General features: G+C 44.8%; 1 protein-coding gene across 1 annotated transcript; it reads left to right on the forward strand.

The window, feature by feature from the left end:
• The first annotated feature begins 29010 nt into the window (after positions 1–29010).
• Positions 29011–58617, forward strand: LOC122939654 (protein lifeguard 1-like). The gene is made up of 10 exons (XM_044295788.1): positions 29011–29139; positions 37807–38132; positions 41495–41573; positions 43990–44043; positions 45161–45251; positions 47523–47560; positions 48399–48486; positions 54438–54527; positions 57648–57695; positions 58078–58617. The coding sequence occupies exons 2-10, from the start codon at positions 37820–37822 to the stop codon at positions 58225–58227; spliced, it is 951 nt and encodes a 316-aa protein (XP_044151723.1). The 5' UTR covers positions 29011–29139; positions 37807–37819; the 3' UTR covers positions 58228–58617.
• Positions 58618–59834: the final 1217 nt, after the last annotated feature.

Below are 59834 nucleotides of genomic sequence, written 5' to 3' on the forward strand. Positions count from 1 at the left end.
TTCAGGTCTCTAGGATTGTGGATTCTCGTCTTGTCCGCGGTTCTCTTCAGTACCTTGTTCATTGGGAGGGGTATGGTCCTGAGGAGAGGATGTGGGTCCCAGTGACGGACATTAAGGCCTCTCGTCTCATCAGGGCTTTCCATAGGTCCCATCCTGAGAAGGTAGGTTCTGAGTGTCCGGAGTCCACTCGTAGAGGGAGGGGTACTGTCACAACCAGACAGCTGAGAAGCTCTGACAGAGGCCTTTCAGTACCTCCTCCTTGAGTTTCTGTGTTGTGGTATTCAGTTCCTCCTCTCGTTAGCCTCTCTCAGCTGTCATGTGTTGTACTAATTGCTTCCCTTTAAATTCCTCCCCAAAATGCTTTTCTGGGCGGCTTATACTACTTCCTGGAGTGTGTGTGCATGCTGACTTTGTTCTCCTGTTTGCTACAAAGCTAAGTGTTGTACCTTTATCTGTTATTTTCTGTTTGCTGGATCCCAGGTGACCCTGACTCCCTCCGTATCTTGTGTAGGGAGCCGGTGGTCGTGTCCCCTCACTATTGTAGGGTGCTCAGGGCTTTATAGTCAAGGTTCCTGGATATGCAAACCTCCACCATTAGGATCTTTGCATAGGCTGAGCAGCCAGGGAAAGTGCCAGGTCTTCTGCAGGGGTCTCCCTTGGTTCCTTAGCTTTTGGATCCAGCGAGTCATTTATACATGTTGCTTTGCCTTGTTTCCTGTACACCGTCCGTGACACATGTTCCCTGGGGCTGCGTTTTCGGCGACATTCGCCCTGGAGAGGGCCCACAAAGTCCCGGCAAGACCCCCTCTCCCAGGTGCTTTCTCCAGACCCCTGCTAGCCAGACTCCTGAATTGGAAGGATAGAGATATGCTGCTTAATCTGGCCAGAACCGCGCAGGACATATCTTATAATAACTCCAGGATTTCACTGTTTCCTGATTTTTTGGCGGAGTTACAGAAAAAGAGATCCACCTTTGTGGCGGTCAAGAGGAAGCTTCGGGAACTGAACATTCAGTATTCCATGTCGTATCCTGCCCTGCTCCGGATTGTGGATAGCGGGAAATCCTTATTTTTCAACGACCCGAGAGAAGCTGATGAATGGGTGGCCAGCAGACCGAGACACTGAGCCGAGAAGTCATTTGGTCTAAATTCCATCTACCTGCTTTAAGCCGACTCAGGACGTTTGTCTATTTAAAGCTGGACTCCGCTCACAGAGACAAACCCTGGGTATCGTATAAATACCATGGTTCCCTGTTTAAAAGATATGCAGAGTAATCAGTTACCTATAATGTTTATATGCTGCATTCAGAATAGTTGTTATCTGGCTGTCTGTTAATACATGGCTCAGGGACTCACCCGGCGATTACCTGCACTGGGATAACACCTACATAAACCGTGCAGGTCCCCGAATATATGTGGCCATGAACGAAGCAGGCCCTGAGTCTGCTCAGCATTTTCATGTGATGTTCCTAACGTTAAGTTTTCTTATGTTTATATATCAGTTATGGTGGTACTTCAGCATTTTCTGGCAAGGAAAGACGCAGATATATAGTTTAAGTGGCAGAGATAGGAGATTGGGAATTTTATTCAGAGGTGTAGTACTTATGCAATTCATGGGATTTAAGTTCATATGGCGGGGCTAACGGTCATGTCGTGGAATGTGAGAGGATTGGGAGGCCCTAGAAAAAGAATCGCGGTGTTTTCGCATGTGCGCAGGATTGCTCCACATATCCTTGGTCTGCAAGAGACCCACTTAACGTCGGAGACGGGAAATAGAATTAAGAAACCGTGGGTACAGTGTAGCGCCAATGCATATGGGAACACGTATTCTAGAGGAGTAGCAGTCTTAGTACATAGCTGCCTGAGGTGGGAGGTGCAGAGGCTTGTAGTGGACCCCGATGGACGGTACATATTTGTATTTGCATATGTCAACTGCATTCCATATGTTATTATTAATGTATACAACCCTCCGCCGGCCAGTACATCAGTCTTGCAGGCTGTAGTGGGTTTTATAGCGCAATACCCGAATATCAGATTAATATGTATGGGGGACTTTAATATGTTGATGAACCCGGACTTAGACCGCTTCCGGAGCACGGCCAGGGAGGAAATGGCGGTTACTCCAACTTCGGCGCTCCTAAAGGTGGCCACTGAGATGGGATGGCTTGACTTATGGCGGAAAAAGACATCCCCTAACGGTACAGTACTCTTGCTTCACCCCTTCACGAGGTGCACTGTCCAGGATAGATTACATCATGGGGAACGCACTGACCCTTACTGAGTTAGTGAGTATTGAGTACTATTTAGCAAAATGGAGTGGCTCTACTACTCCGTAGGATAGAGAGGTGCTCAATATCTAGGTGTGAACTCCAAACACCAGAAAGTAAAGAATTTAAAATAATATTGGAGATATGGCACTCAATATCTGGAAATTTGCTCAAACAAGTCACTTTATTGATGCAATAACTTTTTTTTTTAAAAATAATTAAAATGTCATACAAAGTACGTAATTTGTACAGAAATGAAATAACATAATGATAAAACGTCACAATTGACAGTATAAAAAATCACTTATAGTGTATATATATACACACATCAGACAGCGAATGGGTGCTTGTCTGTAATCTGATTGAATGGATCCAGAAAGTTAAATTCCCAACACTAGAGCACTGAATGTGTTATTGCTCAGTAGTTTTCAATTGAGAAATTAATCGAATGTCACCATTAATTCGGTATAAAATAATCGCCGATTATCATTATTGTGGTGCAGTCGCAGGATTTTCGGATTTAATTGTAGAAGTTATTCCGAATATACATATAACACAGTTCATAGAACTTGTCGGATTAAAGTTCAGAAGTTGTTAGCTCTAGGTGGCGTCCCACCTTTTTTCAAGCTATTTAAATCCCTTACCTCCACTTCTCAATACGGTTTATTCAGTCACCGTTTCCTCAACGTCCCAAATATTCAATTTCTCCTTGCTTGTTATTCAGAGTGTATCACTCTGAGGAGTTTTCGAGCTTGATGTAGGACGAGTTGATCACTTAGGAGGTTATTGGTAAGGGAGGTGTAGCTGTAGATCTCCTTGCGTACGCCAAAAATGGTGGTAATGTGGGGTCCAGATTCCTCCCAGACGCGTTTCGAAGTCCCAAGGGGTGCTGACTTCTTCCTCAGTGGTGACCTGGCTCCCCCTAAACCACCTTTTTTATACCATCTTTGTTAATTAGTTCCAGATGTCCCAAAGATCAGTCCTGGATCACAATCCAGGTACCATAGTGACAAAATCTGGTCTGGATTATTACAATATACTATACTCAATGATAAAATTGAATATTTTTAATGATAAAGTAAATTCAATCAGAGATATAGCTCCCACATTTCTTCCATACGTATAATACATCGAAATCTTGCTATTTTTGAAAAAAACGCATATGCGGTAATGATGCGGTTTCCATGCGGTTTTTTTGGGGTCGATGCGTTTTTTTCAGAAAAGCTGCTGAAATTACATCCTTAATCATTTACATAAGGGATTTAATGTTATTTGCTTCCTTACTCTCATTATTCACAATAACATGAATTAAAATGTATAAATGAATATAAAAATATTTAATTAATAAAAAATATAATAAATAAGTGCACCTTCACATATTTTTTACATCTAAAAGTAGATGAATCAAACTGACTCAGTCCAACATGGAGGACTGTTGTCAGATTAGATGAACACGAGATTGTGGCTGAATAGGCGGTGGGTGCCGTCCACCAAGACACGGTCCGATGTACGTAATTATTATACCATCTGACCATGTGTCGGTGGAAGGCAACCACCCCAGGTTTTCATCTGCTACAAGAAGCCAAAGATTTCTAACTCTGCATTTAATCCATGTGGTATAAGGGTGTCCAGTTCAAAAATCCATCTTGATTCTATTCTGGACATTTTCTCCACATGGTTACCTCCTCTCCAATCTACTTCCACTTTCTCTATCGCTGCAAAACATAGATCTGTTTGTTGACCGTGATGTTCTTTGAAATGTTTTGACAGTGGGTGGTCCATGTGGCCTTTCCTGATATTATTGAGATGTTCTGCAATTCTTTTCTTTAATGTTCTTTTTGTCCTTCCCACATAGATTTTATTGCATGGGCAACTTATTATATAAATAACACTAGTAGTATTACAAGTGAGGTATTCTTTTATTTTATGTCTAAGTTGGTTAGTCGGGGATATTATTTCGTGTGTCTTTCGTGGAAACTTAGTCGATCGGCAGTTAATACAAGTGCCGCATCTATAAAAACCTTTGATATCCAACATTGTCTGTATCGTAGGTTTGTTGGTTTTCTTCTTTTTTATTGTAGGAGCTACCTTTAGTCCTAAATTGGGGGCCTTACTATACACAATGTGTGGTGTGATCGGGATCAATGAGCCTATCAATCTATCTTCTTTAAGAAAATGCCAATGTTTTTTAATTATATGTTGTATTTTTCGGTATTGGGCATTAAAGGGTAAGACCATTCTTATAGTCCCCTCATCTTTATTTTTATTTTTCACTTTAGTTGGATTGAAGAAGGATTTTCTGTCTAATTCTCTCACCTTACTTAGAGATGAATCTACTAAAATTTCTGGGTATTCTCTAGTTACAAATTGTTCCTTCATTTTGCATGCTTCCTCTTCAAATTGCTCTTCTTTAGTGCAATTACGTTTTATACGTCGGAACTGTCCATATGGTATATTTAGCAGCCATCTAGGTAGATGTCCGCTGGTATAGGGGATCATACTATTTTTCGCAACCTCCTTCAAAAAGGTATTACAGATTACTTTTTCACCTTCAATTTGAATATTTAAGTCCAAGAATTCGATGTTTCCATCATATATCTTGGATGAAAGGTGTATATTTCTGTCATTCCTGTTTAATCCATCTATGAAGGAGGTTAGCGAACTAGTGTCCCCATTCCATACTAGAATAATGTCGTCAATATACCTATACCATAGCACCAGGTCCGTCCCCAGTCGCGGTAAAACAGACCTCTCCTCCCAATCTGCCATGAAGAGGTTCGCGTAACTGGGGGCGAACCTGGTGCCCATGGCGGTACCGCACTTTTGCACATAAAAATTTGAGCCAAAACAAAAATAATTATGGGACAGAATAAAGTTAACACTTTCTTCTAGGAAGCTTATCTGTTCTTTTTTGAGTCTACCTTCCATTAATAATTGATCCTTCATAGCTATCGCGCCTTGTTGGTGGTCAATAATTGTGTATAATGACCGTACATCTAATGTCCACATTGTCCACTTGGGGTCAAATTTGAACTTTTCTAGAATGTCTATAACTTGTGTCGTATCTCGGATGTAAGTTTTCATATTTTTTACTGTCGGCTGGAGGTGGGTGTCAATATATTTTGACAAATTGCTTGTAATTGAACCAATCCCGGAAATTATGGGTCGGCCGGGTGGTTGTATTGGGTTCTTGTGTAACTTCGGCAGACAGTAAAACATTGGCATTCTTGCCTGTGTATCACATATAAATTCATATTCTTGTCTATTTATTACATTTTGGGAGATTCCTCTTTCACACAGTTGTTTCAACTCCTCTTGATAGACTTTAGTCGGATCGACTTTTACTCTCATATATGTAGTCTCATCCTCCAATTGTTTAAGACATTCCTTATTGTAATCTTCTGAGTATTGAGTACTGTCCGCAGGGGCCCTCTGATCACCAGGGCCGGACTGGGGATAAAAACCAGCCCTTGAAAAAGTTGCATACCAGCCCCACAGCATTGCGTCATTATTTACTTTTATATATAGTTTATAAAAGGCGAAAGCATTCATTTTAAAACACGTGTGTAAACACGAATATTAATTTTGCCCCACGATAGCTCTTTTGTAGAACCCCCATTGTTTATATGATCACAGTAGACCAGCTTTTCCCAAACAGCATGCGATAACGATATGCAATGCAATATTTTAAGGGAATTGTGCTAGAGGTCTATTTGCAGTGTTATGGGGGATCTGTGGATGGCACTGTTATGGGGGATCTGTGGATGACACTGTTATGGAGGGGATCTGTGGATGGCACTGTTATGGGGGATCTGTGGATGGCACTGTTATGGGGGATCTGTGGATGACACTGTTATGGGGGATCTGTGGATGACACTGTTATGGGGATCTGTGGATGACACTGTTATCGAGGGGATCTGTGGATGACACTGTTATGGAGGGTATCTGTGGATGGCACTGTTATGGGGGATCTGTGGATGGCACTGTTATGGGGGATCTGTGGATGGCACTGTTATGGAGGGTATCTGTGGATGGCACTGTTATGGGCGATCTGTGGATGGCACTGTTATGGAGAGGATCTGTGGATGACACTGTTATGGAGGGGATCTGTGGATGGCACTGTTATGGGGGATCTGTGGATGGCACTGTTATAGAGGGGATCTGTGGATGACACTGTTATGGAGAGGATCTGTGGATGACACTGTTATGGAGGATATCTATGGATGACACTGTTATAGAGGGGATCTGTGGATGACACTGTTATAGAGGGGATCTGTGGATGACACTGTTATGGAGAGGATCTGTGGATGACACTGTTATGGAGAGGATCTGTGGATGACACTGTTATGGAGGGGATCTGTGGATGACAATGTTATGGAGGGGATCTGTGGATGGCACTGTTATGGAGGGGATCTGTGGATGGCACTGTTATGAAGGATCTCTGGATGGCACTGTTATTGGGGATCTGTGGATGGCACTGTTATGGGCGATCTGTGGATGGCGCTGTTATGAAGGATCTGTGGATGGCACTGTTATGGGCGATCTGTGGATGGCATTGTTATGAAGGATCTGTGGATGGCATTGTTATGAAGGATCTGTGGTTGGCACTGTTATGGGGATCTGTGGATGGCACTGTTATGGGGGATCTGTGGATGACACTGTTATGGGGGATCTGTGGATGACACTGTTATGGAGGGGATCTGTGGATGACACTGTTATGGAGGGGATCTGTGGATGACACTGTTATGGAGAGGATCTGTGGATGACACTGTTATGGAGGGGATCTGTGGATGGCACTGTTATGGGGGATCTGTGGATGGCACTGTTATAGAGGGGATCTGTGGATGACACTGTTATGGAGAGGATCTGTGGATGACACTGTTATGGAGGGGATCTGTGGATGGCACTGTTATGGGGGATCTGTGGATGGCACTGTTATAGAGGGGATCTGTGGATGACACTGTTATGGAGAGGATCTGTGGATGACACTGTTATGGAGGATATCTATGGATGACACTGTTATAGAGGGGATCTGTGGATGACACTGTTATAGAGGGGATCTGTGGATGACACTGTTATGGAGAGGATCTGTGGATGACACTGTTATGGAGAGGATCTGTGGATGACACTGTTATGGAGGGGATCTGTGGATGACAATGTTATGGAGGGGATCTGTGGATGGCACTGTTATGGAGGGGATCTGTGGATGGCACTGTTATGAAGGATCTCTGGATGGCACTGTTATTGGGGATCTGTGGATGGCACTGTTATGGGCGATCTGTGGATGGCGCTGTTATGAAGGATCTGTGGATGGCACTGTTATGGGCGATCTGTGGATGGCATTGTTATGAAGGATCTGTGGATGGCATTGTTATGAAGGATCTGTGGTTGGCACTGTTATGGGGATCTGTGGATGGCACTGTTATGGGGGATCTGTGGATGACACTGTTATGGGGGATCTGTGGATGACACTGTTATGGAGGGGATCTGTGGATGACACTGTTATGGAGGGGATCTGTGGATGACACTGTTATGGAGGGGATCTGTGGATGACACTGTTATGGAGGGGATCTGTGAATGACACCGTTATGGAGGGGATTTGTGGATGACACTGTTATGGAGGGGGATCTGTGGATAACACTGTTATGGGGGATCTGTGGATGGCACTGTTATAAAGGATCTGTGGATGGCACTGTTATAAAGGATCTGTGGTTGGCACTGTTATGAAGGATCTGTGGTTTGCACTGTTATGAAGGATCTGTGGATAGCACTGTTATGGGGATCTGTGGTTGGCACTGTTATGGGGATCTGTGGTTGGCACTGTTATGAAGGATCTTTGGTTGGCACTGTTATGAAGGATCTGTGGTTGGCACTGTTATGAAGGATCTGTGGTTGGCACTGTTATGAAGGATCTGTGGTTGGCACTGTTATGAAGGATCTGTGGATAGCACTGTTATGGGGATCTGTGGTTGGCACTGTTATGGGGATCTCTGGATGGCACTGTTATGGGGATCTCTGGATGGCACTGTTATGAAGGATCTGTGGTTGGCACTGTTATGAAGGATCTGTGGATAGCACTGTTATAGGGATCTGTGGTTGGCACTGTTATGGGGATCTCTGGATGGCACTGTTATGGGGATCTCTGGATGGCACTGTTATGGGGATCTCTGGATGGCAGAGCCTGGTCTCGGGAGGGGCACTTCCAGATTATTTTCTGTCCGCCGCCACAAAACAATGGTGCTTATTGAACAGACTACACAGTGTAGCGGTATACTGTATATTGTGTGGCACGGTGTAGAGGTATACTGTATATTGTGTGGCACAGTGTAGAGGTATACTGTACATTGTGTGGCACAGTGTAGCGGTATACTGTATATTGTGTGGCACGGTGTAGAGGTATACTGTATATTGTGTGGCACGGTGTAGAGGTATACTGTATATTGTGTGGCACAGTGTAGCGGTATACTGTATATTGTGTGGCACAGTGTAGCGGTATACTGTATATTGTGTGGCACAGTGTAGCAGTATACTGTATATTGTGGGGCACAGTATAGAGGTATACTGGATATTGTGGGGCACAGTGTAGCGGTATACTGTATATTGTGGAGCACAGTGTAGAGGTATACTGTACATTGTGTGGCACAGTGTAGCGGTATACTGTATATTGTGTGGCACAGTGTAGAGGTATACTGTATATTGTGTGGCACAGTGTAGAGGTATACTGTATATTGTGTGGCACAGTGTAGAGGTATACTGTATATTGTGTGGCACAGTGTAGCGGTATACTGTATATTGTGTGGCACAGTGTAGCGGTATACTGTAAATTGTGTGGCACAGTGTAGAGGTATACTGTATATTGTGTGGCACAGTGTAGAGGTATACTGTATATTGTGGGGCACAGTGTAGCGGTATACTGTATATTGTGTGGCACAGTGTAGCGGTATACTGTATATTGTGGGGCACAGTATAGAGGTATACTGTATATTGTGGGGCACAGTGTAGCGGTATACTGTATATTGTGGGGCACAGTGTAGAGGTATATTGTGGGGCACAGTGTAGAGGTATATGTGTATATTGTGTGGCACAGTGTAGCGGTATACTGTATATTGTGGGGCACAGTGTAGGCTATATGTGTATAACAAACATATTTCATAGGAAAACTTACAGTTACTTGACTTGGTCCTTGGGGATCTCGGACGCCACTTCCACACTTTGGCCGGGGGCTCGGCGAAACTGATGTTGTATCCAATGTGTGAGAGAGAATCTAAATCGCACATCCTCATTACTATGCTTTTGATACAACAACTGTTTTAATTTTAAGCAAGATAAACAATTGCTATACAGCACTTCTTATAATGAATTTGCTATGCACTATTAGGAGGCATTAGTATACAGTTTGATCAAAGAGCATAGGCCCACTTACCACGACAAGGTCGCCTCCTTTTAAGTGGGGACCTACTCTAACTATGGCGCGGTGCAGTGCGGCGACCATCGCGCCCCCACACCGCTCCAGCAGGCAATGGGACCCAGTAGCCACACAGCACCCACTGTGCAGAAAAGCCACCAAGGCCCTGGGTCCCACTACTCCACCAGCACGGCACAAAACAGTTGTTGTATCAAAAGCATAGTAATGAGGATGTGCGATTTAGATTCTCTCTCACACATTGGAAACTGATGTTGTGTTTTATCCTAATGAGAAAGCTTTCATAATAAGGATTTGGAGAAGGGGCAGAGGGATAGCAGAGCAGGGAGAGGCTGGTGCTGCTACTAGGCGATCATACTGTGGGGGAGTAATAAAGCCCACCATAATGCCCCCCCCCCCCCAGTAGAAATAATTCTCCTTATAATGTGACAGTTCCAAAAATACCCCCTTGTAATGCCCCCAGTTGAGCTAATGTCCCCATAGTGCCCCCATAATGTCCCAGTATAAAATTCCCCATATATAGTGCCCCCAGTAAATTCCCCCATAGTGCTCCACACCCTCCTTCCTGCTAGTGCCCCCATAATGTACCAGTATAAAATGCCCCATATATAGTGCCCCAGTAGATGCCCTCAGTGTCCATCCTCTGATAGGCTGCCAGCCTAGTGTCCCCCATAATGCCCCCCAATAATGTGCCAGTAAGTGTCCCCATAGATGCACCCCATCATGTGCCAGTATCAAGTGCCTCTCTCCCCCCCCCATGTCCGAGTATCATAGTGCCATCTCCCCCCCAATGTGCCAGTATCAAGTGCCTCTTTCCTTCCCACCCCCCACGTGCCAGTATCATAGTGCCACCCCCCCCCCCATGTGCCAGTATCAAGTGCCTCTTTCCTTCCCACCCCCCATGTGCCAGTATCATAGTGCCACCCCCCCCAATGTGCCAGTATCAAGTGCCTCTCTCCTTCCCACCCCCATATGCCAGTATTAAGTGCCTCTCCCCCCCATGTGCCAGTATCATAGTGCCGTCTCCCCCCCCAATGTGCCAGTATTAAGTGCCTCTCTCCTCCCCCCATGTGCCAGTATCATAGTGCCATCTCCCCCCAAAAAAGTGCCAGTATCAAGTGCCTCTCTCCTTCCCACCCCCATGTGCCAGTATCATAGTGCCAAACCCCCCCGTCCCAGTATCATAGTGCCATCTCCCACCCAAAATAAAGTGCCAGTATCAAGTGCCTCCCCCCCATGTGCCAGTATCATAGTGCCATCTCCCCCCCAAAAGTGCCAGTATCAAGTGCCTCTCTCCTTCCCACCCCCCATGTGCCAGTATCATAGTGCCAAACCCCCCATGTGCCAGTATCAAGTGCCAACCCCCCCATGTGCCAGTATCATAGTGCCATCTCCCCACCCCCCAATAGTGCCAGTATCAAGTGCCTCTCTCTCTCCTTCCCACCCCCATGTGCCAGTATCATAGTGCCATCTCCCCCCCAAAGTGCCAGTATTAAGTGCCTCTCTCCTCCCCCCCATGTGCCAGTATCAAGTGCCTCTCTCCTCCCCCCCATGTGCCAGTATCAAGTGCCTCTCTCCCCCCCCATGTGCCAGTATCATAGTGCAAACCCCCCCCTCCATGTGCCAGTATCAGGTGCCAACCCCCCTCCCCCCCATGTGCCAGTATCAGGTGCCTCTCTTCTTCCCCCCCCATGTGCCAGTATCATAGTGCCAACCCCCCCCCATGGCAGTAACAGTCGGGTATTAAAAAAAAAAATCACTTATACTTACCTCCATGTCAGCCTCTTCCTGTGTCCCACCCTGTATGTCCATATATGGAGTCAGTGCTTGTGTATTTCAGAAAAGTTTCTGCTGGGATTCGAACCCACGACCTTCTGTATCAGAGGCAAAGCTGCAATGCCTCTGACTGAAAAAATATGAGACTTCTACTATTAGGCTATACACATGACAGCTGCTCCAACACACCCAGCACTGCTATATCTCTATATGAGAGCTGTCCCAGCACACTCAGCTCTGCTATATCTCTATATATGATGTACACTTAGCCAGCTATAACAGTAGAAGTCTCATATTTTCAGTCAGAGGCATTGCAGCTCTCATGGCTGTGTGGGTAACTGCTTTGCCTTTGATACAGAAGGTTGTGGATTTGAATCCCAGACACATCCTCTTGTAAAGTGTGCAAGTTGCTGGCCGGCCCTGCTGGCTCCTTTCTCTATCAGTCACTCTGTGTAATATACTGCACCAGCCAAGGAGCCTCTGAGCTGTTGGTGCGGCAGTCAAGGCTACCGGCCTAGCAGGAATTTTCCCGGTATCCCGCTAGGCAGTCCGGCCCTGCTGATCACGCTCCGCTGGTGGCGAGGTTTCTATTGACGAACGGCCTGGCGAGAGGGAACAAGATGCGTATACAACCCTTCTGGCTCACCCTCATGGGATCTAATGACCGAATCCCGGATCAACTCCATGTGTTTTTTGAGGTACAGGGAGATACAACAGATGAGTTACTAATCTGGGAAACGTTAAAAGCTTACTTGAGAGGATGCATTAAATCATCCATAGCGTTTATTAAAAGGGAGACCCACCGGAGGGAGGTTGAGCTTCAGGAATCCTATAGGGGGGCTGAGAATGCTTGGCTGTACATGCAGCACCTGCAGGAGAAAAGTGATCGCAAGCTTTTCTTCCTCAAACAGCAATCCTTTGAACAGGGAGGTCAGGCAGGTAAGCTATTGGCTCACATTGCCCGGAACAACTCCTCAGCCCCTCCAGTTATACGTATTAGAGGACTGGATGGAGGGATAATAGAAACGTCACCGGGGATCCTTGCCAGGTTCCAGGAATTTTATAAGGATTTGTATAGCTCAGTGATACATTATTCTCCCCAAAAGCTTAAAGTATACCTGCAGGAAGTGTCGCATCCCCAACTGTGTGATGAGGATAGGGAAATGCAAGAGGGGGACTTTACATTAGAGGAGATACAAGAGGCGATGCGGGGACTCGCAACTGGTAAGGCACCTGGCCCTGACGGTATCCCGATCGAGGTGTACAATAGATATAGTGACATTCTGGCCCCAAGAATGAAAAAGATGCTACAAGCGGCAAAGACACAACAGAGACGGCCAGACTCATTTTATGATGCCACCATAGTGGTAATCCTGAAACCGGACAAGGATCCTCTAGAATGTGGATCGTACAGACCCATCTCCTTGCTAAATCTAGATTATAAGGTACTCACGAAAATAATTGCCAACAGATTGAATAGAGTGATAGCATCTATTGTACACCCGGATCAGTCCGGATTCATACAGGGGAGGTCTACTTCGACTAATATCAGGAGAGCGCAAATTATCTCGCAAATAGGCCAAGCTTTGGACAAACCGTGGGTTATGGCATCCTTAGACACGGCCAAGGCCTTTGATTCGGTTGAATGGCCGTATCTATTGGAGGCACTAAACTGTTTTGGCTTTGGGACAGTATTTGCCCACTGGGTACAGATGTTATATAAGCATCCTAAAGCGAACATATTGGTAAACGGTTTACACTCAGGTCAATTTGATCTTGGCAGGGGAACCAGGCAAGGGTGCCCCCTGTCGCCCCTCCTGTTTGCAGTAGCAATAGAGCATTTAGCACTTAGACTGAGACAGGATGGGGTGTACAGTGGGGTCCCTCTAGGTGGAAGGGAAGACAGAGTTGGATTATACACCGACGACCTGATCCTTTTTATGGATAGGGCGGATCAGTCGTTACCCCGGGCGATCGAGATAATAATTGGTCCAAGTCGGCTCTGATGCCCCTTAAACCTGAAAGCTGGCCTATGACATATTGCAATCTCCCAGTGGTCGACCGGTTTAAATACCTAGGAATAGTAATAACCAGAGATCCCCCATTAGCAAATACCTTTAATCTCTATATTCGCAGAAGAATTTGTGGCATGGAAATTCCTTCCCGTTTCGTTGATAGGGCGCCTGAACCTCATAAAGATGGTCCTTCTGCCGTAGGCTTTGTATGTATTGGAGCATGCTAGCATGACCGTCCCGAAACGTTTTTTTGACCGCCTTCACTCCATGATGTCAACCTTCATTTGGGGGCCGGCTAGAAGGAAATTAGCGCTCCGTACTTTGCAGAGGCCCAAGCTGCAGGGAGGAGCGGCACTACCAGACCTTTTCCTGTATTTCTTAGCAGGTTAGCTACGCTACCTTACGACCTGGGTTTCCTCGCAGCCTCTCCCCAATGCGGAATTTTATCTGCAGCATATCTTGCAGATCCATTCTCTATGGCCAGTGTTGGAAGACATTGGATTGTTCCATGGAAGAACCCTTCCATTACATAGACTGGCCCATCAGTTATGGGAGGCAGCTAAACTTAAGTCCTATAATGATTTACCAGACGCTATATCCCTCTGGGAGAATCCTATATTTGGGCATTTGAGTCAACATGATGGCGCTGCACTGTGGAAGGAACATGGGATACAGACCCTAGCCAATTTATATGAGGGAGGATCTATGAGGTCATTCTCTCAATTACAAGACAGGTTTGAAGTCCCGAGGAATATGTTCTTCAGATATCTCCAGATTAGACATGCCCTTTCTGCACAATTTGACAGGGGCTCCAGAAAGATCTCCAAATATCCACTAATTGGAGTGATGTCCACGCAGGGCCCTAGAGGCCTCATATCAGCTATCTACACATATCTCATTGCTACGAAAATGAGCACGTCCCCTCTGAGCGTGGAAGACAAATGGAGGGAATGCATCCCATCCCTCTCCGAGGCAGAATGGGCTGAGGTCCTTGCAGCTCCTACTAGAGTCTCTCCCTCGGCTAATAATAGGATGATACAACTGCATATCCTTCATAGGAGTTATCTTACCCCTAGCAGGCTATTCAGAATGGGTAGAATGGAAAATAATAATTGCCTCAGATGTCATCAGGCCAATGCCGATTTCTGGCATATGTTGTGGGAATGTAGGCATATGCAAAGATTCTGGCGAGATGTGACATCATTACTGTCAGATTTAAGTGAAATGTCCCTCTTTGTCCCAAGATGTGTTTACTGGGAATTGTAGACGAGGAGCAGTGGACTCATCATCATAGGTTATTCCTGGAAGAAACTCTATTCCTTGCTAGGAAGGCGATAGCCCTTAGATGGATGGCTGACAGGATGACTAATTTAAATCACTGGAAACAGGTAGTAAATCAGATAATTCCTCTAGAAAAAGTAGTCTACATACATAGGGGGTGCCCTCAGAAATTCCAGAAAGTATGGCGGGAATGGTGTGCGTCCACTAACACGTTAAATCCTCGATGAGGTCATATATTTATATATATGTATAGGTGATGGCAAGAGATATTGCTTACTTTTGTAATCGATGGGCACTTACGAAAGGGTCCCTGAGATGCCACGTGTAATGCTGTTCAGGAATAGGTTTAACATATGTCAGAAACCCTGCTGCGTTCAGGGGGAAATTATCAAGAACCATGTACCACGGATTTGTTTTCTTTTCTTTTCTTCTTTTGTTTTATGTCAATATGTGTTTTGATTGTGCATTCTCATTCATTGAAGTTATTGTCATGTGAAATATGTCATGTGATTCACTTTTGCACCTTTATACTTCAATAAAACGAGTTTAAAATATATATATATTATTATTTTTTAACCCCTTCAGCGCTATTTGTACTATGCATTCTGTATTAAGAATGCTATTATTTTCCCTTATAACCATGTTATAAGGGAAAATAATAATCATTGGGGTCTTCATCCCGATCGTCTCCTAGCAACCGTGCTTGAAAATCGCACCGCATCCGCACTTGCTTGCGATTTTCACGCAACCCCATTTATTTCTATGGGGCCTGCGTTATGTGAAAAACGCACAAAGAGGAGCATGCTGCGATTTTCACTCAACGCACAAGTGATGCGTGAAAGTCACCGCTCATGTGCACAGCCCCATAGAAATGAATGGGTCAGGATTCAGTGCGGGTGCAATGCGTTCAACTCACGCATCGCATGCGCGCGGAATACTCGCCCGTGTGAAAGGGGCCCAAGACTAGGAATAGAAAAAAGTTTTTTTTGTTTTTTTTTCCAATGAAAAAACAAAAACAAAGAAAAAACAAAACAACAGCACCACCGATATTCACTAGAATTGGGATGAGCTGTAATACCAGACAAGGCCTGTGGACTAGAGTGGTGCTGTTTCTGGAAAACAGACCCTGTTTTTGAGTCCTGTAAAACCCCTATAAAACAAAAGTACATAGACCCAGTAAGTCTCAGGTCCGTTCTCCTGTATGTAATGGAAATAAAAGAAGAGGAAATTATTTTGTTTAAAGTCCAAGATGGGACATAGTCCAGAGGGTGAGCTGATTGGAACCATTATTGCCTGATTCACACGTCAGTGATTTCCATCACGTGTGAATGAGGCATAATTTATAGCAAGTGGTAGCGTTTAAAGCGATACTCCAATGAAATGTTTTATTCTTCTGCCCTACAGTGAATCATATAAACGGAGGTATGGTGACCTCATTCACCCCGCACACGTATAATATTGCCTCCATTTGGGTCCCTTGGTTGGTGATGTGATTGGCAAACTGGCCGACCAATTCACACAGTATCTGATGTATGGACCGGAAGTCTCCTCTTCTCTGGTAGTCTATGAGGCTAGATTCACACGGTCCACAAATTGTGGATCTGCAAAAAAAAAAAACGGATGACATCCGTATGGCATCCATTTATTTTTTTGCGGATCCATTGTAACAATGCCTATCCTTGTCCGCAAAACGGACAAGAATAGGACATGTTCTACGGAAAGGACACGCGGTGTGCTGTCTGCATTTTTTGCGGACCCATTGAAATGAATGGATCTGTATCCTATCCGCAAAAAAAACTGAACGGACACGGAAACAAAATACGTTCGTGTGAATGTAGCTTGAGACTCACATCCAAGATCACATAGACTTGTACACAAAAGGAGACTTCCAGTTCACACAGCAGACGCCGTGTGAACCGGCAGGTTAGCTTGCCGATCACGTGACCAAACGGTGGACCTGAGCGGAGACAGTATTCTGTAGAGGATGCACTGGGTGAGAGAACTCACTATACCACAGATTACCTAAGTAATTAAAATATTATGTCCAGATGTCCCTTTAAGGGGGTTGTACAGAATTAGAAAAATATGACTACCAGTCCATGGGTTTTGTCTGATACTGCAGCTGAGATCCATTGAAGGGAACAGGGCTGAGCTGCAGTACCAGATACTACCTATGGACAGGTGTGGCACTGTTTTATTACTTATTTTCCTATTAGTTTTCTCAGTAAAAGTTTTGTAGTTCCCCTTGGCATTTAACCTGACTGCGGTTAACTCCAGCGTTCATCTTCCCCTCACCTAGGTCCAGAAAGCTGAGATACAGGGAGATGTTTGTTGGGGTCCTCACACTGCATTCTGTTCTTATGTCTTTTTGTATCTGGGAAAACATATTAATTTTTCCATCTGCCTTGGCCCAATTTCATTTTTTGGGCAAATAAATAAATCTATGGTCCCTCAGTAGTTATTTTCCATTACTTATATAACTACATATTATGATTTTAGAGGACCCAGCCAACAATGTGTATGGGGGCCCTCCGACTCTCCCCTAGCAGCAGATGTTGGGTTAGGTAAGGGTCAGAGAGTTGGATTTCAATTGACTGATCCTTTTATTTTTTGACGAGATAAGCTGAAGGTGTTTGGTTGTGACTTTCTCCCCATTCACAACAAGTGTAGGTATGTGCAGCGAGCCCCTGAGGAGCTAGTGTAGAAGATGAGAGTGGTAGTGGCCCTGATAAGATGTGTCCCAGTGTACTTTCTCAGGCCATTGCCCCTTGGTGATTGGTGCAGTGGAAAGGTGGTTTGAAGAATCAGGCCAGAAGTAAACATATACAAGTCTCTCTATACTTAATGCAAAATATAACTTGTGGCACATCCAGCAGTATAAAGTACAACGTGCAGTTTCTGTCACCAGGTGATGAGGTATGGTGGCTTGGATTTGTGGCAATTAAATGGCACTTGCAGGCACTTGTGGATATAGGTGTTTACTGTGTGATATAGGCTTTGAGGTAGACTGGCCTTGAGGTGGTCTAGGTAATGGGTGTCTGAGCTGTAGTCCCTCACCTGCAGCAGGGTCTGTAAAGCTGTGGTTTTGCTGATCACTCTCCTGACTAAGCACACTGAAGCTTTTTGGAAACACTCTTCTTGACTGTCTGGACTCGATCTAACCCTCCTGGCAGGAAGCAGGACCAGCCCATTCTTACCAAATGGGGAGAAACAGGGTGATTAGCCTTGTTCCTGCCAACCATACCTCAACTGCTGCAGTACAAGGCAGAAACACATTACATGACAATGATAAAAAATATAACAAACAATTGCAGATACCCCCAGGTCTGGGGTCCTGCACATGCTAGTTTGAGCAGGCTTTTGTATGGCAGTTCGCCGTTGGCCAAAAAAGTGTTTGATATCTCAGATATATGACCAGCTTCATAAACTCTATGCAAAGGTTGCCCTTGGTTGAATTGAAACCCAGGACCCCAGAGCTGCAGGGTAACACTACTATCCACTGAGCCACACTGATGCCCTGTAACACTGTAACAAATCTCAATGACTGTAAAGCATATATACAAATGACATGATGACATCTACATAATGTCATGTAATCACAGTGGCCAATTTTGCCGCATAATATAATACCAGTATTGATATGACATCCACCCACTGGCAGCCACGGACACGTCACTGGAACGTATCATCATTACATACAAATTATTTTAAAAAAGACCGTTCCGCAGGGGTGGGATCAGTGATGCAGTTACAACACTGAACCAATGTGGTAAATGTATTACTTAAACATACATTTTCATCAAATGAAATTTTATTTTTACAATATATGATGATATACATGTGCCATTCTCTATACCCTATCTAATTCGAATCCACAAATCCTCTATATCTCTCCTGCTGGTTCTCCTCTTTTTTAAAAATAAAATTGTGGCAAATGGAAATGTTCGTTGTACTTATTAAAGGGGCTTTACAGTTACATAATTATTTTTTTTTTATCTGCCCAGGTATCCCAAACATTGCATACCCCTCCCTCCATATACCTGTATTTCATGTCATCCCTTTCCTTCCCCTGTTCTTCACTGCATCCTGGCAGGATGTTTACAAGCAGAATCTAAGCATCACTGCATCCGGGGCGGGATGTTTACAAGCAGAACTTCCTGTTTTCTTGAGTTTCATGCTGCACTTGCTCACAAATCCCAGCATTCTCTGCCTGGCTAAGATGAAGAGTAGCTGTGTAAGGGGTGTGACTTCTGCAGAAGGGACAGTGTGGCAGGCGGAACAAGCCCTGAGAAACATTATAGAGCCTAGGACTGGATTACAGCCCACCGGGCCCCTGTACAGCTGCAGAGATTACACATAAGTATGTCCGCCCATGGCAGTTACAAAACAGCGCCACCTCCATGTCATAGGTTCTGTCTAGTATTACAGTGCAGCTCCACTAAAGTTAATAGTGCTGAGTTGCAATACTACATATAACACAAGGACAGGCGTGGCCCTATTTTTGGACCAAAGCAGCCATGTTTTTCCAATCCTAGACAACCACACAGTGATATGAAGAATTACATAATTTTCCGGATGTTTGCTTTTTTACTGGAATTCCCCTTATTTTATCAGATCTGCAGAAATATTCGTAGTCATGGTTTAGGTGACATTGTGCAATAACCATTACATATCACTGAACATAGAACGTATCTTAGGCGTGGTGATATCTTAGGTGTGGTGAGTTTCTGCTGTCAAATCCAATCAGTTATGTGAATCAATGAAACCATGAAGCCGGAATATTACTCCCTGCCCCCAAATCATCATTCATGACCGCCGAATTGGGTGCTTCACATACAGGCAATAGCACAAACCAATACTTATATGGCACAACCGAAAGAACAAGCGAGCATACCATGTTGAATTTAAACTGGCCACAGCTTTATTGAATAATAACAACACATAACTCGTGCAAACGGTATGCCTGCCGCAGCGAGCCGCTGCCGGGACAATATTATAACCCAACTTCCAAGAGTCTCCAACTGAGAGATGAACCCATGGGGTACCACGTCTCAGTACTAAAGGGAACCTATCACCGGGATTTGATGTATAGAGCTGAGGACATGGGCTGCTAGATGGCCGCTAGCACATCCGCAATACCCAGTCCCCATAGCTCTGTGTGCTTTTATTGTGTAAAAAAAAACCCGATTTGATACATATGCAAATTAACCTGAGATGAGTCCTGTCCCTGACTCATCTCACATACAGGACTCATCTCAGGGACAGGACTCATCTCAGGTTAATTTGCATATGTATCAAATCGTTTTTTGTTTTTTTTTACACAATAAAAGCACACAGAGCTATGGGGATTGGGTATTGCGGATGTGCTAGCGGCCATCTAGCAGCCCATGTCCTCAGCTCTATACACAAAATCCCAGTGACAGGTTCCCTTTAACTCCCCAAACTCCATACGTTCTGGCCTCACAACCCCGCCAAAATAAAGCTGTGACAAAACAGTACAATATAGAAAATAGTATCAATATATGTATTTTTGCATTCAAATCTTTTTTTATTTTTTTTATTATTATTTATTTATTTTTTAAATAATACACTGATATTTTGAAAACATAAAACAAAGGCCTAAACTATGGGGAGGGTGGGGGGGGGGGGGGTTGTCACCTTGAAAGGCTGAAGCTGCAATGCACTTTGTGCTGAAGAAACTAACACTGAAACTAGGAGCAAAAAAGAACCTCCCTCCAAAGGGGGCTGACCAATAAGGAGAGGGAAATCAAAGCTAGGGCCTTGCTGGATGCTAGGGCTAGTTATGACCTCCGTGGCCACCATACAGAGGCCCCGAAAGTCACTGTCCTGCCCCCCCCAGTCTTCACTTCAGGATCCCGTGGATCTGTGTTGTATGATTGTATAATTCAGTGCTCATGTCTCTGCCCTTGTGGCAGCCTACATCTCATGTTGTATTAAAGCGGATCCTGCCAACCCACCTCAATTACTGTACACACAACTCGTCTGTAAAAGAACGTTTGTAATATACTTACCGTCCTGATGTTGCATGCATTGGCCGCCCAGTCCTGTGACGCTCCTCTTCTGAAAGTTCTGCTTTCGCCAATGTCACATCCTTTACCGAGTTTTTTCCAGCTGGGACTATGGATGGGACATCCAGGGGCATAGCTAAAGGGGAAGCGGCTGCTTTGGGAACCAAACTCAGAAGGGGCCCACCCAGGAGGAGGACTAAAAGATTTTAATGTCAGGTCCTCTCAACAGTATTATACATTGACATTGTATACAGTGACACTGTAGAAACCGAGAGAGCGGCTGTGGACATGGTCAGAACTATCCCTCACCCTGTCACGTGTGCAGATGGTATTCATTTATGTCACGTGTGCAGATTACGGCGCAACAGTTACCGCGACTTCTCCCCGCTCATGCCAGGTCTATTTACAATCTCAGTTAAAAGGTCTAAATGTAAGACAACAAGGAAGCTGTCTTACATTTAGTACTGGCGCTGGATGCGCCAAAGTTACGGAGAGGCCGGTCTAAAACGCCGGTCTTAATAAATGTGCCCCTATGTTTTATTTAGGAGTTTATATATGCGACAGGGAGAGCAATGACTTGGCCTCATCCACAGCGGAAGTCACATCTCGTCTATTGTCCAGGCCGGAAACTCGGAGCATCACGTGACTAAGTCCCCAAGTGGTGATCCATGCAATTAAGGATGGTAGGTACGGTTACGGTATATTACAAACCTTCTTCTACAGGCAAATTATATGTAATTAAGGCAGCTTTGCAGGACCCACTCAGAGCCAATTCTAGTTACTTTGCTCTATGCCCCCCTGAATGCCCTCACAATGTAGTGATCATTTATGCTCCTACACAGTAGTGATGACCCCACACTGTGGATATGTCCCCTGATTGCCCCACACACAGTAGATATGCCCCCTTAGTGCCCCACACACAGCACAATGCCCCCTCACAGCAGTGAAACCTATATTGTTAGTAAAATAAAAATGAACACTCACCTCACCCCCTTCCCCCGGCAATGAAGAACATCCTGCTCTTCCCAGCAGCAGGCACGATGAAATCAGGTTATTGCACCTTCTGTGCACAGGTTGAGGGATGATCTTCTTTTCCCGGCCTGAGCACTATGTTATTTAGCCCTGCACACTTCCTCAGGCCATTTCTCCTTGGTGATTGGTGCAGTGGAAAGGTGGTTTGAAGAATCAGGCAAGAAGTCAACATAAAAAAGTCTCTCTATACTTAATGCAAAATATAACTTGTGGCACATCCAGCAGTATAAAGTACAACGTGCAGTTTCTGCCACCAGGTGATAAAGATATGGAGGCTTGGATTTGTGGCAATTAAATTGCACTTGCAGTTGTGGATATAGGTGTTCACTGTGTGATATAGGCTTGGGGTTAGACTGGCCTGAAGGTTAACTAGGTGATGGGTGTCTGAGCTGTAGTCCCTCAGCTGCAGCAGGGTCTGTAAAGCTGGGGTTTTGCTGATCACTCTCCTGACTAAGCACACTGAAGCTTTTTGGAAGCACTGTTCTTGACTCTGGCAATCTTATTGGAGAAAGAAGGTTAGAGAATCCAGACCGGACCTTAAAGAGGAACTATGAGCTCTCCTGTCTAATTCTGGAACATCTTTCTTTATAATTCAGCATTTTGCCTCTGCTATAACTCTTGGGAATGTATGAGCAAATTGAGAACTGGATATTACCATAGTCACATGGTAAGTGGTGGATGTCCCTACACACTCAGATACTGTCCAATCAGAGATTAAACAAGGACATGTCCTATAGATGAGGGGAATAGGAGCACCCAGTGGTCAACTTATTCATATGTTTACAGGAGGGACTGTGGAAGTATCTGCCATATGTGTGTGTTCTCCGTTTTAGTTTGTAGCTTTAGGCCTACTTTACACTAGCGATACTGATTGTGTTAGGATCTGTTCAGGAAAAAACTGATGGTTCTGCACGCACGTTCAGGCAGTTTGGTCGGCGATTGCGTTCAGTGTTTCAGTTATTTCTGCCCGGGTGCAATCAGTTTTTGATGCGTTTTTACGTGAAGAATAACAATCTACATCTAGCAACCAGGGGCGTAGCTAAAGGCTCAAGGGCCCTGGTGCAAGAGTTCAGCTTGGACCCCCCCCCCTCTCTTCACTCAGCGCTGGTGCACCTAGCTTTTCTGCTGCCCAAGGCAAATATTGAAATGCCCCCCCCCCTTCCAGTCCTACTGTTAAAGGGGTTGTCTTCTTTTTACTACTGATGACCTATCCTCTGGATAGGTCATCAATATCAGATCGGCCGGGGTCCTCCAGCACCCCCGACGATCAGCTGTTTGAAGAAAGGGCAGCGCTCATATGAGAGCTGCTTTCTTTGTTCTGTTCACCTGCTCGCCGTAGCATTTGCAGTGATGGCCAGGTAAACAGAGCAGAGAAGGCAGCGCTCATACGAAAAATAAAGTGGACAACCCCTTTAAAGATTTGGAAAACATTACATACAGCACTACAGAACATACAGGGTCATACAGCGCCACATATGTACCTCTTACATCCAGTGACTTCTCTTCTCTGATGTAGATATTCTCTTTCCTCTTCTTCTCCTCTCAGACCAGACCGCCATGGTGACTTCTTTCAGCCGCGCCTCATCTCTGCAGTTTAACATACAGACATCTTACTTTCCTACTTTTCCATCCTCCTCCTCACCTTCTCAACCTGCCACCCCCAATACTGTGTCCACTGTGCTCCCCAATACTTTCCTGCAGAAACAGTCCCCCTGAAAATGCTGCTACCACACAGAAAACACCCCTTTATATTATGTGCTAGTACAAACAATCCCCCCTTCCTTTCTGATCAGACCCCCATATAAAACCCTAAATGAGATCCCCAATCTCAGACCAAACCCCCTTTAGACCTCTATGTCAGACCCCATATAAGACCCCAGTTTTAGACCTCAGATCAGACCCCTATTAGACCTCCATGTAAGACCCCGACCCAATATCAGACCTCCAGACCCCCATATCAGACCTCTAGAACCCCACTAGACCTCCAGACTCCCACTAGACCTCTCCAGACACCCCAGTTAGACCTCTCCAGACCCCCCAGTCAGACCCTCCAGACCCCCCAGTCAGACCCTCCAGACCCCCCAGTCAGATCCTCCAGACCCCCCAGTCAGACCTCCAGACTCCCCAGCCAGACCTCCAGACCCCCCTCATTAGACCACTCCAGAGCCCCCCAATTAGACCACTCCAGACCCCCAATCAGACCTCCAGACGCCTCATAGACCACTCCAGACCCCCATTAGACCTCTCCAGACCCCCAGTGAGACCTCTCCAGACCCCCCTATTTGACTTCCAGTCAGACCTCAGACTGTAAAATAATAAAGTAACTTACGTCTCCTGCCGCCACTCTCCTTGTCCTGGCTGTCTTCTCTTCTCAGGGCCCGCGCTGCACTGCTGTCACCTGACCTCCTGCAGCGCCAGGTCAGAGTGCGCTCTGTACGTCCTGACGCTGCAGGCAGACAGGACACAGCAGCACCGGCCCTGAGAAGAGCAAGCAGGAGGAGGAGTAAGTACTGTACGGCGCTCACATCGCTTCTCTCCCCCTCCTCCTGCAGACTAGTGAGTGCTTCCATTAGCTTAGGGGGCCCGGTCGCAACCGCGACCACTGCGATCCCCTATAGTTACGCCAGTGCTAGCAACCATCAGTGAAAAACAAAATGCATCCGGATGAAATCAGTTTTTCCGGCCACCAACTTCCCCGCTCTGTTCTCGGTGTAGGTGCGGTTCCCAGAGGTGGGACCCGCACCTATCAGACAATGGGGACATATCCTAGTAATATGCCCCCATTGTCTCAGATGGGAATACCCCTTTTTAAGTTTAATTTCTTAGAATATGAAAACGTAATTTAAATGTTAAATGTAGTCCCAATTCTAGCAAATTCAGGGTTAAATTTCCATTATGTGTAGATGCAAATTTCAGATATAAGTTTTCTAGGAAATGCTAATCATTACTCCCTAGTTTATTATATGTTTCAGATATTATCTTCCCAAGGTTTATATGTTTCCGTATTATCAGGAATGTGCTGACAAGATAGCCATGTCCCGTATTCTTCTGTTACAGGCAGTGATGTAAACTGTATCTGTAATATATTCATTCATCTATATTACTACAAAAATGACTGGTAAAATGTCATAATACACTGTGTTGTAACCATCTAAGGCTGCTTTCACACTAGCGTTCGGGTGTCCGCTCGTGAGCTCCGTTTGAAGGGGCTCACGAGCGGACCCGAACGCAGCCGTCCAGCCCTGATGCAGTCTGAATGGAGCGGATCCGCTCAGACTGCATCAGTCTGGCGGCGTTCAGCCTCCGCTCCGCTCGCCTCCGCACGGACAGGCGGACAGCTGAACGCTGCTTGCAGCGTTCGGGTGTCCGCCTGGCCGTGCGGAGGCGTGCGGATCCGTCCAGACTTACAATGTAAGTCAATGGGGACGGATCCGTTTGAAGATGCCACAATATGGCTCAATCTTCAAGCGGATCCGTCCCCCATTGACTTTACATTGAAAGTCTGGACGGATCCGTCCGAGGCTATTTTCACACTTAGCATTTTTTTGCCATTTTAATGCAGACGGATCCGTTCTGAACGGAGCCTCCGTCTGCATTAATATGATCGGATCCGTTCAGAACGGATCCGATCGAACGCTAGTGTGAAAGTAGCCTAATCATTGTTTTGGTTAAAGGGGTTGTAATTAAAAATTTCATATAGCCACTGAGCTATTCACTGAAATCTATCTGTATAGCGCCACCTGCTGTTTTTTTTTTTCTATTTTCTCTGTCCAGCTCACTGAGGTTGACATACATTCAGTTCCATCCTTCAACTGCCACCAACTGCAGCAGAAAGGACGCACCCCTTGAGAAAAGACATGCAACCTAAGATGTCAGCTAGAAATAAATCTAGCAGAACAATTGGAGCAATGAATGGGGAGCTCTCCGGACCCATGTGAGGTACAGGGCTGGTTCAAGCTTTGTTAGAGATTGCCATGTACTATATGATGTCTGATTTTCATTTTTTACATGGGATAACCCCTTTAAGCGGAATTGTCCCCAGAGCTGTTTTAACATTCACTCAATTTCATTTTTGCTCTCCGGCCGTGATATGGGGTTATCCCATAATTGATGCAAAAATGAAAATCTGACATCATATAAGTACATGACAATCTCTTTCTAACAAAGTTAGAACCAGCCCTGTGCCTCACATGGATTCACATTCATTGCTCCAATTGCTCTGCTACATTTATTTCAGCCTGGCAGCTCAGGGGGTGTGTCCTTTCTGCTGCAGCTCTCTCCCTGTAACTGACACAGCATCTAACAGAAAATATGGCTAGTGGCAGTTGAAGATTTAAACTGAGCGTGTGCGACCAGCTCAGTGAGGTGGACATGAAATAAGGAAAAAAACAAACAGCAGGTGGCGCTATACAGATACATTTTATTTTTGAATTTTATATCAGCAAATTACTTTACACTTTATAATGAATTCTAAACTTCACTACAGACAAAGTATTTTAATGGTGTTTTGCATAGTCTTTTGTGGCTTTAACAGAACGCAGCATGTGCTAGGTATGTTTTTTTTTCTCCTTATCTGTGGGACTTTGCAACTTTTTTTAAATCCATTTGGACAAACATTTTTGTGCCAATGGTGTTTTATTGCATCCCTCTCCACTTTCCAAAAAAGGGGCCATGGCAGAGGTGTGGTGTGGGCAGATTTATCATCATTTATGCCAGTTTCCTGGTCTACGGCAGTTCATAGGGCACACAGACGGCCGGAGAATGCGCTTAAAAGGGTTTTCCAAGACTTTTATACTAATGACCTATGCTCTGGACAGGTCATCAGTATCTGATCTGTGGGGGTCCGACACCCGGGACTCCTGCCGATCAGCTGTTTGAGAAGGCAGCGGTGCAGTAGCTTTCCCTAGGCCAGTGATGTCACATTCATCAGTCACATGACCTAGGTGCAGCTCAGCCCTATTGAAGTGAACGGGACTGAGCTGCGATACCAAGCACGGCCACTATAGAATGTACGGCGCTGTGCTTGCTGAGCAGAGAGAAGACCGCAGTGCCAGTGCCTTCTCACACAGCGGCGGGGATCGGCAGTGGCCTCAGGTGTGTTGGACCTTCACTGATCAGACACCGATGACCTATCCAGAGGATGGGTCATCAGTTGTAAAGTCACAGAAAACCCCTTTAATTTATGATGAGGAGTGCGCCTTGTCATAAATAAACCATATCCTAAAGCAGCATAGGGGGGATATCAACACCGACTTTGAAAACACGGGTCTTGATAAATCTCCCCATTATGGCATTTTTTGATGTCTAAAATAAACCTTTTCTTTGTTGCCTATGGCAACCAATCACAGCGCACCTTTCATTTCTTACAGTGCTTTTGACAAATGAGAGCTGTGCTGTGATTGGTTGCTATGGGCAACAAAGGCAGTTTTAATTTTAGATAGTTGGCCCTGTGTGTAAAGGCGGCCTAATGGAAATACAGGATCCATTAATGGCGCCAATGAACTCCAGACTGGTGTAAACATCCAGTGATCATGCGACCAACCATCGCAGTGTAGCAGAGCAGCCATTGAAGTAAATGGGGTCACAGTGCGACTAGCAAGTGGCCGCAGCTGCAGAATCTCAAACATCTCAAAGGGTATACAGCTGAGGACATGGGTTGCTAGATGGCCGCTAGCACATCCGCAATATCCAGTCCCCATAGCTCTGTGTGCTTTTATTGTGTCAAAAAAATGATTATATATATATGTAAATGAGGCTAATGTTTCCGGAGCCCAGCCACGCCCACTGTGAAGGAGCCCAGCACCGCCCCGCATCCTCCGAATCTCCTCCTTGCTCCCTGACGTCACAAAGCTAGAGCGCCGTAAGCTTGCGATGCGCGAGCTAGCGCATGCGCAGTGTCGGCATAGTGTTCCTTCCCTGTGCTGGCATCAGCCTCAGGGAACGAACCGCGCATGGGCTAGCTCACACATCGTGAGATTACTGCGCTCTAGCTTTGTGGCGTCGGGGAGCAAGGAGGAGATTTGGAGGATGCGGGGCGGTGCTGGGCTCCTTGACAGTGGGCTTGGCTGGGCTCCTTGACAGTGGGCATGGCTGGGCTCCTTCACAGTGGGCATGGCTGGGCTCCTTCACAGTGGGCATGGCTGGGCTCCTTCACAGTGGGCATGGCTGGGCTCCTTCACAGTGGGCATGGCAGGGCTCCTTCACAGTGGGCATGGCTGGGCTCCTTCACAGTGGGCATGGCTGGGCTCCTTCACAGTGGGCATGGCTGGGCTCCTTCACAGTGGGCATGGCTGGGCTCCTTCACAGTGGGCATGGCAGGGCTCCTTCACAGTGGGCATGGCAGGGCTCCTTCACAGTGGGCATGGCTGGGCTCCTTCACAGTGGGCATGGCTGGGCTCCTTCACAGTGGGCATGGCTGGGCTCAGAGTCAGAGAACACTGGACTCATCTCTGAATTATGGAGGAGACAGGACTCATCTAAGGTTCATTTACATATCTATAAAATAGTTTTTTTGACACACAGAGCTATGGGGACTGGGTATTGCGGATGTGCTAGCGGCCATCTAGCAACCCATGTCCTCAGCTCTATGCACAAAATCCAGGTGACAGGTTTCCTTTAAGCGATTTAGGCTACTTTCACACTTGCGTTTGGTGCGGATCCGTCATGGGTCTGCACAGACTGATCCGTTCAGATAATACAACCGCATGCATCCGTACGGATCTGTATTATCTGTAACATAGCCAAAACGGATCCGTCTTGAACACCATTGAAAGTCAATGAGGGACGGATCCGTTTTCTATTGTGCCAGATTGTGTCAGAGAAAACGGATCCGTCCCCATTGACTTACATTGTGTGTCGGAACGGATCCGTTTGGCTCCACATCGCATGTCTGAGCGGATCCTTTTCCATTCAGAATGCATTAGGGCAAAACTGATCCGTTTTGGACCGCCTGTGAGAGCCCTGAACGGATCTCAGAAACAGAAACCAAAACGCCAGTGTGAAAGTAGCCTTACTTTACCTTGATTTGTATTCAAGTTCAGTAGCAGAAATAAACAAAATCCCGCCATAAAGTTTCTACTTCCTTGCTACTGAAGGCTGAATCCATGCAGGGACTGTGTGTAATGTGACGGTGCCATCACCACGCTCTTATCTGGGCCTTGTGCAAACATCTCCCCGCTCCAATGACATCACGGCTGCTCCATAAAAGGTTAACGAACTTTGACACCGCCACAGACTGCGATTAATAGCGCAGAGCGAACAATGACGACTGACACTTCCCGGCACTGAGGATCTAAGGCACCAGCGAGGCGAATCTCTGTAAGTGACAAATCTCTGCTCTTTTCTACATATTATTATAATTCTACTATTGTTGTTATTATAATTATTATTATTAGTAGTAGTAGCAACATATTATTATTTGTAGTATATTATTACTGTTAGTAGCATTATTATTTTATTAGTATATTAGTATTATTGTTAATAGTATTATATTATTATTTGTAGTATTACTATATTATTGTTATTATTATTATTAGTAGTATTTTACTATTGTTAGTATTACATTATTATTTGTAGTATTACTATATTATTACTAGTATTCTTTTTATTATTTTTAGTATTACATTATTTGTAGTAGTATTATTATAATATTATTGTTAGTATTGTATTGTTATTGTTAGTAGTATTATATTATTAGTAGCAGTATATTAGTATTATTGTATGTAGTATTTTTATTTGTAGTATTACTATATTATTATTATTATTATTAATAGTAGTAGTAGTATTTTATTATTATTGTTAGTAGCAGTATTAGTCCTCATGCACACGACCATAGCAGGTCCGTGCCCGTATTGTGGCCCGCAAACAGCAGGTCCACAATAGACGGGTACCGGCTGCGTGCGCTCTGTATCACGGATGCAGACCCATTAACTTGAAGGGGTCCGCAATCCGGAAGAAACGGTGCGGAACGGAGATACGGATAGGAAGCCCACAGAAGCACTCCGTAGTTTTCTGTCCGTGCCTCCGCGCCACAAAAGTACTGCATACACTACTTTTTTGCAGCGCGGACCGCCGTATGCGAATCGCAGACCCCATTCAAATCAATGGGTCCACGCAGTCCGACAGCGGGCACACGGTCAGTGCCTGTGCATTGCGGACCGCAATTTGGGATCCGCAGCATGGGCATGGCCGGCACAGAGTTGTTTGCATGAGTACTTATATTATCATTAGAGCTTATGCTCACGACCGTATGTATTTTGAAGTCCGCAAAAAAAATACGGATGATTTCTGTGTGCATTTCGTATTTTGCGGAACGGAACAGCTAGCCCCTAATAGAACAGTACTATCCTTGTCCGTTATGTGGACAATAATAGGACATGTTCTATTTTTCTAAACGGAATGGAGTAACTTCCATTTTTTTTTGCGGACTCATTGAAATGAATGGTTCCGTATACGGTTCACAAAAAAAACCTGAACGGACATGGAAAGAAAATACGTTCGTGTGCATGAACCCTTAGAAGTAGTACTAGTATATTAGTATTATTGTTAGTAGTATTATTATATTATTATTTGTAGTATCACTATATTATTATTTTATTACTGTTAGTAGTAGTAGTAGTATAATATTATTATTTGTAGTATAACCATATTATTAGTACTGGGACCACAGCATCTGAATGGTCTTTTACTGGAAGCGTGCTGCTCCCATTGAATGAGCAGCCCTCCCCCCCCCCCCCCTGCGACAAGAACGAGTGAGGCACCCAGGCCTGCAATAGCAAACTTCATATAAAGTCCTGCAGTGCTTAACGGGGTTGTCCAGGACTAGAAAAAGATGACTGCTTTCTTCCAAACACAGCACCACACTTGTCCACAGGTTCTGTCTGGTATTACAGCTCAGCATCATTCGCTTCAATGGAGTTGAGCTGCAATACCAGATACAACCCATGGACAGGGGTGGTGCTGTTTTTGGAATAAAGTAGCGATATGTTTCTAATCCTGGAGAACCCCTTTAAAAGGAACGCAGCAATTTTACCATAGGCTGAACTCGTAAGTCTATAGCAGAAGCAATATAATGATTGTATGCAGTGATGGCCAGTTCGCCGTGTTCGCCCGCAAATACATGCGGGCTGTCATCTTAACTCACAAGTCCGGCGATGCACAGGTAAGTTTTTACCTGTGTCGGGAGCCGGTCTGAAACAAATGCGGTCAGCGGGAGCAGGCAGTTCCGAGAACAGCCCGAAGAAGGCCCCCGGCGGCTGTTCTTGGAACTGCCTGCTCCAGGTGACCGCATTTGTTTCAGACCAGCTCCCGGCACAGGTAAGGACTTACCTGTGCATCGCCGGACTTGTGAGTTAAGACGGCAGCCCGCATGTGTTCGCTGGCGAACACGGCGAACTGGCCATCACAAGACCCCTTTAAAAATAAAGTGGAAAAAAACGACTAAAATTCTAATCATCCCTCTTTTCTCATTTTCCATATAAAAAATAAAATTCTAAATAAACTTCATTGGTATCACCAAATCAGAAAATGACTGCTATAAAAAAAAAATATATAGTTATCCCATAACGGAATTTTTTTTTTAAATGGCCAAATCAGTTTTTTTTGTTGCTTTGCCTCCCCCCCCCCAAAATTAAATAAAGTCATCCATACCACCAAATTGTATGAATAAAAACTACAGCTCGCCTTGTGAAAAAGATGTCACAGACGGCAATATAGAAAGTTACAGATGTCAGAATATGGTAATGCCATTTAGTTTTTTATGTATTAAAGAATGATAAAAAAAAAGCACTTTACATTTGGCACTGCTGTAATCGTACTTACTTGCAGAATAAAGATAACGTCACCATAAAAATATAACCTGTAAAACAATAGAGCAATTGCTTTTTTTTCCCCAGTTCCACCAGATTAATCATTTTTGTCCATCTCTCCAATATACCAAGAGCTCTCGGACTGAAAGCAAATAACAATCCAAGAAAGTTGTTAATTGAAACAAAGGAAAAGGTGATAGAACTCCTTAAAGAAGGAAATCCAGCACGGTGTAAATATAGCGTATACACAATATGATCTTCACATTTAAAAGTATAATAAATATTTCAGCAATGCAATTTAACCACTTGTGGACGACTTTAAGGCCTCGTTCACATTTCTGTGTCATTCCGTGACATTTCCCAGTTCCACCACATTAAACATTTTTGTCCATTTCCCCAAGATATTGTATGGACTAATAAATGGTGCTAGTAGAAAGTACAACCTGCAACTCAAAAAAACAAGCCCTCATGTGACTATGTGAATGGAAAAATAATTTTTTTATTGCTTTTAGAAGGCTGGGGGTTAAAAACAAAAATGGAAAATGACTTTGGCATCAAGGCCTCTTTTTCCTGTTCCGTTCCCGTTCCGTTTTTTGCGGTCTGTATATATACCGTATACAGAACTATTAATTTCAGTGGGTCTGAAAAAAAAATGGAATTTACTCTGTATGCATTCCATTTCTGTATTTCCGTTCAAAGATAGAACATGTCCTATTATTGACAAGGATAGTACTGGTCTATTTTAAGGGGCCAGATGTTCCGTTCCGCAAAAAACGGAATGCACACGGATGTCATCCGTATTTTTTGCGGATCTGTTTTTGCAGACCAAGATTGTTTTTTTTACCAAATTTTTCATTGTGCTGCAAAAATCTGAGCTTTTTTTTTGCCAGGGACAAGCCTGTAGTAGGGTTGTTTTTTTGTTGGATGAGTTGTAGTTTTTTTTTACACTATTTTATATATCATTTGTAAGCAGTTTTTTTGTAAGGGAATCTTTCACCAACGACTTCCCTTTCCAGCTGTTTGTATAGACACATAGCTGCCGTTCACCTGATTAAAACGCTGTTTTTCTTTTGTTGATCAGAGGCTCCGTCCCTAAGTTATGATACTTTGTCCTAATGTTCAAATTAGGCCTTTGGTGTGTGGTACAAATACCAGGATAACTTTGTGTTATTGGCGGGTGTGGATACAGCAGTACCAAATTTGTATGATTTTTGCTCATTTTTGCTCAATAAAAAATGATAGTATAATAAAAAGCCACTTTTTATATTTCCGTTGACGTAACCACTGTATGATGGCATTGTTTTTTGCAGGTCTGGTTGTAGTTTTGGCACCATTTAAAATTCCTTTAGGCCTCTTTCACGCGGGCGTCCCGAATTTGCTCCGGATGCATCCCGGGTGCATTGCGGGAAACCCGCACGAGGGCGCACGCAATTTCAGTCAGTTTTGACTGCAATTGCGTTGTTCAGTTTTTCACGTGGGTGCAATGCGTTTTGCACGCGCGTGATAAAAAACTAAATGTGGTACCCGGACTTCTTCACTGAAGTTCGGGTTTGGTGTTCTGTAGATTTTATTATTTTCCCTTATAACATGGCTATAAGGGAAAATAATAGCATTCTTAATACAGAATGCTTGCTAAAATGTCGATTGAGGGGTTAAAAAAAAAAATAATTAACTCACCTCATCCACTTGATCTCGCACAGTCTGCATCGTCTTCTTTCTTCTTCTTTGAGGACCTGCAAAAGGACCTTTGATGACCACGTGGTGAGCGCGGTGACGTCAGCGCAGGTCCTGCTGAAGATAGAAGATCCTTCTATCTTCATTCAGCAGGACCTGCGCTGACGCCTCCGGCGCTTGCTATACTCTTTCTAGTGCTGTTACATGCCGAGTGTCAGGGTTATATGTGCTGCCGATAGGCTGACAGAGGGAACCCCTTGTCAAACACTCAGGCTTCTAAGGGGTTAGTCTGCAGGTATCTCTGGTCACTGTAATTGTGGTCAGAACATGGCTGTGCCTTACACCCGCGCTCCTGCCGTGATCTTGTGGGTACGACCTCATCAAGATTTTTGAAACGACTTCATCAATATTTTTGGCGATCATGTGGTAGCCATACCAGGTTATGTCAATTAGTTACAGAGGACCCCTCCCCTCTCCTGACATGTCTGTTTTATGACTACTTGCACCCCCCATGTAATAACAATTCTGCAGCTTCCTATGTCTCTATGTTGTGCCATTCCTCTATTATTCGTACTAGAAGTTATGAATGAATAGCCAGCAGTCTGCGGTAAGGCCTGTTTCACGCCGGCGTTTACTCGGTCCGGCAGGGGAACAGTCTGCTAGATCCGTACTACAGTGTACACCCGTGAGCTGCCAGAAGTCCACCAGGCACCATTCACTATAATATGCGGCTGGACAAAAAACACTGCGGCTCTGATACCATAGTGGCCCCAAAGTCCAGGAGAAAAGAAAAAAAAAACATTTGGAGCTGCTTTTGGAGATAATCACTAGACACCAGGGTCTATTTCTTTGGCCCCTTTCAGACCAGCGAGTTCCACGCTCCAGACTTTGCAGCATGTGTCTGCAGCAGCTCCCATCCTGACCTCCCGGAACTGACGGGGTCGCATAGCATTATATTGATTTTTGATGCTATGTAACCCTTAGAGGTCTGGAATGTATTGGATAACACTGACATAATGCTGGGTTCACACCTAGGCGTTTCTCAAACGCGCGTTTCTATGCGCGTTTTTGTCGCGCGTTTTATGCGCGTTTTTTTTAATGGGTGATTGACAGCAGTGTTGTCCAAAGAGTCTATGGCCCAAACGCGCGTCAAACGCGCCAAAAAAAGCTCCTGTACTTGTTTGAGCGTCGGGCGTTTTACAGCGCGATCGTACGCGCTGTAAAACGCCCAGGTGTGAACCCTTCCCATAGGGAATCATTGGTTCTTGCCTGTTGTGCGTTTTACAGCGCGTAGGAACGCGCTGTAAAACGCTCAGGTGTGAACCCAGCGTTAGGCCTCATGCACCCGGCCGTTGCCGTATTGCAGCCCGCAAACAGCGGGTCCGCGATATGTGGGCACCGGCCGTGTGCTCCCCACATCACGGATGCGGACCTATTCACTTGAATCCGGAGCTGCGGTGTGGAACGGAGGCACAGAATCCAACAGAAGCACTACGGAGTGCTTCAGTGGTGTTTCTGTCTGTGCCTCTGCACAGCAAAAAAATAGAACGTTTTATATTTTTTTACGGTGCGGACGGATCACTGACCCATTCATGTTGAATGGTTCTTGATCAGTCCCGGCCGCTGCACGGATGTTGCCCTTGCACTGGGGACCACAATGCACGGAACAGCCACACAATGGCCGTGTGCATAAGGCCTTATTCAATACATTCCAGAACTGTAAGGGTTATATAGCATCATAAATCAATATAATACTATGCGACCCCAGCAGTGCTGGGTGGTCAGGACGGGAGCTGTCTCATACTCACGCTCCAAGTCCGAAGTGTGACACTCGCTCATCTGAAAGGGGGCTTTGATTCAAAACCTATTAGATGTTATTGATGATATGGGGTTTTGGCCCTGAGAATAATTTCCTCTGGTGGGCACAAGAAACCCCAGTCCGATACTGGCCGAATAATGTCAACCCCAGTTATAGGAGAAATCAGCAATGTCCCAAAAAAATTATGTTACTTGCCCCCCAAGGTTTTGTCTGTAATGCCTCATTTACACAGTCAGTGGGGGAGATTTATCAAAACTGGTGTAAAGGAAAACTGGCCTTAGTTGCCTAAAGCAACCAATCAGATTCCACCTTTCATTTTCCAAAGGAGCTCTGAAAAATGAAAGGTGGACTCTAATTGGTTGCTATGGGCAACTAAGGCCAGTTTTGATAAATCTCCCCCAGTGTTCGGTCAGTGATTTCCATCAGTGATTTTGAGCCAAAACAAGGTGCGGCTCTAAACCCAGAACAGGAGCAGGTCTTTTCCTTATATCTCATGTCTGTGCAGGCTTCACTCCTGGTTTTGGCCACAATCACTGATGAAAATCACTGACTAAGGGCTCATGCACACGAACGTATATTCTTTCTATGTCCGTTCCATATTTTTTTTGCGGACCGTATACGGAACCATTCATTTCAATGGGTCCGCAAAAAAAAATGAAGTTACTCTGTGTGCATTTCGTTTCCGTATGTCCGTATTTCGATTCCGCCAAAAAATAGAACATGTCCTATTATTGTCCGCATTACGGACAAGTATAGTACTGTTCTATTAGGGACCAGCTGTTCCGTTCTGCAAAATACGGAATGCACACGGACGTCACACGCAAAATACATACGGTTGTGTGTATGAGGCCTAAGGGCACCACAGTATGTATTTTGAGGTCCACAAAATACGGATCCGCAAAAAAATATGGATGACGTCTGTATGGCATCAAAACGGATCGCCCATGCGGTCATAAGAAAACTGAGTAATTTCCATTTTTTTGTGGACCCATTAAAGTTAATGGTTCTGCATACGGGCCACAAAAAAAGACTAAAATGGAACGATCACGGAAAAAAATATGTTCATGTGCATAAGCCCTTACAACAGGGATCAGCAACCTCCAGCACTCCTGGTGTTGTGAAACGACATCTCCCATCATGCACACTTGCTCGGCTGTTCTCTGAACACCCACAGAAGTGAAATGAGCATACTGGGTGTTGTAGTTTCATAACAGCTGGAGTGCTGAAGGTTGCTGATCCCTGCCTTAGGGCTCATGCACACAACCTATGATGCTGTGCGCTCTCGTGCACACGATGTATGCCGCTCCGGGACATATGGCCCGCTCACGGACTGTATGTCTCGGAGGGCATACGGTCGTGTGCATGAGCCCTTACAATGACATGTCAATAGGCATAAGACAACACAAAAACTACAAATACTGGCATATTTTACCTCAGCGCGTGTAACGGACTGCACATGCACAGCACATGGTATGGGTCCACTAGTATTAATGGCTCAGCCAATATAAAAATCCCAGACAATTTATAAGTGTGGGTGCAATGCGTTTTTCACTGATGGTTGCTAAGAGATGTTTTTTGTAAACCTTCAGTTTTTTATCATGCGTGTGAAAAACGCATCAAAACGCATTGCATCCGCATGGAAAAAACTGAACAATTGAACGCACCCTGAACATATCCAAGGCTAATCCGTATAGTTCGTGTGAAAGAGGCCTTAAGACTAGTGTCACACCTGTGACAGGTGTTAGAAGGTCTGAAAGACTGACTGCACATGAGTGATCTGACAGCCTCTTTTGGTTTCACTTTGTCTGTGTTGCTGCTATGTCCACACCTTCTGTTCAGGTGTGGATCATGTGACCTTTACCTCTCCCTATTTAGTCTGACTTTACCCATCACTCCTTGCTCTGGATAGCTTCATTTGGTTTTGGATCATCCATCAGCCTCAGAAGTTAAGTGTTCTGCTTGTTGTGTTTTGTATTCACCCCCCCCCCCTTCCTGCCGGGGTTGTTTACTAGGCCTCAGCGAGATGCTGGTTTCTTCACCAGGGAAGGAACGGGTTGTCTCTGCCCTGTCATTACCTTTAGAGAATCCGAGGGTTACCAGGGTTTTCCAGGTTCCTGTGTATGGGCATCTCTACCATTGAGAGGTGCCCATACGGATAGGAGTTAGGGCCAGGAACAGGGGTTTATAGGGGGTGACCCTTTTTTCTTCCCTAGCGGTGAGGCCTAGTGTCTTTTCTCTTCCTTCTTGTTGTCTTTTGCATGTACCAGTTTTTGTCCGGCCAAAACGTGGAGCTCATGCAGGAAACTGGATGAAATCCCACTGGAACTCCCATAGAAATGAAAGGAGCATGCTGGGATTTGTAGATTTGCAACAGCTTGGCTGTAGTAAATGGGTTGTCCATGTCAAACGATGCCAAATTGCCCAAATGTCCTGTTTTTTTGTGGGATTGTCCTGAGCGGGGGATGGGGAGGTGCAAATTAGCCAGTGAGCGTGTGTTTCTTTAGGAATCTAGGGCTATAAACTTGTGTGATTCAGTCGGGAGATATGAGTCTGTCTGGTGTAGTAGTTCTAGTTTCATCCAACATAAAATGGCTGCTGACAAATAGGTCCACCCAAAAGATGGGTGCAAGTTTGATGCTTTGACTGGTTTTTACCCTCCATTAACCCAGTTTGCTTCTATTCCAGACATAAGAAAAAAATGCAGAAGAGCGGTCCCCACAGCGACTATGATAATCTACCGATGAGTTATGTACAAGCAGGTCAAAACCCAGCCTACCCTCCACAGGCACCACCATACTCCTCCACCTACATGCCAGCTGCACCACCATACAGTGAACAAAACCCCTCACTGGTGGGTGCGCCAGGTTATAGCGCCTACCCTCCTCCTCCTGACCAGCCTCATCATGGTTTCCTTGGTGAAGGTGGTCCCAAACCAGATGTAGAAATGCCACCGGAGTACACGGCTGGGATTGAGGATATCAACCCATTCTCTGAACGTGCAGTCAGAAGAGGTAAGTAAATCCCAAAAGAAAAGTCGCCACCGCTATCTGCATTCCTGCCGTTAAGACCACCGAGTGAGCAATTGGAGTTTTGCATTTTTTGTGGTCTTACACGCTGGGGGTAGTAGTTTTTCAACACATCTAAAGAGCCATAGGATGGACACTACTGTTATACGGTGCATTTATCACAAGGGCAGATGCCCTTAACTTAGAAAATTTTCCTAATACACTTGGCTAGTGTCGGCATCCGCACACCCAAATGGTCAGAAATTGCAAGGGGGCCCACATGTTGGTGATTTCCTACCTTCGTAACCTCTTCAAGCAGCTTGGAGGCCGTTGCCTTGCAGCAACGGGGTCCAGGGTTCTAATTTGACCATAGTGTCCATATATTTGTCCCATTTTTGCTTCACTTTATTACGAAGTTGTGTGGATTGGCTGCTCGGGAACCTGGTCTACTAATAATCCCGACGTCAAGTCTCTTACCAGGTTTATGGTCTGGGCTATGGATGGGATGTCACTTCTGCAACCCAATACAAGGAAGATGCTGTGAAGGAGACCAGAACTATTAATTTTCCTGGTGCATGTGCAGATGAGGTGGATTCAGGAGTTTGATTGGTTTTGGGCCTGTCCACAGGACCTCCTTTGTCCTGGGAAATGACGTTTCCTCTATAGCCCAAACAGAAAACCTGGCGTGATGTTGGCGGATGCAGGATTTCCAAAAGAGGTGCCTCACGTAACCAGGTGGCTCAGAGACGGAGTTTTCTATGTTTGATCTTTGAGAGATCATTTGCATACCTTTTCCCAGAGACCTAAAAAAAAAACTCCTTACACCTACTAGGTGCTTTCCACAAGAAGAAGTAGTACCCCCATGATCCTGACAGATGCCTCTCACCAGTTAAAGGGGTTTATCAATTTATCAGATAGGTCATCTATGTGCTCCAGTGGGGGTCCGAGACGCTGGAATCCCGAGACCCTGCTATTCTACTGTTTGAGAAGTTACCAGTGCTTGCAGTAGTGCCGTGGCCTTTTCTATCAGCTTTCCCTAAGCCAGTGACAACACCTTCATCGGTAACGTGGCCTAGGAGCAGCTCAGTCCCATTCAAATGTATGGGGCTGAGCTGCAATACCAAGCACAGCCACTATACAATGTACGGCGCTGTGCTTGGTGACCTGAGAGAAGGCCACAACACTACTGTGAGCACCGATGCTTTCTCAAACAGCTGATTGGTGGGGGTCACAAGTGTTGGATCCCTACCGATCAGATACTGACAACCTATCCAGATGTTATGTCATCAGTAAAAAAGTCTTGGCCAGTTCTCTCTGCTCTGCCCTGATGCGGGGAAATCACCCTGGAACAGTTGTGCAGAAGAGGTACTGGCTTAGTTATAATCCTTAAGTGATATCTCAAGGGTGGTTTTAAAAGGTCAAACATTGACTTATAGGATAGCTACATTCCAGCTAAGGGTACTTTCACACTAGCGTCATTGTTTTCCGGCATTGAGTTCTGTCCTAGGGGCTCAATATCGGAAAAGAACTGATCAGTTTTATCCTAATGCATTCTGAATGGAGAGCAATCCGTTCAGGATGCATCAGGATGTCTTCAGTTCAGTCTTTTCGACTTTTCAGGACGGAGATAATCCTGGCATTTTTTCCCATTGACATGCATTAATGCCGGACCCTGCATTGAGGTCTGCGCATGCTCAGACCGCAAAAAATGTGAAAAAAATAAATGCCGGATCAGTTTTTCCAGATGACACCGGAGAGACGGATCCGGCATTTCAATGCATTTGTCATACGGATCAGGATCCTGATCTGTCTGACAAATGCCATCAGTTTGCATACGTTTTGACGGATCCGGCAGGCAGTTCCGGCGACGGAACTGCCTGCCGGAATTCTCTGCCGCAAGTGTGAAAGTGTGCAAACGTGTGCAAACAGATAGCATTTGTAGACGGATCCGGATGTGGATCCGTCTAACAAATGCATTGAGACACCGGATCCGTCTCTCCTATGTCATCCGGAAAAACTGATCCGGTATTTATTTTTATTAGCATTATTAAAGGTTTGCGCATGGGCAAATCCGTTTTACCTGAACACTTAGTGCCTGATGCATCCTGAACGGATTGCTTTCCATTCAGAATGCATTAGGATAAGGCCTCATGCACACGGCCAATGTGCGGCCATTTTGTGCATTGGGGACCGCAATTGCGGTCCCCAATGCACGGACAACATCTGTGCAGCGGGCCGGACCCATTCAACTTGAATGGGTCCGTGGTCTGTCCGCACCCCAAAAAAATATGACGTCATATTTATTTGTGGTGCGGAACAACGGAAAGAAACACCACGAAAGAACTCTGTAGTGCTTCCGGTGTTCCGTTCCGTGACTCCGTTCCGCATCTCCGGAATTTTCATGTGTTAGGCTACTTTCACATTAGCGTCAGCAGTGTCTGGCAGGCTGTTCCGGCAGGGGAACATCCAGGGGTGCACCACCAATGAGGCGAGGTAAGGCAATTGCCTCAGGCAGCACCAGGTAGGGGCAAGGGAGGGTGGAACACGGACCGTGTGATACCGGCCTGGATTTCTTCTGAGTGCAGGAGCGCACGGCGTCATTGGTTGCTATGACGCCGTGCGCTTTATGCTGCCACCGCAGTACAGTGATGCAGTGGTATAGATCATACCAGTGTATTACTGTACTGCGGCAGCAGCAGGAAGCGCACAGCGTCATAGCAACCAATGACGCCGTGCGCTCCTGCACTCAGAAGAAATCCAGGCCGGTATCACACGGTCCGTGTTCCACGGACATGTGCATTAAGCTTAAAATTGGCCCCATTATGTAGTTAGGTCCAAACTGATGGAAGGCAGGGCCAGAAATATCATATTGTGGCACATTATACTACCCCAACAGAGCCAAATACCACAGTCTATCACAAAATACATCCCCCAAAAGATCCACTAGCTAGCCGTGAGGAGGGCTCAGGTGCCACCGGGAAGCTTCCCTTTAAGGTCTATGGCCAATCCGCCCCTGGCTACCCCATGTGTGCCTCTGGAAGTCCACATGCTGCAGTTTTTGTCCGGTCGCCTCTTGGCATGTTTGCCGTGCTGCGGCCGCATCTTCCGTCCGTCCCAATTATAGTGAATGGGGCGGGAGAGGACTTCTGGCGGCACACTTGGGCTAGCGTCAGTACAGATCTGGCAGGCTAACGCTAATGTGAAAGTAGCCTTACTCTCTCCACTAATGGTAAAGATCTCATATAAATTGTAGTGGAATGCTGCCCCCTGATGGCCACTAAAGGAACTCTTATAATTGTAGGCCTTGTAGTACCTGCCTGTTCATCACAGTTATATAAAATATTGACTTGTATTTTGCTGTGTCCCAGCCTTTATCCGAAAGGTCTACATCACACTGACCATCCAGCTGGTGATAACTTTTGGACTCGTGTTCATGTTTACATTTTGGTAAGCTGATTTCTATTAAATTCTGTTGTATGTAACTAAATAGCTATATACAGACGTGGACAAAATTGTTGGTACCCTTTGGTCAATGAAAGAAAAAGTCACAATGGTCACAGAAATAACTTTAATCTGACAAAAGTAATAATAAATTAAAATTCTATAAATGTTAACCAATGAAAGTCAGACATTGTTTTTCAACCATGCTTCAACAGAATTATGTAAAAAAATAAACTCATGAAACAGGCATGGACAAAAATGATGGTACCCCTAACTTAATATTTTGTTGCGCAACCTTTTGAGGCAATCACTGCAATCAAACGCTTCCTGTAACTGTCAATGAGACATCTGCACCTCTCAGCAGGTATTTTGGCCCACTCCTCATGAGCAAACTGCTCCAGTTGTGTCCGGTTTGAAGGGTGCCTTTTCCAGACTGCATGTTTCAGCTCCTTCCAAAGATGCTCAATAGGATTGAGGTCAGGGCTCATAGAAGGCCACTTTAGAATAGTCCAATTTTTTCCTCTTAGCCATTCTTGGGTGTTTTTAGCGGTGTGTTTTGGGTCATTGTCCTGTTGCAAGACCCATGACCTGCGACTGAGACCAAGCTTTCTGACACTGGCTAGTACATTTCTCTCTAGAATTCCTTGATAGTCTTGAGATTTCATTGTACCCTGCACAGATTCAAGACACCCTGTGCCAGACGCAGCAAAGCAGCCCCAGAACATAACAGAGCCTCCTCCATGTTTCACAGTAGGGACAGTGTTCTTTTCTTGATATGCTTCATTTTTTCGTCTGTGAACATACAGCTGATGTGCCTTGGCAAAAACTTCGATTTTTGTCTCATCTGTCCACAGGACATTCTCCCAGAAGCTTTGTGGCTTGTCAACATGTAGTTTGGCATATTCCAGTCTTGCTTTTTTATGATTCGTTTTCAACAATGGTGTCCTCCTTGGTCGTCTCCCATGTAGTCCACTTTGGCTCAAACAACGACGGATGGTGCGATCTGACACTGATGTTCCTTGAGCATGAAGTTCACCTTGAATCTCTTTAGAAGTCTTTCTAGGCTCTTTTGTTACCATTCGGATTATCCGTCTCTTAGATTTGTCATCAATTTTCCTCCTGCGGCCACGTCCAGGGAGGTTGGCTACAGTCCCATGGATCTTAAACTTATGAATAATATGTGCAACTGTACTCACAGGAACATCTAGTTGCTTGGAGATGGTCTTATAGCCTTTACCTTTAACATGCTTGTCTATAATTTTCTTTCTGATCTCTTGAGACAGCTCTTTCCTTTGCTTCCTCTGGTCCATGTCGAGTGTGGTACACACCATATCACCAAACAACACAGTGATTACCTGGAGCCATATATATAGGCCCAATGGCTGATTACAAGGTTGTAGACACCTGTGATGCTAATTAGTGGACACACCTTGAATTAACATGTCCCTTTGGTCACATTATGTTCTGTGTTTTCTAGGGGTACCATCATTTTTGTCCATGCCTGTTTCATGAGTTTATTTTTTTACATAATTCTGTTGAAGCATGGTTGAAAAACAATGTCTGACTTTCATTGGTTAACATTTATAGAATTTTAATTTATTATTACTTTTGTCAGATTAAAGTTATTTCTGTGACCATTGTGACTTTTTCTTTCATTGACCAAAGGGTACCAACAATTTTGTCCACGTCTGTATGTATGTGTGTTATCTATGGACTAGGTTCCAGTTGTTTACTGGGGTTGATCTCCCTTAAAAAGTTACACTGGTCCCTCCCAATGGGAGTTTCGGGATGCTGAGCCTCGAATGGGAGTTAGTGGGCGCTGAGTCTTACAAACAGGGGGGGTCATACTGCTTCACATAAGGGATGTAGCCTTCTCTAAAAGAGGGCATGGATTGAAAAAGGGGGCATTGCCACACACAGAAAAAATGTATGGTGGCACGCAACACACGCCAGAACATCTAGCCTCCCAGAGCTGGCAAGTGTGGCTAATAGGCAATTATTAGAAGACTGATCTTTGAAAAAAATAAGAAGTTAAGCCATAGTGACTGTGATAAGCGGGGTTCAGAGCTAAACTGCTTCTCCTGCTCCCGACAAAAGATTCATGGCATTTTTCCTGCAGCCATCACTAGGGAGAGATTCTTTGCAGCTTCCATTGATATCAACCGTAGCTGTATACAATTTTTTGGCACTGAGCCCCCTCTAGTGGTGGTTGCAGGAAGACAGTCTTGTAATATGTGATGGGAAACGGTAAATTAGAGCCGTATAGAGTTATCATTGTATTTATACCAGTTGTCTATTGTGAATACACTGGTGTTCCTATAGGGTGCCTATATAGATTCACAGGTAATAATCCAACCGTATATGTGACGATCTTGCACCGATTCTTTTTTTTATGATTTTCTCGTAATCTGTTTCCTATTAGGCAAACACTGAGGCAGTGGACATGGCAAAATCCTTATCTTGCATACGCACTTCTGTAAGTTTTTATGTGCCTATAGTGATTGCAGGGATGCTTCAATGCTTCCTAGATGAGAAATGTGCATTTTTTCCCTAATATTTTTTTCATTTAGTAAAAGTAAATGTCACATAGATTGAAATGGAACAGTGTCCCCTGGTGGCCTGTAGTGGAACATCTCATTCTCAGACTTGAACTCAAGTAGTATTTGTCCGTGATCATTACCATCTCCATTTTTATAAGATTCTTGACATCCACCTAAATGATATGAATTCTTCACAATTCTGGATTACCAGAGAAGGGGGAGGGGGGGGGGGGGGGGGGGAGGGGGCGCTCTATAGGAAAGGTCAGTAATATTTGATTTTTAGGTTTCAACTTTTGACATCCAACCGACAAGCTCAATGATGGGAATGCAACCTGCTTCATCCCCTTTATTGTTAATACCGGCTGAGCGCCATACACATGGTTGTGACGGAGCCTGGTACTGCACCCTTGGTCCCACTAAAGTACCGTGACACCACCTACATTCAGCAAACTTTGGAGTTATGGCACATTTACCTACATTCTTGTAGGAACATTTGGGGCACTTACACCCCATTTTCGGAAATGCCCCAAAATCTGCAGGGAACATCCACTTAGGGGTTGGGCTTATTTTCTACCTGGATTTAGTCGGGACCGTCTCTGAAAATTAAGGACAGTCCTTGTAAATTCGGGAGTGTTGGCAACTATATTATTCATGGCCTACCCTAAGGAATGGGTATTAATATTAAACTTCTAGAGAACCTTGACCTCCAATTACTATTAATATTTGGAGGCAATAAACAGATGACTGATAGGTAGCATTAAAGTGAATGTCCACTTTGTAACACAATGCCCTGTTCCTGATTAACTTCTTAATAATTATTATGCCCATAATATATTGTTACATCTGCCACCACTAGGGGGAGCTTAAGCGCTTGCTACATACTGTTTTGGTATGTATGGACCCTTGTCTATCCCCCACCTTCAGCTTGGCAATGTAGAGAATGACTAGGAGGCAATGTAGAACATGACTAATGATGCCAGCCCTGTAAATACGTTTTCTCGGCATATCATCATATCCCCTTCATCTCATGTTCTGCTGTGTTTCTTCCTACAGACCTAGTACTTTCATTCTGATTATGGTGCTTGCTTGCTGTAACCAGGCTCGTCGGAGAGTTCCATTAAACTTCATACTCCTTGGAATCTTTGTAAGTTCAATGTTGGCAATGCTTATCATTAAAAGGATGATTCAGGATTTTGACATTGATAGCCTATCCTCTAGATTGGCCATCAATATCTGATCGATGGCGGTCTGAAACCCCGCACCCCCACCAAGCAGCTGCTCCAAAATAGCTCAGGCGCAGGAACTACACTGCTTCATCCATTGAGTAGCTGGAGCAAGTTACTGGAGCGCTGCTCCCACTAATGGGAATGCTGCAGTAACCAGCTCTGTCCACTACATAACAGATGGAGCTGTGCACATCCGGCAGTGGAGCTACTAAGTAACAGCTGATCAGCGGGCGTGCCAGGTGTTGACCCCCGATGATGAGATATTGAGGATAGGCCATCAATTTTAAAATCCCCTTTAAATGGGTTTTCCCAGAGGATAGAGTCTAAGTATCCGATCACTCTTCAGTGTATAACTGCACTGAGGGGGAGCTTGAATGAAGCACAGGTAGAGCATGAGCACTGCTTCTCCATTCAAAGACTATGGGACCTACGTGGATAGCCAAATACAGTGTTTGGTTATCACCATCAGACTCCACGGACTTTGAATAGTGGAAAGGAAATAATCTACATTTTGGGGGGGATATATTAAGACTAGTATTTCTGACACCAGTCTTAATTAGAAACCCCACTGGTGTACGATCCTCTCTTAGAGGCGTGCCTCTTAATAATTTTGGGAGCAAGTTCCATGCGTATTTCTGGCACACGTATTGGTAAAGGGGTTCCCCAGGAATGATTTAAAAAGGCCGCCAGCACCCTGTTCTAGAATGTGAGTAGGACTGGTTGCCTCCACTTTTAGAGCTGACTAGGGGTGAGGGGATGAGCCCTCACTACTCACCACGCCCTGGCACTTGCATTTACTACACATTGGTGAGTGTTCCTGTCAGGCTGCTCAGCCATGATGGTATACCGTAGGCAGGATCACATCATTACCATCTGTTGTGAGGCAGTGTCGTTCTGAAGTTCCTTGGGTCCACCAGACAAAATGATTCTGAGGGCCCACCCACCATGGATATAGGGCCTTAAGGGCCCTGTTTTATTAGGGGTCCATTATTGTCAGAGCTTGGGCCCACTGGAGGATCCTCTGGCAGGCCAGTCCGACCCTGTAGTGAGGCCTCACCCCCTCAACCCCCAGGCAACTCTGCAAGAGGAGGTAACCAGTCCTGCCCACATTCTAGAACAGGTTGATGCTAGCCATTTTAAGCCATTCCCAGAGAACCCCTTTAAATGTGTTGGCCTGTGGAGGTCCCACCAACACAACATCCCTCCCACCCAATTTTTTTTTTTATTTTAAGAAAGTGGCAAGGGTGGTAAACTTTGACACAAAATGTGAGTTGCACCAAAATGTATGACTTTTCTACACCAGAAAACTGCCGTGTCAGGATAATAAATTCCCCTCTGTCGTGGTTTCTCTAAAAATGTTTTTGTCACCTCTTGACAGATCTTATAGTAGTTTGAGTCTCTTTAAAGGGGTAGTCCGCCCCCACCTTAATTGTAGTTATGTGCTGAAATCTGCTTTGCCTAAAAGAACGTCACATACCTAGTCACCAGCGCCAAGGGTCCCATTCACGTTGCTTCCAGTCTCTTTAGGTCTGCCCTCACATCCATTGTCACTTGCACCGATGCAGCCATTCACTCAGTGGTGACATATTGAGGCCACTGAATGGCTACAGCAGTCCATGTGACGACAGATGGGGCGTCACACTTCGGTCACAAAGGGGACCTGAAGCAGCGGGGAGGGGACCCTCGATATATAGAGCACTGGTGACCAGGTAAGTGCTTCTCTGTTTTCTTTAGTCAGAACAGATTCAGGCACATAACTACAATTGTTGCAGGGGTCGGCCAACCCCTTTAAGGGCTCGTTTACACGACCGTGAAGTTTTTTGCGATCCGCAAAAGACGTATGGCGCCCGTGTGCCTTCCGCAATTTGCAGAACGGAACAGGAGGCCTATTATAGAAATGCCTATTCTTGTCCGCCAAACGGACAAAATAATTTTTGCGGGGTCACGGAACGGAGCAACGGATGCGGACAGCATCTTTTGCGGACCCATTGAAATAAATAGTTCCGTATGCGGAACGCAGAAGACGGCCCGTATGCGGAACGCAAAATACGTTCGTGTGAACGAGCCCCAAGTATGAGAGTTCCCTCATAGTTGAGCAGCTTACTTGAATTCCCTCAGGGTCCCCTTATTTGCCCCCCACCTATATGTTTGGCGTGTTAGTAACTCTGTGTCTCTCCTTGTTTTTACAGACTGTGTTTGAAGGCTGTTTGCTGGGATCGCTTGCAGCGTGAGTTCTTCATATACCTCATTTATAGATACATCAGATTTTACCCTTAAAGGAGTCGCTCACAGCGGTTTTGGACGCTGACTGTGACGTGTGACTTGTGGCGGGTCGGCACACATTGCACACCATGGCAGGCAGAAATTTGAGGCTCAACCTTAGCCTCCTGCCGTGAGCTCCCCAGGTTCTGACAAGTACAGTATTCCCTTAGTGTTCCTTCACATGTAGCATTTTTCATGCAGTTTTTTATTTTTGTGATAAAAACAAGCCATGAGTTTTCACAACCCCTCCCCCCATTTTTTTCCGTTGTGTTTTTCCACTCCCACAGAGATGACTCATTTAAAACGTCTCCGAAGCGTCATGCCTACAGCACGCTGTGCAAATGTCCTAAAAACAGCATATCAGTAGTTAATTATTATGAAATCCACTATAGACTAGTAACATCTGGATGCATTAAAAACCACCTCCAAAATGTGACACACACAAAATATACTATGAGGGGAATTTATGAAAGGTTCCATGAAAAGTTACAAACTAATGAGTGGAGGTGGTAGGGGTCTGTCACCTCCAAAATCGGTTTTGAAATAAGCATACCACCCTGTAGGGAAGGTGCTTCATTGCTACCAGCTTGGAGATGTTAGGGACTGTCAGTCAAATAAGAGGGGAATAGCACTGGTTGGCATGTCTGGCGGAGCGATGGTGTACTCACAAGAAAGGTACAGTTATATTCCGGGTCTCCTATTCTACATGGCAGTAATGCTTACTTTGAAACCCATTTCAGCTTAAGAGTTACTCTTTAAAGCATATGTGCAGTTGCTTACAAGATTTCACACCTTGTCCCCAGGTTCTTTGATGCTGATGCCGTGATGTGGGCCACCGGAGCCACCATACTTGTCACGTTGGGTCTGACTATTTTTGCTTTGCAAACAAAGGTAAGACATTGTTTATATTGGGGAGGTCCTAATATTACCATTTATCACTGTCCTATAATTGCCTGTGCTAATCCAGTCAGCAAACTTCTAGACCAGTGGAGGCGACCCTATGGCACGGGTGCCAGAGGCGGACCTCAGAGCCCTCTCTCTGGGCACCTACACCCTGGAAAAAGTCTATGGTGTACCAATATGCCTTAGACTTTTCCTGCCCTTCATGGGCGCACTATGAACAGCACAATGAATGTAGGCAGGGTGTTAAAGCTAAATGATAAAGTACATGGAAGATGTACTACTATATTGGTATTCAGGTGAAATTGCCGTGTTGGCACTTTGTGATAAATAAGTGGGTTTTGGGTTGCAGTTTGGGCACTCGCTCTCTCAAAGGTTCACCATCACTACTGCTCTAGACCATACTTTAAAGAAGTTGTTGTGTTTGGATAAAGCCTTGTAAGGGATCTCCTGATGATGAGTTCATCTCTGAGGCCTGCTGGTGGGATCTTCTCCTATCAGCCAATATTGCTAGTTGAGCACTGTCTAATAGAGGTTGCTCTCCCGTTCTGAGATACGGGAATAACAAGGCTTCGTGTAGAAAGGGTTCACTAAGAAGTGCTAAAAATTAAAGTAAGTAACAATCATTTAGCCATCAACAATAGGGAGACCCATTGACCAGTTCTTTGGAACATGGTCGACACCCCATGGTAATACATGAGAGAGATAGTCGCAATACATCATCTTACCCAATCAATACTATCACAACTCCTACAATAAACACGTGTGTACCCAGACCATGCGCAGTCTAAGCGATCATAAAGTATCAAAAACCTTTATTTCATATCATATAAATACAAGATTAAAACCATACATATGGGTCCACATTACAAGAGGGACCACTAGAAAAGGCTAGCAATAGGGCTCTATATATCAGAGCAGGCAAACGCCATAGTGGCAAGTAAGTACATCATATTTCACAAAGAAAAAAATAATGTAATCAATAAAGTAAAATAATCCTAGATCTAACAATAAGATTAGATTGTGAGCCATGTACATACCCAAAGTATCTCTGCCATACCAGTCTCCCTCACTTATGCAACGCGTTTCACTCAATGGTTTTGTCAGGGGAAGTGAGGGGCAGTGAGGTGGTTGTCTATATATATATATATATATATATATATATACCTTCACAAACCCAAAAAATCCATGAATCTCCTTGAATGGGTCACCTGAATGTCAGGCGCAGATGCAGAGAACGCCATGACTGTAAGGCGCCAAGTCGAGCTAGTTGAGCACTGTCTAATAGAGGTTGCTCTCCGATGAATTCTGAGATACGGGAATAACAAGGCTTAGTGTAGAAAGGGTTCACTAAGAAGTGATAAGATACACACGTATATATACATACAGTGGATATAAAAAGTCTACACACCCCTGTTTAATGTGACCTATAAACTGTACAACTCAATTGAAAAACAAACTGAAATCTTTTAGGTAGAGGGAAGAAAAAATATAAAAATAAAATAATATGGTTGCACACACTTAAACTAATACAGCATGGCACATTTTGACTTGGCAAGATTTGCCCACTCTTATTTGCAAAAACACTCCAAATCTGTCAGATTGCGAGGGCATCTCCTGGGCACAGCCCTCTTCAGATCACCCCACAGATTTTCAATCGGATTCAGGTCTGGGCTCTGGCTGGGCCATTCCAAAACTTTAATCTTCTTCTGGTGAAGCCATTCCTTTGGTGATTTGGATGTATGCTTTGGGTCGTTGTCATGCTGAAAGATGAAGTTCCTCTTCATGTTCAGCTTTCTAGCAGAAGCCTGAAGGTTTTGTCCCAATATTGACCGGTATTTGGAACTGTTCATAATTCCCTCTAGATTAACTAGGGCCCCAGTTCCAGCTGAAGAGAAACAGCCCCTTGGCATGATGCTGCCCCCACCATGCTTCACTGTGGGGATGGTGTTCTTTTGGTGATGTTCAGTGTTGTTTTTGCGCCAAACATATCTTTTGGAATTATGGCCAAAAAGTTCAACCTTGGTTTCATCAGACCATAACACCTTCTCCACATGCTTTTGGGAGACTTCAGATGTGTTTTTGCAAAATGTAGCCTGGCTTGGATGTTTTTCTTTGTAAGAAAAGGCTTTCGTCTTGCCACTCTACCCCATAGCCCAGACATATGAAGAATACAGGAGATTGTTGTCACATCTACCACACAGCCAGTACTTGCCAGATATTCCTGCATCTCCTTTAATGTTGCTGTAGGCCTCTTGGTCGCCTCCCAGACCAGTTTTCTTCTCGTCTTTTCATTAGTTTTGGAGGGACGTCCAGTTCTTGGTAATGTCACTGTTGTGCCATATTTTCTCCACTTGATGATGACGGTCTTCACTGTGTTCCATGGTAGATCTAATGCCTTGGAGATTCTTTTGTCCCCTTCTCCTGACTGATACCTTCTAACAATGAGATCCCTCTGATGCTTCGTAGGCTCTCTGTGGACCATGGCTTTTGCTGTGGGATGCGACTAAGAAAATTTCAGGAAAGACCAACTAGAGCAGCTGAACTTTATTTGGGGTTAATCAGAGGCACTTTACATGATGGCCGGTGTATGCTGACTCCTATGTAACATGATTTTGAATGTGATTGCTTAATTCTGAACACAGCTACATCCCCAGTTATAAGAGGGTATGCACACTTATGCAACCACATTATTTTAGTATTTTTTTTGTTTTCTTCCCTCCACCTAAAAGATTTCAGTTTGTTTTTCAATTGAGTTGTACAGTTTATAGGTCACATTAAGGCCTCATGCACACGACAGTATTTTTTCACTGTCCGCAAAACGGGGTTCCGTTGGTCCGTGACCGTTTTTTTCGTCCGTGGGTCTTCCTTGATTTTTGGAGGATCCACGGACATGAAAAAAAAGTTGTTTTGGTGTCCGCCTGGCCGTGCGGAGCCAAACGGATCCGTCCTGAATTACAATGCAAGTCAATGGGGACGGTTCCGTTTGACGTTGACACAATATGGTGCAATTGCAAACGGATCCGTCCCCCATTGACTTTCAATGTAAAGTCTGGAGTTCCTTTATACCATCTGATCTGAGTTTTCTCCAATCCGATGGTATATTTTAACTTGAAGCGTCCCCACACAGAGGCGTTCCCATGGTGATGGGGACGCTTCTAGTTAGAATATACTACAAACTGTGTACATGACTGCCCCCTGCTGCCTGGCAGCACTTGATCTCTTACAGAGGGCTGTGATCAGCACAATTAACCCCTCAGGTGCCGCTCCTGAAGGGGTTAATTGTGCGTATCATAGCCCCCTGTAAGAGATCAGGGCTGCCAGGCAGCAGAGGGGAGACCCCCCCTCCCCAGTTTGAATATCATTGGTGGCCAGTGCGGCCCCCCTCCCTCCCTCTATTGTAATAATAGCATTGGTGGCCAGTGTGCGCCCCCCTCCCTCCCTCTATTGTAATAATAGCATTGGTGGCACAGTGTACGCCCCCCCTCCCTCTATTGCATTAACATTGGTGGCAGTGTGCGCCCCCCCGCCCCCCCTTCCTCCCTCTATTGTTTTAATACATTGGTGGCAGTGTGCGGCCTCCCCCCTCCCCCCGATCATTGGTGGCAGCAGAGTAGAAGCTTCATACTTACCTGCTGGCTGCTGCGATGTCTGTGTCCGGCCGGGAGCTCCTCCTACTGGTAAGTGACAGGTCTGTGCGGCGCATTACTGTCACTTACCAGTAGGAGGAGCTCCCGGCCGGACACAGACATCGCAGCAGCCAGCAGGTAAGTATGATGCTTCTACTATTGCTAAGTAACCATGGCAACCAGGACTGCAGTAGCGTCCTCTTTCCATGGTTACCAATCGGAGCCCTAGCGATTAAACTGGGACTCCGATCGGAACTCCGCTGCCACCAATGATCGGGGGGGAAGGGGGGGGGAGAGGGGAGCCGCACACTGCCACCAATGTATTAAAAGAATAGAGGGAGGAATGGGGGGGGCACACACTGCCACCAATGTTAATGCAATAGAGTGAGGGAGGGGGGGCCGCACACTGTGCCACCAATGCTATTATTACAATAGAGGGAGGGAGGGGGGGCCGGGGGGGGCCGCACTGGGCCACCAATGAAATTGAAACTGGGGAGGGAGGGGGGTCTGCCCCCTGCTGCCTGGCAGCCCCGGATCTCTTACAGGGGGCTATGATACGCACAATTAACCCCTTCAGGTGCAGCACCTGAGGGGTTAATTGTACAGATCACGGCCCCCTGTAAGAGATCGGGTGCTGCCAGGCTGCAGGGGGCAGTCATGTACACAGTTCGTTGTATATTCTAACTAGAAGTGTCCCCATCACCATGGGAACGCCTCTGTGTTAGAATATACTGTCGGATCTGAGTTTTCACGAAGTGAAAACTCAGCTCTGAAAAAGCTTTTATGCAGACGGATCTTCGGATCCGTCTGTATGAAAGTAACCTACGGCCACGGATCACGGACACGGATGCCAATCTTGTGTGCATCCGTGTTCTTTCACGGACCCATTGACTTGAATGGGTCCCTGAACCATTGTCCATCAAAAAAACAGGACAGGTCTTATTTTTTTGACGGACAGGATACACGGATCATGGTCTCGGCTGCTAAACGGTGCATTTTCCGATTTTTCCACGGACCCATTGAAAGTCAATGGGTCCGCGAAAAAAAACGGAAAACGGCACAACAACCACGGATGCACACAACGGTCGTGTGCATGAGGCCTAAAGGTGGAAAAAGCTCTGAAATGATTTATCTTTGTCTCATTTTTTTTACAGCACAGAAACCTGCCATTTTAACAGGGGTGTGTAGACTTTTTATATCCACCGTGTATATATATATATATATGAGAGAGAGAGATATTAAAAGAAGGAACAATCATTTAGCCATCAACAATGGGGAGCCCCCATTGACCACTTCTTTGGAACATGGTTGACACCCCATGGCAATACATGAGAGAGACAGTCACAATACATTATCTTACCCAATCAATCCTATCAGTGGAGCTTAAAGGCTATGTACACCTGCAGGGGCATTTTTTTTATGATTACATTTTACTCATTTTGTGCTAAAAATAATTTTTTCCATTGGTCTGTATTAAAACTTTTAAGCCGTTCTGTCATAAAGGGTTAACTGTTCTACCTATGTGAATATTACTTTTTACTTTCACTTTGTAGTAACCAATCAGATTCCACCTTTCATTTTTCAGAGCTTTTTTGGAAAACGAAAAGTGAAATGTGATTGGTTTCTAGGGGCAACTAAGCCAGTTTTGATAAATCTCCCCCCTTATCTCTAAATTACTAAAAAGGTCATAAACACTTAGTTATGCCACATTCGTATCCGTAACATAAGAATTGAGCTATAATGAGTGTTTCCAAGGTCAGAAACCAGAGAGATCAGCTGAGCTGCCTGACGGAACAGAGTGAAAATTCCGATTCTGCTACTAGAGAAACTGAATGCTGCGCAAAGACAGTGGTTCAATATTTTTAATAGAGACCAATTGAAAAAAATATTTTTAGCTCAAAATGAGTATTATGCAATAATAAAAAATTCCCATCAAAGGTGTACATAGCCTTTTAAGCTTTGTGTTACATGCATACAAGTTTATACCTTCTAGTCCCTCCTCCTCAGGATGTCCAGTGTGCAGAAGAATGTCTCTGAGGTAATAACTCGGGAATGCGGTTTGTACTTGGACAGAGAACAATGGAGCCATGTATATGTTAACTAGCTACCTAGCTCACTACATTGCAAGAATATCACTATGTGAAAAGGTAATAGTTAAAAGGAAAAAAACAATTCTAACAACCAAAAATAGCTTTGATACACAGAGGTAGATCTCAAATGTTTCTCCAGTTTAGAGCTCCATAATCACTGCTTCAGTTTACTAAAATATTTTCTCCTGTATTTTTTAATTATTCATACCTTTTTATCTTCTAGTGGGACTTCACCATCCTGTCAGGTGGCCTTATGGTTGCTCTTTTGGTTTTGCTGTCTTTTGGCATATTAGCTGCCATTTTCAGGTCATTGGTAAGTACAACAACAAAGCATTGGGGCAGATCTACTAATGAAAACGCATTAGGACTGTGGCACAAACTGAAACAAAATTCTAGCGCAGATGTTGTGTACCACATGTATTAAAGGGGTTGTTCCATTTCATCATTTTCATGGTGAGATGGGACTAAACAAGGGCACTAGGTGGACTGGCTGAGCAGGCCAGCGCTCCGCTATTTCTGAAACTCCTATTGTAGTGAATGGGAGCTACTAGGAAAACAAGCTACAGGTGGTTCTGTAACAGCTGTGTCCGTAAGCCCAGCCACCAAGGGCCAGTGCTTAGTCTCATCTCGCCGTGGAAATGGCGAGATAGGAAAAACCCTTTAACTATTTTCGACACTTTTGTGCACCTCAAGTGTGCATGTCTTTGTGGTGAAGATGCACGGCTTAAAAGTGACACTTTGGGAGAGTGCACCTTTAGCGCATTTTTGGTGCATCTAGCATGCAAAAGGAGTGCAGCTCAATGGGAAATGGGCGTGGTTTATTGTAAAAAGGGGCATGACGTAAGAGGTGACATATTGTGCCCAAACTGAGCTGTAAATCTGCCCCATGATTGGGGGCAGGGGCGTACATAGAAGTCACTGGGCCCCATAGCAAGAATCTCAATTGGGCCCCTATTTATAACTCCTACCACTACCTGTTCCTGATCAGCAGTGTACCGATATGTGAGGTTCGTACCTCACATATCAGTACACTGCTGTATATACTATATACCTGTACTCACTGTATCTATACCTTGTACCCCACATATCAGTACACTACTGTATATACTATATATCTGTACACACTGCATCTATTATACATCGCACCTCAAATATCAGTACACTGCTGTATATACTATATATCTGTACACACTGCATCTATTATACTGTATAATAGATGCAGTATATATATATATATATATATATATATATAGATAGAGAGAGAGTACAGACCAAAAGTTTGGACACACCTTCTCATTCAAAGAGTTTTCTTTATTTTCATGACTATGAAAATTGTAGATTCACACTGAAGGCATCAAAACTATGAATTAACACATGTGGAATTATATACATAACAAAAAAGTGTGAAACAACTGAAAATATGTCATATTCTAGGTTCTTCAAAGTAGCCACCTTTTGCTTTGATTACTGCTTTGCACACTCTTGGCATTCTCTTGATGAGCTTCAAGAGGTAGTCACCTGAAATGGTTTTCACTTCACAGGTGTGCCCTGTCAGGTTTACTAAGTGAGATTTCTTGCCTTATAAATGGGGTTGGGACCATCAGTTGCGTTGTGGAGAAGTCAGGTGGATACACAGCTGATAGTCCAACTGAATAGACTGTTAGAATTTGTATTATGGCAAGAAAAAAGCAGCTAAGTAAAGAAAAACGAGTGGCCATCATTACTTTAAGAAATGAAGGTCAGTCAGTCCGAAAAATGGGGAAAACTTTGAAAGTGTCCCCAAGTGCAGTCACAAAAACCATCAAGCGCTACAAAGAAACTGGCTCACGTGCGGACCGCCCCAGGAAAGGAAGACCAAGAGTCACCTCAGCTGCGGAGGATACGTTGATCCGAGTCACCAGCCTCAGAAATCGCAGGTTAACAGCAGCTCAGATTAGAGACCAGGTCAATGCCACACAGAGTTCTAGCAGCAGACACATCTCTAGAACAACTGTTAAGAGGAGACTGCGTGAATCAGGCCTTCATGGTAGAATATCTGCTAGGAAACCACTGCTAAGGACAGGCAACAAGCAGAAGAGACTTGTTTAGGCTAAAGAACACAAGGAATGGACATTAGACCAGTGGAAATCTGTGCTTTGGTCTGAAGAGTCCAAATTTGAGATCTTTGGTTCCAACCACCGTGTCTTTGTGCGACGCAGAAAAGGTGAACGGATGGACTTTATTGGGATTTATTCAAAATCGAAGGCATACTGAACCAGCATGGCTACCACAGCATCTTGCAGCGGCATGCTATTCCATCCGGTTTGCGTTTAGTTGGACCATCATTTATTTTTCAACAGGACAATGACCCCAAACACACCTCCAGGCTGTGTAAGGGCTTTTTGACCATGAAGGAGAGTGATGGGGTGCTGCGCCAGATGACCTGGCCTCCACAGTCACCGGACCTAAACCCAATCGAGATGGTTTGGGGTGAGCTGGACCGCAGAGTGAAGGCAAAAGGGCCAACAAGTGCTAAGCATCTCTGGGAACTCCTTCAAGACTGTTGGAAGACCATTTCAGGTGACTACCTCTTGAAGCTCATCAAGAGAATGCCAAGAGTGTGCAAAGCAGTAATCAAAGCAAAAGGTGTGGCTACTTTGAAGAACCTAGAATATGACATATTTTCAGTTGTTTCACACTTTTTTGTTATGTATATAATTCCACGTGTTAATTCATAGTTTTGATGCCTTCAGTGTGAATCTACAATTTTCATAGCCATGAAAATAAAGAAAACTCTTTGAATGAGAAGGTGTGTCCAAACTTTTGGTCTGTACTGTATGTGGTCAGTTATATATTATGGTCACTATGTGAATTACATGAGGTAATAGAGGTTGTAACTGTCTGCAGTACTATATATATATTATTAATAAAAATAGGGAATGGGGGAGCAATTAAGAGAAAGGAAGGGGACCTTCTCTTACCACTCCATTTTAGTCTCAATGGAGAGCTCATCTTCTGCGCTGTTGGGGGTTGAAGGACCTGTAATGATGCTCTGCTGTGCAGTTCTTTTACTAGATATACAGGACCTGTGATGATGATGATGATGTCATCACAGGTCCTGGCAGATGCTCCTATTTAACCTAGGAACTACACCATTCTTTGTGCAGCTCCTTTACTAGATGTACAGGACATGTGATGACATCATCAAAGGTCCTCTAGCTTTCTCCACTGATGGTAGGGATACTATACTGGAGCTGGATCTAATGAGTATAATTAGGGGGCGGGGCCTATCCTCCACTGCAGGCCTCTTTTCCCTACGGACCCCATAGCAGCTGCATGGTCTGAATCTATTGTAGGTACACCACTGATTGGGGACAGTGACAGGCCGATCAAACGTCTTGTTAAGGCAGACTAGATAACTGGCTTTTCCTGACTCTTGTGTTTGCTTTTACAGTGGCTAAATATTGTCTATGCATGCATTGGGACCTTCATTTTTGGAATGGTAAGTTACATTTTTTTCTCTGATTTTACAATTAATGGGAAAATACCAAAAATGAATATCTGTAAAAAAAATATTCTTCAGCCTGCTTTCTCCTATCACCCCCCTTGTTATGCAGCCCAATGTTATCATAGGGCCATTGGAATCCATAACAACCGATCAAATACCGTTTTGCTTTTCTTAATTTTGCTAGAAATGATGTGGAGTCTACTTGGTATAAGGCCCAGCATCCCTCTGGGTCTTGTACCAAGTAGAAGTATACCATAGTGGAAAGATGTGTTTTCATGAGGACACAGGCACAGAACAATGGAGGTTTACACCTGCTTTGTAACATATCTTCTTAGTTTTAGCACTTTGATAACTTCTAACGCTGTTTTCTTTCCAGTACTTGGTTGTGGACACGCAGTTAATCACAGGTGGAAAGCACCGTTACTCAATCAGCCCCGAGGAATACATCTTTGCTGCTCTGAACATTTATGTGGACATCATCAACCTCTTCATGCTCCTCCTGCAGATATTTGGGTTGTGTCGTTAATTACTTTCAGAGGTTTACCTTATCTTACAGCATGATTACTAGATAAAGACGAAAGAAGGGGCATGTACGGTGCCCATTACTGTACCCCACAGTCTCCAATGACACAAATACAGATGTAATAAGGACAATCTACTGCATACATTCCTTATATTAATTCGTTGGACTTATTGTTCTGTTATTAAACTTGTAGATTATTTATTTTTTTATTGAGATTGTAACTGTTTTTTTTGAATATCCTTTGTAAAACTTAATTTGTGTAGCAATTATACATTTTGTTCCAAATGGTTGCACACAACATTCTTGTGTTTGCTTTTTAAGATGGGTCTAGTCTTTTTTAAAACTGCTCTCTGTATCTGCCATTACTACCTCTAGAATGAATGCATTCTCCAAGTTGTTCTTAATAGTCACTCATTTTTTATTGTTTACCTATAAAGTAGGTTTCCAAAATTGCAGTTCATGGAAGACCATTGAAAGTATTTCAATACAGTCCCAAGTAGAAAGCTACTATGTGTTTGACATTTCTGTCCTCTCAAACCTTAAAGAGGCTGTTTGAGTTAAATCAAAACTCGGGCAAGCCCTAAAAAAAGGCCAAAACTAAAATATGAATGGCTACTCTTGCGACTGTAGGAAGGGACAGACAAGGACAGTGAGCCCTAAGGCTAGAACCCAGCCCACTTTCCCCAACTACTTCCAGTACAAGCCCTAGATAGCTAATCCCAACTGGTCAACGGTCCCTACGCTATTTAAGTGCAGAAATTGACAAACAACAAACACAATACCAGAGTCGTACGTAAATGGGTCAGAACCTGACAAGCTAAGCAGAACCAAAGAGACAGAGAGTGGTCAGAAGACAAGCCAAAATCTGAAACAGACTGACAACGCAGTACTAAACGAGAGACAAAGAATGGTTAGAATACAAGCCGGGGTCAGAGGAACAAGCAATCCAATAGGCACAGGAACAAGGAACACAGCTAGTGAGTCAGACACTATCACTGGCACTGGTGTAGGGCAAGGAAGGGTTTTAAATAGAGCACAGAGTCCCTGGATCAGAACCTGATAGGTCTATGACTTGGCGCTCCATTAGTCAGAATCACTAGCACATAGTAATAGAGCAGCTGAGCAATAAGCCCACTGCTAGTCTCCTCCAGCACACACCCGTTGTGGGGAGAAACAGAGCATTGCATCCTGTTACTAAGGACGTTGCGTCACCAAGGGGCGTGGCTCAGCAGCACATCTCCCTCAGTGCGGCTGTGCCGCTAAAGCCCAGACAGGTAAGTTTTTTTTTTTTTTTTACAGATACTCACCCATTTTTCTCCCATGCTTCATCCAGCGCTGAGCTCTGGTCCTCCTGCTGACACCATCTTCTAGGCTGCAGTGCTGCTGCTCTTTGCACACAGGTCACTGCTGCAGCCAATCACTGGCCTCCGCAGTGCATGGGTGCAGTCATTGGCTGCAGCAGTCACCTGTGTGCACAGAACGTCGCCACTGCTGGCAGGAAAACAAAGAGCGGTTGTGAGGACCAGAGCTCAGAATAGCAAAATACAGGGGAGAAAACAGGTGAATATTCATTTATACTCACCATGTCCCAACTAGTCACTAGGGTGGGC

The sequence above is a fragment of the Bufo gargarizans genome, chromosome 5, assembly GCF_014858855.1.
Source record: "Bufo gargarizans isolate SCDJY-AF-19 chromosome 5, ASM1485885v1, whole genome shotgun sequence".
NCBI lineage: Eukaryota > Metazoa > Chordata > Amphibia > Anura > Bufonidae > Bufo > Bufo gargarizans.

Coding starts and splice junctions, on each gene's coding strand:
- LOC122939654 (XM_044295788.1), top strand. CDS start 37,820: ATGCAGAAGAGCGGTCCCCACAGCGACTATGATAATCTACCGATGAGT. Junction 38,133..41,494: donor TGAACGTGCAGTCAGAAGAG/GTAAGTAAATCC, acceptor GCTGTGTCCCAG/CCTTTATCCGAAAGGTCTAC. Junction 47,561..48,398: donor TTGCTGGGATCGCTTGCAGC/GTGAGTTCTTCA, acceptor CCTTGTCCCCAG/GTTCTTTGATGCTGATGCCG.